A 70,763-nucleotide genomic window follows, 5' to 3' on the forward strand; every position below is an offset into this window, starting at 1 on the left:
TAACCGGGAGTCCCCGATCCTGCGTACTTTCCATCCTGCACCACGTTTTTGCTCTCCCTGCACCCTCTCATAGCAAGTCACCCCTTAGAGCCGTTTGCATTTCGGGAGGCAGGTGGCAGGCTGGCGGACCCAGGAGACCCAGGCTGTACACAGTCTCTCGGGTCCCCCAGGAGGGGACAGGGCCCTGTTCCTGGGGGGCTAGCCTGCTGTGTGCTCCCCTTGGCTGCTGAGGCGTAAAGCCGTCTAATTCCTCCCAAATTCCGTCTCCCATATTTTTTAATTGAGCATTGGTGGGCCGAGAAAGGAGAGATGTTGGCAGTAACACGGCGGCCACGCATGAGTGGGAGGCAGGGGTGGAGGCGGGGGGCGGAGTATCCTGGGGCGGGGGAGGACTCGAACCCCTCACACCTCAGGCAGCTTTTGGAAATTTGGATTTTGTTTTTTGAATAGGGTTTCATAGTTACAGCACATAGCTCAATCACTCTGTTTTGGAATGGTGGTCCCTATGGGTGGGAGCGTCCACTATAAATGGATAGAATAGGCCATTGCATCTTACGTCCCATGGACCAAATTCCACTCCCAGATTGTGCTGGTAGGGCCTGAACGCTAAAAATGGTTTTTATACCTTTAAATGGTTGAAAATAGTTCTTACAGATAATATTTGCAGCATGAAAATTCTATTCATTATACTCACATTCATCCAGATTTCATTGCCTATAAGGAGTGTCTTCTTGAAATGGGCTCTTCATGTACTTTTTATCTGTGGTGCTTCTTGGATACAACGAGTGAACTGAGTGGATCCAACAGATGTCATGTGGAAAAGCTAAAATATTCACTCTCTGGATCTTTCTAGAAGTTTGCCCACCTCCACTGTAGAAATATGGTAGGGCTTTTTGTTTGATTGTTTGTTTTAACACATATGCTGAGAACTTTTTGTTCACATTACAAATTACTGTGAATTTAGTTCACATTACATTGTGCATTTTGTTCTTTGAAGCAAACCTCCTGTGGGTAGACGTCCAGCTGGTCACATCGCTCTCAGAAATCTCACCAGCATGAACACTGCGCCTGTGTACTCAGTTGCTACTCAGCTGCTAAGTTGTGTCTCTTTGTGACCCCATGGACTGCAGCCCTGCAGGCTCTTCTGTTCCTGGGGATTCTCCTGGCAAGAATAATACTGGAGTGTGTTGCCATGCCCTCCTCCAGGAGATCTTCCCAAGCCAGGGATCGAACCCGGGTCTCCCTCATTGCAGGTGGATTCTTTACCATCTGAGTCACCAGGGAAACCTCTCAGGAGAATGGTCAAGATGAATCGAGTTCTCAGAGTGATGTTTACTCTACTTTCTGTCTCAAATGTCACCCCTTAATTGAATCTCCCACCCTTTTCTGCCTTGATTTGTCAAATTTTCCATCTCTGCCTGCCCCCCTGCCCCCAAAGGGTCTCTCTGCATTCCTTCCAACCTATCCTTCCTACAGTAGAAAATGTAACTTAAAAAAACAAACAAAAAAAACACACCCAAATCCTCCTTAAAAATTTCAGTAATTTCTCACTACCACCAGACCCACGATTCCAGGACCTTCCATGAATGACCCCTGTGTTTCTCCTCATGCTAATCTCCCTGCCATCCTGGGCTTCTTTGAGTGCCTGGCACCGTACGTTTCCCCCTGAGTCAAGGCTTTATATATGCCGCTCCTCCTGCCTGGGGAGCTCTTCTCTCTACCCCTTGTTCCACCAGCTCCCACCATCTCATCTTCATGTTCAGTACTCCTTGTTCAGGGGCGTCTTCCCTAACCCTTCCACCAGCTCCCCGAGCACCTGCATTCCCCCTCTGTCACATTCATCAGATTGCCAGTTCTTATGGAATCTCCTGCTGGATGGAAAACTCTGGGAGAGCAGGGCTGTGTCTTGCTCATGGTTCTTTCCTGGCTCCTGACACATTGATTCTCGGTCACTGTTGAATGGATGGTTGAAGGATGAGTGATGGGGGTGTGCTGGGAGGGGCCTGGCTCTGCGATGATCTGGAGATGCCACACATCTTTGGAGGATTTGGAGACTGGACGAGTTAATCGCTAATGTTTATCAGCTTCGACATCTATTAATCTTTAGGCTTACCCCCAGCCTGTTCCATTTGCTCCTAGATATTTGGTTGAACATTCACTGTACTGAACTTGAGATTCAAGGTTAGGCTGTGGATAAAAGAGTTAAAAGTGACAGCTGCTTGATACACACATAAAATAATTTCTGAGATCTTTCTCCAGCTACAGAGCTCAGAGAATAGCCACCAAAACCACATAGTCATGCACTTGGCCACATAGTTTCCCGGGTCCTAAAGCACTGTTGGAGAAGGCAATGGCACCCCACGCCAGTGCTGTTGCCTGGAAAATCCCATGGATGAAAGAGCCTGGAAGGCTGAGTCTATGTGGTCACTTAGGGTCAGACACGACTGAGCGACTTCACTTTCACTTTTCACTTTCATGCATTGAAGAAGGAAATGGCAACCCACTCCAGTGTTCTTGCCTGGAGAATCCCAGGCACGGGGGAGCCTGGTGGGCTGCCGTCTATGGGGTCGCACAGAGTCGGACACGACTGAAGTGACTTAGTAGCAGCAGCAGCAGCAAAGCACTGTAGCCAAAGAACCAAGTGATGTCTCTGAAGGTCTAGAACTAGCCATGCTTGCACAATGGAGAAGCTAACTTATGGCAGCCTCTATCTTCCGGTAAATGCTGACACTGGAAGGTGACTGATGATCACCTGGCTTTAATTCCCTCACCCCAGGGCCCTCTGGTGGGACTAATCAATCAGGTTGAAACGTGTACTCTAGAAACACAAGGGGTCCTCCCCACGGGAATGTCACTTTATTCAAAGCTTTCAACAATCTCTGAAATGGGAAATATACAGGGCAAAAGTCTCCCAGCCATACCTGCAATTAAACTTTGAGAAAGGGTTAAGATCTTTGCTTGTGGCTTTTCATATGAGTGAATTCTCATTCCTATCTGTCCATAGATTCCAAGAGCACAATTAATGTTCCCTGAGTTACAGAAGTCAGTTCTGCATCACCTAGGATTAGGGCAGGTTCAAACCCACTCCTGTGGTTTAATTAATGTAAAAGCAACCTTCTGTAAAGGCCTACAGAACAGGTGAAGTTTTCAGGGTTTGCTGACTCTGTGACTACAATCTGGGGGAAAGTCTCGGAGGTGTTTTCCTGCCAGATGTTTAACATTTCAAAGGGCGAGATTCAAGTCTGGACTTGTGTTTCCAAACAGTAGTTGCTCTAATTAATGAAGTGTTTATCAAAGGTGATGTCCATTATCATGATTGTTGGAAAGAGAGTCATTACTGAATGACCACACACTTTACTGGTGTGGAGGGAAGTGCCCCAGAGCCACACACCAGGGCTGGGAGAATCTGCCCCATGACAGGCGGTGGGAGGAGATCACATTCCCATCTCCACATGGAATGTTGAGAGGGTAACAGATCCAGGACCTACTAAGACCTGCACTAGTCCTACAGGTGCACAGGAAAAGGGTGAGCTCACTTACATGTGGCATCTTAAAAAAATTAATAAATGAAAAGCAAAGCACCAAGGTCCTCAATCCAGGGCACAGATCGGTGTCTGCAGAAGGCGGGCCGTGGGTGTGAGAAGTAGGTGAAGGTGCTCAAAAGGCACAGACTTCCAATTACAGGAAAGTGACTCCTGGGATCATCATGTGCAGCATGGCACCTATAGCTAATAGTACTATTAAAAAATTATTTTGTATATTTGAAAGTTGCTGAAAGAGTGGATCTAAAAAGTCCTCATCACACACACACAGAAGATGTCCCAGTGTGAGATGATGGACCTGAGATGGACTTACCATGGTGATAGTGTCACAATATATACAAATATTGAGTCATTATGCTGCACACCCAAAATGAACATGAAGGGATATGTCAGCTATGCATCAATTAAGAAAAAAAAGAAAATGGTGGAAGGATGACATGCGCTCTCATAATTGCTGAGAAAGATAAAGCTTTGAGCTTTGCATCAGGGTCTGCAGTCTTCCCTTCCTCTCAGTAAAGTAAAGGGTACTTATGGCCTTGGAGGCAGCAGATGGGACAGGCCTGGGGCTCTGCATTTTTCACAAGCTCCCAGGAAATGCCAGTTCCTGCGGATCCCTGGCTGCACTTTGAGTAGCAACGTGTCAAAGCTCCTGAGGGTGGCGATTAGCTGGGCTGGTTTCTAAGGGATCCAGTGACACTTATGAGTACAGCACAGGGGCTTTTTTGGCCTCCATTCCTGACAGTGCAAAATAGCTGGGGGTGAGCCGAGGTGGTGTTTCCCTTGCAGAGAAGAGGAGAATGGCAACTTTCACCATTTCACCAACAGGAAATGATGCTGTTTCATGTTCATATACCGATCTCCTCAGACAGATGGGGCCCACCAGCAAAGACCTTCAGAAATAAGGGCAAAAAGACCACTATGACGTTTAAAGTATTATTTTGGAGTGCTATCCACAATGAATAAACTAGATTCAAGGACAAGATTTTATGTCACAGCTCAAGTGGTTCAATAGCCTAGGACATTTTTTTTTTTTTTAAGTTTTATCTTGAACCCTTCTTAGAAGCGTCTACAATCACATGAGGGCTTGACGGAGTGAGTTACTGCTTGTTCAAATCTCTGATGGCAAATAAAATATACAAAGACAGGAAGGACCCTTTACTACTCTTGTTAAAATATGGAAGGGTCCTCCCTGGGAAGCTATAGCTTCTTCGTCACTGCGAGGAGTAGAAAGTGAGCCCGCAGAATTCACAGCTGGGCCGCAGGAGAGGAGCCAGCTGAGCTCCTGACCCTCTCAGCCCCTCTGATACAGGCTCTGTCTGACCCCTGACCCTCAGATATGCCTCCCGAGGGTCACAGACCCTGAGAGGCTTGGTGTGGGTCCCAGTGTTCTCCTCTGACCTGGGGGAGGAAATGGTGGGCTCAGGAGAGACCCCGGGCGTGAGTGAGGCCCGCGGCCTGAGCAGCACCCCGCGTGGAGGGACACCATCTGCACGCTCCGCTGGTGTCGGCTTCCACGTGTGTAAGACGACCGGCCCGGCTGCTCTTGGGTGTTTCTTGATTCTTCAACGGTCCTTGGGCCTCAGCAAAATTGGCAGAAGTCAGAAATGTGATATCTCAGACATCCCTGATGACTCAGTGGTAAAGAATCTGCCTGCCAACGCAAGAGACACAGGTTCGATCCAGAAAGATCCCGCACACTGTGGAGCAGCTAAGTCCGCGCGTCACGACTATTGCTCCTGTAGCGCCCGGAGCCACAGGCCCTGACACCCCTGACTCCCAGAGCCTGTCTCTGCAACAAGAGGGCGGGGGAGTTTCTTGGAGTGAAAGCTGCTCCCCCACAGTGCGGACAGCGCCTGAGATGAGACCCAGATCGCCCCGCAAGACTGGCGGGGGAGCCACAGCCTCCAGTCTCCGTGCGGGTGAGCAGGGAGCACCTCCGGGCCTGAGAGAGTCGTGGAGAGTCGTGGGGCCTGGATTCCTGTCCTCAGGAAGCCCTGGGCCTAAGAGGGGCGTCAGACGAGACATAATGCACCCCCATGTGGCACATGCTCACCGAGAAAAGGCACACAGGACCAGAAGAGAGACAAGGAGTTACGACACAGCCCGAGGGAGTCAGAGGAAAATCAGCAGAGCAGATGGTTTCCAAGCCAAGGCCTCGGAGGAGTACAGTTCAGCAGCCTGGAATCCAGAGCCAGGGCCCAGTGGCAGGTGCAACAGAGAGCAGGCTCCCCCCAGAAAGGCAGATGCGAAGGCAGAGCGTTCATCTAAGCTCCCGGATGATGTCAAAGGCGGTGTGGACTGCGGGGTGGACGCAGGGGGTGAGGGCTGGCAGAGGAAGGGGCAGGGGAGAGAGAGTGAAAGGCATGTAGAGCCTGGCCTGGGATGCCACTATCCTTCCTGGGAAGTGGGCGCCACTCAGATGCTGTGAGTAGAGAACGGAGATGTTCACAACTGCAGTTAAAGCAGGTCAGTTATCACAGAGAGAAAGCGAACAGGGGGGCAGAGAAGCTGCAGCCAGAGGGCGGCCAGGAGCCCAGCAAGAGCGCCAGGGAGAGGAGCCCAGACTGAACTCAGGAGGCAGAGCTGGAGGCAGGAAGCCCCTCAGAGCAGGGGGAGGAGAAGGAGAGGGGAAGATAGGAACCTGGAGAGCAGCTCCTGCAGAGGCCGAGGGTCCTCGTGGTTGGTGATGAAGGGCAGCTCAGAGAAGGCAGTCGCTGAAGAAGGAAAGGAGAATCCTCATCTCTGCCCAGATGTCTGTTTGTCTACAGATATTAGAAGGGTGAGAACCAAACAAAACTCAGGATAAGATGTGTTTCTTGGGTGAATTCTTTTAAAAAACCAGTCCTTTAGCAATCTCAATTTTTAAGTCAGAATCTAATTCACATATTATAAAATCTACTCTGTAAAATGTACAACTCAACGATTCATCATCTGTTTGCAAGGTTGTGCAGCCATCACCACTCTCTAAATCAGAGCACTTCACCTCCTCACAAAGAAAGCCACCACCCATTAAGCAGGCGCTTCCCCGCCCACCTCCCCCGGCTTTGGGCAACTGTCTGGGTGCTTTTTGACCCTGATGATTGGCCTGTTCTGCATTTTCACAGCACAGGGGTCTGCACCACTGTGGCCACGCACGCTGGTTTCCTACACTTGGTGCTGTGACTTTGAGACTCATCTCTGGTTTAGCACACGATTCATTCCTCTGTTTGACTTGAGAATTTTCCTTTCTAGGCCATGATAATACACACACACACACCCACGTTCTTTTCTTTTTAATTGTGAAAAACTCACAGAATATAAAATTACCATTGTCGCTCAGCCGTCACTAGGAACCGTCTTTGTGCAGGGAGCCTCTTTGCCTCACCAACCCTCAGCCACTGATGAGCACAGAGCAACCAGGCCAGCCACAACACCCCTTCTCAGGACCCTCCGTGCCACCCGCACGACCAGGACTCCACGCAGGCCTCCCCACGGCGGCCTAAGAAGAGAACTGCATGGGGGGGGGGGGGGGCAGAGTTGGCTAAGGAGAGAGACCCAGGAGAGAGGAGAGGAGAGGCGGGTGGAGGAGTTGCCCCCCTGAGCTCCTGTCTCAGTCGCGTGCCCGCCAGACCAGCCCTGCTTAACTGCTGGGATCAGTAATGGTTAGAGGGGTGAGGGAGGTATGATCACCGGTGTCAGCAGCTTCAGCCAGACACCCAACAGTCTACACTGCAAACCTGCCAGGCCCAGCTTCACTCCCCGGGCCAGCTTCAGAGCCCCAGAGCCCCAGCTTCATGTGGGGGGCTATCCCAGCCCCATCCTCCAGAGCTCCACATCCCAGCTCTCAGGAGAGTCTTCTGAGCTCCCAGGAGATCGTGTCCACTCAGGGTGTATGACAAGCGGCATTAGGCTGGGACCAGCTGGAAGTGGCCAGAGTGACATCAAGTGTCTCTGTATCTCTTCTGCCCCTGAAGTGCCCACTCTCTCCGACCCGCTCATGCCTGCTGTGTCCAGGCGTCCCCTAACACAGCCAGGCTGCAGGGAGGGGTTTCAGGACAGAGCAGGAGCTGCAGCATCTCACGGTGAGCAGGCCTGGCCACCAACTCACGCCCGACTCTGGGAGAGCACCACTGTGGGTCAGAAAGTGACCCTCTGAAGGCACAGGTGAGTGCTCCTGGATCACACAGGGGCCCCAGAACTTAGGTTCATCTTGTGCCCTCTACAGCTGGCTCTAAAGGACAGACCAAGGAGATATCTGGACCCTGGTAATCACAGTCAGGTTGCTTACATACAAAGGGGGTGGGGCAGGGCTGGGCGGTGAGAACGGGGGGGTGGGGGCCACTGCCTCTGCTGTTCCCCCCACCCCCAGCTACTCCCCTGACCCTCTCCTGCTCAGCATCCTACCCCTGGGGCGGGGCAGTGAGGACAGGGTGTTGGGGGGAGGGTGGTTAGGCCGCCTGCCTCTGCTCTCCCCACCCACCTCCCCGCCCCCGACCTTCTCCCCCTCAGCATCCTACCCCCGTACTGGGCTTTCTTGGCCCAGACACAACAGAAGTGATCATTCAGTTACTCAGTATTCAGTGGAATAGTCACAAAGTGACTTCAGGTGTAAAAAGAAATAAAATTGAAAATAAAATCCACCCAGACTGTTAATGTTTTGGATGAGGTTAGTGTCAGAGAAGATCCTGGGCTCCTGGTAAAGGTCCCCCTGAAACTCTGGCTCTGGAAGGAGGGAGGAGATGACCTTTGGTGAATGTGACCTGAGCCTGGTTTGTGTCTGACCAGCTCATTGATTTGATTACTGGTCATCATCACATTTTCTGAGCCCCGTTCTGCATCTGTTTGAGGTCCCCACATGGCTGCCAAGCTGGAGAGCTCATCACAGTGTGCTTAAAGACTCGAGGGGTCCTGGGTGAGGCAGAAAATGGTGCGGGCAGAGCGTGGGATCAAGAAAGGCGTTGTGGACCCGCTGAGGTCTGCGCTGGGTCTCCAAGGGTGAGCTCAGCAGGGCCTGGCTCTGAGCAGGACTCACATACACGATGAATCACTAAATGAGTGAAAATGGAAATGTTCCCAAAAAGGGCAAGACTGTGAGCTCGTCTGTAACTGAGCCCAAGCTCGTACTGCTCACCTCATGACAGGCCAAGAAACTGAGAGATGAGTTCCTGGGGCAAGGAACAGCGGCTTTATTCAGAAGCCCAGGACTCTTGTCCCGGGACCCATCTTGCCTGAGTGAGAATTCAGGCTTCTTTTATCTTACTTCTCAAAGGTGGTGTGGGAGGAAAGTCAAATATTTCCTCATTCTGATCAGGCTCCGGAGGGGATGTGTTAATGTCTGCCTCCCTGCCATGATTCACAGGTGAGTCTGGTCAGGAAGTTTCCTGTGAGCTAAACAAGTTATTTTAGCTTGGTGCTCATTACCTGGGTTGCAGGGCTCCCAGAGACGGGACTTTCTGTACAAGCTTATAGGCATCATTTCTTTAGTGGTTAACTCGTAATAGGTAGAACACAAAGGGTCCTTCCTTATGACACATTCAGGCCAAAGCTTGGACCTGCAGGGCACCCGGGGACAGTGGCAGAGGCCCCGCGGGGCGCCCACTCCACTCCCTCACAGCTGTCTTGCTGACTAAGCAGCCTGTGTCTTGACTCCCTGGGGGCACCTGTTTGCCCTCTTCTCTGGGCCAGTGCTGGTTGTAAGGTATAGATTGGGCTGACGCAGAAAAGGAGAGATGACCTCAACGGAAGTAGGTTACCTTTATTCAGGCAAGGAGGGGCGGCAGTCGGCCTAATGACCAGGCTGAGCGTGAGAGGGATCAGGGAGGCTTCATATTTAAAGGGAGGTTTGTGGACATGATAAGGGCAACGTTAGTCAGGCGGGATCTTTTGGGTATTCTTTAGTTGAGATGGCATTTGCAGTTGGGCAGGGGGTGATAAATCCTCTGGACGAGGGGTGATAAGTCCCAGGTAGATGCAACAAGCCTGTAGCATCAGGGAGGGACCTAAAGTTTGGTTTTGTTTTCCTTGAAGTTAGATGATTCAGCAAGGGCCTTTGAGACTGCTGTTTCCTTTTCTAGGCCCAAAGACTCTTTCACTCATCAGAAGCAACACTCACCTGTGCCCCTCCCTGATCAGGCCCAAGCAAACCAGCTGCCCTCACCTGAAAGGGTGTTAGTCTCTTAATCATGTCCCTGCGACCCCATGGACTGTAGTCCACCAGGCTCCTTTGTCCGTGGGATTTTCCAGGTAAGAATACTGGAGTGGGTTATCTGTTCCTTCTCCAGGGGATCTTCTCAACTCAGAGATGGAACCCAGGTCTCCTACATTACAGGTGTATTCTTTACCATCTGAGCCACCAGGGGCATGCATAAGAAACTGCTACCTCCCCAAACTGGGGTCAGAAGGCTGGGCGTGTGGTTCAGGCTCTACAAGGCAGTTCACATCCTCCTAGTATCTCCCCTTGTCTGCCTAAGAAGCTCTTACATCTCAGGACACCTCTAACCAATACCGTCTTTTGGTGGGAGCTAGAGCTCAGCAGTGAATATTTTCAGCCCAGAGAGACACAGCCTGTGCTTTAGACCATGGGAAACCCTCCCAGCTAGCCCCAGTCCATCCAAATCTCTCCTGTTCCTCAGATCCCATGGTCAACAGACAGTCCCCGAGTCTGTTCAGCAGCCCAGCTCCCACAGTGTCCAGAGCTGAGGCTCCTCCCTCCCCCGTGTCCCCTCGGCCCTGCACGATGAGCCCGCACTCCTGGGAATGGAGGGGCCCCTGTGCGCTTCTTCCGGGGCTGCTGCTGGGCCTTCCTTCTCCTCCAACCAGAGCAGGGAGCTGGGCTCTTCCGTGCCCATGAGTAGGGGGAGGAGGGGACGAGCGGTCAGTCCCTCCATCTCCTGCGGGCCGAGGCCCTGGGGGAGGAGGCGCTGGGGGCTGAGAGTGGGCTTGGCCTGCTCAGTGGTCAGGACTCAGGGCGCATTTGGGAAAGGCTGAACCTGCTGGGGAACGGTGACAATGTTGATGGTGACAAGCTGTGTCCATCTCTGTACGAGCTGGTCCAGTTCACCAATTCTCTCAAAACTAACCCCCGTATATAAACACCCTTCCTCTGGCAACAGAGGGTGGGCTCAGTGTTTTCCAGGAAACTCCTCACTAACCTCTGGGAAACATTCTGAGAGAGTCTCTGATGATGCAACGAGCATCCGCTTTGGTTAGGAATCGACAAGGACTCACTGTTGGGCACATGGATGTCCATGCTATGTAGCAGCCTCGATGGGAGGGGAGTTTGGGGGAGAAAGGACACACGTGTGTGTTTGGCTGAACAGTTCCCCTTGGTGTTCACTTGAAACTGTCACAACACTGTTTGTTAACGGGCTACACCCTAAATACAAAGTGAAAGTTAAGAAACAAAACATGTGACCAAACACAAAAAGAAGACACTGGATGATTTGAACGTTGGCTTCACAAGTGCATTTTGGTAATACAGAAAACCACAGTATTTTAGAATCCTAGTTTATGATTTAGATTCTATGATATTTAGGTGACTGATCAATTGTTGAATACAGGCACTGGCAAAAATACAAGCTAAAGGCTAACCAGTTTTAGTATCATAAATGTCACCCTACAGTCTAAAGCTAGGCACATCTGTCTGTTCATCTGTCTCCCTCCCTCCAACTCCCTCTGTCTATGGTATTAAGATTTGTGCCACCAGTGAGCTGGCTCCCGCTCTCCTGCAGCACACACCCTTCATTCTGTGGGAGAAGTGGTGACACGCGTGTACACTAGTGTCGGTGAGGAGGTGACGCTCGGTGACAGAAGGAAGGTGACTGGCGGGGGGCTCGGCCCGGCCTCGGCCTGGGGGCTCTGCCCGGACCCCCGCTCCCTGGTCCACTGCTGACCATAGCAGGGGCGGGAGAGGCCCGTGAGGGGCCCTGGCCAAGAACCTTCATGCACGGCTCGCCATTTACATCGAGAGCGTGGAGTTTTTGCAAAGATCTTCAAATTTCTGTCTTTTTTCTGGCTTCTTTAGTTTTCATTAGTCTTCTCACCAGGGGTGTCGTTAACTAAATCAGCCTGTATATTATTAATATTAACATATATCATTGATATATAAAATTATATTAAAATAATAACAGTACATAACATTTAATATTTATTTACATTATATATGCATATGTTTATGTAGCATTATTTTATATTAACTTAAATCAATAAATATAAGTTGACTAGCATAGCAGTATGAGTATATGTTACTCCTCAGAGGCAGACCTTTGCCTTTTATGCAGTCAATACTGCCTGCTGACCGTATTTTGTTTGCCAGAAAAAAAATGAACACTGAGGCCAGAGTGAAAAGTGAGGGGAAGACAGGCAGAGAAGACCCAACCTGAAATTACAGCGGAGGCGTAATTAAGTCACTCAAGTGAAACAAGAAGTGCGTTCCTGAGACCAGCCTGAAGCGCACAGTCTTAGTGAGGGGAGCGGATGCGACTCAGCGCCGGCTCATTGGCACCTTCAGGGGTGGGCGAGCGGGAGGGAGCGTCCTCCGGGGGTCTCTCTGCGGCTCCTCCGCGGACCCGCTCGCCTCCCCAGGCTCTGCTGCGACCTTTCTGCTTTGCCGCCCGGAGGCCCGTTTCCTGCCCTCCGCTGTTCTCCTCCTACCCTCTCTCTGTCCTGGATTCTCTCGGCTGCTACCGGCCGGCTGGAGACACAGGCATCACAAGACCTTCCCTCCAGCCAGTGAGCTGTCCTCGCCCAGCCCTCCTCCTTGAGAGCTGGGTTAACGGGGTGCCTGGGGTTCATTACTGAGACTTTCCTTGCTTGCAGTTTCCTCCATTCGTGATGGTGGGATGCGCAGGGCAACTGAAGACATTTCTGGATTTCCCTGAATGTGGATGCTACATGAACCTAGTTTGCTTATAGCAGAATCATGTGGTTCTAAAGAAAGATTTTTATATTCCTATTAAAACCACTGGAAAACCCCCAAACAGGAAACGGTGACACCTCAGAGTCATACTGTTACATGACAAAAGCAAGCTGTAAAACAACACACGTTATTTGTCTAAGGGAACTGAAAGTGAACCTATGTTATCTGCGTGTCAATAAATACACATTTGAAAATGTTTTTAAAAAGCTGGAGGAATATACATAAATGAACCACAGACACTTTGTCAGGATGAAAGAGAAATTCTGCTTTTACTCTAAATTATCCAGTTTCTTGGTGCACTTTTAACTCAGGAGGAACTTGAACATGAGTGTATATTGTTTGTATTTAGATAAACACTTTACATATGATTGTACAGAACCAGCTTATCATAAAAACCGAACCAATGTATTTCAGAGTCAAACAAGTGATGAGCTGTGCAGAGGAGAGTGAGCCTCTGCTGAAGGGTCAGAGACAGAATGAGCACACGAGCAGCACGCGCAGTGAAACGCTGGCTGCACGCCGCCGGCCCCTCCAGCCACTAGAGCATTCCTTGAGCACTTGCTGGGTTTAAGGCAGCCTGGACATCAGTTCCCTGCCCAAGGCAAGTCTGAATTCATGCCAGGCCCATAGTAAAGACATGTTCTCATTAGCATCTCTCAGAGGTAGAAAATGTACGCTTTATTCTCTAAACGTATTCTGGCCTGCTCTATAATGGATCGTTCCACTAAAAACAAAACTCTCAAGCCAACATTAAAAACCACCTTTTCGGTGTACCTGAAAGCTTTTGCCATTTTAGAGCTTTCTCTTTTTCTGTCATCTCTTAAACACATGTAAAATAAATACAGTCAAGTCCCCAGCAGGAGGGGCTACTCAGGGAGCTCTGGGCCTCAATCGTTTCTAGGAATGAAAGTGGCAAAGAGCATTTTTGCTCCAGAACTCTAAAGGCATTTTGGTGTTGGACAATCAGGACCGGTGGAAAGCATATGATAGCCTGATGCTGTTTTTCCATCTGCCACAGTTCAGTGATTTTCAATATCTTACTTTCTGTAACCAAATATTGAGAGTGCTCAGGAGAGAGCATACATATAACTACACAACTCGTTATAAATAGCATATAAGTAGAAAGTATAGTTAGATGTGAGTAGTTCCTGTGGCTCTCAGTCCATAAGGCTGACTCCCTTCCTCGGGCAGCTCTACAGATTGGACAGTAGGTGGCGCCTTCAGCCTGTTTGGAAAGCAGTTCCCGGGGCTTTGGCTCGTTCACTTGCTTTTTAACTGTTTCCGCACCATTGCACAGAAAACAAAGTAATGCGCTGCCTAAGCCTATGAAGTCCCGATCAACGTCACGGGAGCAACTCCAGAAGAACACAAAGCCACATAACTGGATCTGTCGGAAGCACTGACAAATATCCGCAGGAAAGACTCCACCTCTCCGTGATTCCGAACTGAAAAAAGAAAGTGAAAGTCACTCAGGCGTGTCCGACTCTGCGATCCCTTAGACTGGAGCCCACCAGGCTCCTCTGCCCATGGAATTCTCCAGGCAAGAATACTGGAGTGAGTTGCCATTCCCTTCTCTAGGGAGCCGGCCCAACCCAAATTGTCCAGTGATGAAACGCTGTTAGGGTTTGTGTCACGGATGCCCTTTGCTGCTTTGATTCCTGGAATGACAGAATCCCAGGCCAGCCTGGGACCCACCCCAAAGTAGTTTGTGTCCTGTAACCCTGGTCAGACAGTTTAGTTCGGTTTTCTTGTTTGGAAACAATTTGACCTAGCTGCTCACAAGCGAAAAGCAAACTGTTGCAGGAAGACGAACCCCTTCCAGGGCCCGAAACTGGGCTCTTGTCTAACACTCGGAAATGAATTGTCCAAGGAGACACTTGTGCTGACAAAGCAAGAGATTTTATTGGGAAAGGGCACCGGGGTGGAGAGCAGTAGGGTGAGGGAACCCAGGAGAACTGCTCTCCCACGTGGCTTGCAGTCTCGGGTTTTATGCTAATGAGATTAGTTTCTGGGTGGTCTTTGGCCAATCATTCTAATTCAGGGCCTTTCCTGGTGGCCTTTGGCCAATCATTCTAATTCAGGGCCTTTCCTGGTGGCCCACGCATCCTCAGCCAAGATGGGTGGTAGCGAGAGGGATTCTGGGAAGTGGACGGACAGGCGGTGTCTCCTTTCGACCTTTCCCGAACTCTTCCGGTTGGTGGTGGCTGATTAGTTCTGCGTTCCTCATCAGGCCCTCCTGTCATAAAACAACTCATGCAAATGGTTACTATGGTGCCTGGCCTGGGTGGGCGGTCTCAATCAGTGGGCTTCCCCTAACAAAACTGCTAGACCTTAAAATGTCCCAGTAGAGTACAGTCAAATGCTCCTGATTCTAGATACTTCACAGGGTGCTTTTAAGCCTTGTCAGCCAACAGCTTCTCTTGATTCTGAAAGCTGGGTTTTCTAGGGACCGGCAGCAGTGGAAGTGTGATGAAATCACCGCAGCGGTGTTGTGCTTCAAAGCACAGGATCTGGACAGACTAGGAACAAGGATAAAATATTCTGAAGGGGTGAGTCCAGGGCATTTACTCTTATCTGAACGAGTTTGTGCACAGATGCATTTTAGGCATCACTTCAGGGAGGCCACAGGCTCCCTGGGCTCTCCAAGTCCCTCAGGTGAAGAGCTCCTGGCCCGGGAGTGAAAGAAAGCAAAGGCAGCCCTTCCATCATCCCCATTCCGACCTCGGGTCCCATCACATTGCGACCCCTGGGCCCGTGAGGGGGCCGGTGGCCGCTCAGCGCGCTCTCCCAGCCGCTCGGCCCCAGAGGAGTGACCGGAGCAGGCCTGCCCCGTGGCGCCGCGGCTGCCTGCCTGCTGCTGTGAGAAGGCCCATGGAGGTCTAGGAAAAGCAAAGGGGCGCCCCTCTCAGCAGAGCAGCCCCGAGCACAGGGAGTTAAAGGAACAGGAAGCAGGGTCAGGTCAGGGAAGGACCCCTTTGTGCCGCGCTGATAAGGGAGTGGCTGAGGCTTCCCTCCCCGCGCACGCGGCTCCACCTCTGCAGGCTCTTCTGGCTTGCCTCCGTGAGAGGCGGCCGCTTGTCAGAAGGCAGATCTTTCTATCACCAGTAAACTGTCTTCTCCCTGCTGTCAGCCCTGTAATCTGGCACTAGATGCTCCTGTTCCACTGGCTGCTAACACTTCTCTAAAAGGAGATCTAACTGTCAAAGTTCAAAATTCCAGGGGTCTGTGGAGCCTGCCACCAATCCACCCCTAGAGTTGTGTTTGAATCAGGTAAAAACGCTCATTACAGGCTTAGCATTGAGGATACTAAAGTGAGAACATGAGTGAATTTAGAACTTTTGGAAAGTCTGATTTTATAAGTATTTGTTTATCTTTAGTCCAGTAAGACAATTTTACTCTTGCTTATCTTGTCTGAGGAATAAACATGGAAAGATGCTGAACAAAAGCTACAAAATTTAAGGCTTTGAAGAAGGGAACTAAAAGAGAATGGGTCTCATGAAGAGTAACACCTTTCAGACGGAGAAGCTGAGAGGAGAAAGAAATTGATTTAAGAAGAGATCTTACCATTAGAGCTGAGGCCATCTGCCATTTCATCACATTTACTTTCCTGCATGCAAGGTCACCTTGTACAGACTCCTACAGATGCACAATACAGCTGCCATCTCCACTGACACGCAGAGGGGCCGCCGCTTCAGACCGCCTTGTGGGGCACTCAGGATGCTCAGGCCTCTGTCCTATGTGTCCCTGGGAAGTGACTCCCAGGAGGTCCAGCCACTGAGCCGAGTTCCACTCTGTTTTCAAACAGCCCTTTAAATCCCTGGGGCCAGCGCTCCTCTCTCTCACCACATAAAACGTCCCCCGTGAGTCACTGCTCCTCATCAACATGGCTGCTGGTTTTATAATCAGTCTTAAGATATGGTCACCTGATTCTATTATTTTTTATTATGCTAAAGTCAGTCAAGTGTTTTATATCTTTTTGGCATATTAATATGTTAGATTCAGAGAAATGATTCAAGTATAAAGTCAAATGCTTATCCTCCTATGCACATGAAGTAGATAAATATAATCTCTGGGAGATGGTGAAGGACAGGGAGGCCTGGGGTGCTGCAGTCCATGGGGTCGCGAGAGTTGGACCTGACTCAGCGGCTGCACAATGATGAACTATTGTCTCAGCTGATAATGAATGCCCAGTGCATAGGGGAAAGTGGGAGAAAAGGATTTTAAGAAATGGATCAAGCTTAGCTAATGAAATTAGCAGTTGCAAATGTTGTTTGAGGGAAGAACATAGTGAATTATGAATTAGGAATTTTCCTCTTATGTGAAAGGAAAAAAGCAAAAGTCACAGAACATTCTCATGAGGAGACATATTTATTTATTTAGAAACTGCTTATTTTCTGTCAACCAATTTCCATTTTATGAGTTTGTGGGGTTTCCATAATGGCTCAGGGTAAAGAATCCTGCCAATGCAGGAGACACGAGTTCAATCCCTGGTCCAGGAAGATCCCACGTGCCTCAGAGGAGCTAAGGCTGTAAACCACAACCACCGAGCCTGTGCTCCACAGCCTGGGGGCCACAGCCACTGAGCCCACGCTCTGCCACCGCTGAAGCGTGGGGGCCCTGGGGCCCACGCTCCATAGCAAGGGAAGCTGCTGCAATGAGAAGGCCAGGCACCAGAACCAGAGAATGTGCCCTGCTCACCACAAGCAGAGCAAAGCCTGTGCAGCAGCAAGGACCCAGCAAGAACCCAGCACAGCCCCCACCCAAGAAAAGAGCCTGGGAAAGAAGAGCTGAAGCCCACGCAGTGCTCTGCCTACCCGTCCAGTGGCCTGAGCAGTGGGCGCTGCAGGCCGGCCTTCAGGGGGAGCTGCGGAGCAGGCGGCGAGCTCGCGGCCCGCCTGTGGACTAGGCCGCCCCGCAGACCCAGCAGCCTTGCACTCAGGCGCTGAAGTGGCCCATTCACGGTGACGCCCTCCTTGCTCAGAGCGGCTCAGCTGCCCCCTGCTCTCCCCTTTTAATCTCTTCAGAATCTGCAGACGTGGAGATCAGGCACGACCTCCCAGGAGTGTTCACAGGAAACGGTGCCGCGCACGGGCAGAACTTCTCTGCGAGCATCCGCCAAGTCAGAGCCACCGACTGAGCTCCCTGGTTGCCGGGAATGGGTGGTCTCCAGAGCGCAGAGGAGAGTGCGTGTCACACAGACCGATGGTAAGAAGTTCACAGGCATGCCTCTGGGAGAGGCTGGCGGTCAGCCTTGGGATCGGAACCAGCAGGAGTCTTGGCTCCTGGAAGCTGCCTGGGTCTGGGTAGCGGAGGCTCCAGGAGCGAAGCGGCCGAGCAGAGGAGCGGCGGCAGCAAAGCAGCTCGGCTCGCTGGCGAGGGTTCCTGGAGGACGCAGCAGGGACAGCGGCTGGGGTTTCAGGGGCAACGGCGGCATGAGCTGCCCACAGAAGCTTCTCGCAGGTTCTCTTCGGATCCCTAATGCAGGCGCCGCCACTGTTCCCTCCGTAGATGTACTGCTCCCCTGGGAAGTAAAGGTCAGTGCCGCCTAAGTGGGCTCCTGCTGCAGGACCGTGATGACGCCGGCCTTCGTTTGCCGGACAGCAAGGACCCAGGAGAGCGTAGAAGATTCACTTCAAGTTATGACAAGAATCCAGACAGTGCCGAATGGACCGCTGTCTGGGTAGCGCGGGAAAAGCCTGAGCAGATGTTTTAGAGAAGCCAGATAGTAAAACAAACCTGACTTTCATTCAGTTTGTAGAAATAAAGCTGTGAGTTTTATTCTTTAGAGGTTTAAAATTTTTGTAATGTCTTGGCATTTCTGAGAAACTTGTAACACATGTGCAAGGTTCAAGAACTAGAAATATAAAATAGCTCACATTGCATTGTTCTTCCTACCCCCTCCCTTCTTGTCAAGGCCCTGCTGCTTCCACAGTCAGCCACGTGTTTTGTTCTCAGGAATACCTTCCAGGGGTTTATTTTATTTTTTTCCCTAAGTATTTATTTGGCTGTGCCTGCGGGACCTTTTCCATGGGAACTCTTAGCTGTGACATGTGGGTCCTAGTTTCCTGACAAGGGGTTGAACTCAGGCCCCTACAATGAGAGTGTGGAGTCTTAGCCCCTGGATCAGGAGAGATGCCCCAGAGTGTCATTTTATGTAAGCACAAGCAACTGTGAATATCTGTTTCTTCACTCCCCGTGGTGGTGCTAGTGGTAAAGAACCCACCTCCCTGTGCAGGAGACATAAGAGACTCAGGTTCAATCCCTGGGTCTGGAAGATCCTCTGGAACAGGACTTGGCAAACCACCGTAGCATCCCTGCCTGGAGAATCGAGTGGGCAGAGGAGCCCGGTGGGCCACAGTCCACGGTGTCACACAGTGTCGGGCAGGACTGAGTGACTGAGGACACCGCATTTAAAGCCATGAACGGTAGCATACTGAGCACAGTGCTTTATGGTGTCTTGCTTATACTCAGCTGACAATATCATGGGGAATAGTCTCTCTTGGGACACTGTTTTGCACAAACCAGTCCACTGAATAGATGATGTACTATAATACACTTTACTGGTCCACACTGGAATAAATACTAATATAAAATGACATCTTGATATCACAATAAGCAATGTAATGCAAAACCTTAGCCTAATTTATTCCATTGCAGGAAAATGTATAAATTTCTAAGGCGTTAGGAATTTCTACAAATCTAATGGATTTGTAGCCTGAAGTATTTCTAACTGAAATATAGCATGTGATAGGATGTCGCTGGTAAACTAGCACGTTGCTGGATTCCCCCCGCCCCCCGCCCCCCGAGGAGCTATGCAATGATCACTTCTCTTTCCCTGAGACTCGACCTCTCCTCCCCCAGGTTTCTCCCTGATCTGTTTTTAGAAACACTCTCCACCCTCTTCTCCGCTTGGGACTTCCCTATCGTCTGCTCTTCTCAGCACTGTCCTTCATTTGCCGCCCGCATCGCCTGGCCTGGTCTCTCCCTGCGGTCTCAGCATTGCCCAGCATCGCTGCCCCCACTGCCCTGGAGACTGTATCCATGCGGCCAGATAGGTGGTTGAGTGTAGAAAAATGGTTCATGGATGATATTGAATCACTGAGCCTGGATGAGAAGGAGACATCCACAGGGGAGTTCAAGGTAGCGGGGGAAGAAGGAGAATTTAGGTTTTATCTGTGGTCTTCATTCAGGGGAAGATGCTACAGGGCCCACACCAGGGAAGAAGGAGTCAGAGTCAGAGGTAAATACTTGGGAGGTGGTGCCCAGAAATTCCAGCAGGAACTCTGAAGAGAAGAGTGAGGGGGAGAGCCTGCTGTGAAGCTGCTGTATGTTGGGCAGGGCACACACGGGGCAGCAGAGAAAGAAGCAGGAAAGTAATGACAGGCTTCCCAAGGGAAGGGGAGGGCGTCACGGTGACCGTGATGTGCATATAATTATACATGTCACAGAGAGACGAGGGAGAGTGGAAAGAGCCAGCGAGAGGGGAGCGTGGGCGCAATCAATACATCCTGTACGTTGTTGGAGAAGGCAATGGCACCCCACTCCCATACTCTTGCCTGGAGAATCCCATGGATGGAGGAGCCTGGTAGGCTGCAGTCCATGGGGTCGCTAAGAGTCAGACGCGACTGAGCAACTTCAGTTTCCCTTTTCACTTTCATGCATTGGAGAAGGAAATGGCAACCCACTCCAGTGTTCTTGCCTGGAGAATCCCAGGGACGGGGGAGCCTGGTGGGCTGCCGTCTCTGGGGTCGCACAGAGTCAGACATGACTGAAGCGACTTAAATGTACATTGTTTCATGAGAGGCCAAGAGCAGAGGCCAAGAGAGAGGCTGAGCCAGAGCGCAGGACACAACCAAGGAGACATAAAACTTGATAAATAAAAACATAGGTGTTCAAATCAAGATTGTGTTAAAACGCTCTTGTAAGGAATACAATTGGGATTTTAAGGAACTCCTTTTAGGGAATATGGAAATAGAGTGCAGGTGAGATGATATGAATTTTTAGATGAGGATTCACAAGGATGACTGCCCTGCCTAGAGAGTGGCACCACCAGAAGCAGCTCTGCGCCGAGGTGAGCCGGGAGATGGCTCAGCACAGTGGGGGAGACACTGGTCGATGGAGACTCTGGGCCTTCACCGGAGGAGGGGTTCCTGCAGACCCCATACGCCGGGGTGCTGAGAACATCGGGCAGGAGTTACCTGCGCCACTGGGAGTCACTGTACTTGGAGGATGTTTGCTTAAATATAGTTCCATTTCTTTCTGGCCGCACGGGGCCTTCCTTGCTGCTTGCAGGCTCTCCCTACTGCAGAGAGCAGGGCCTGCGCTCTAGTTGCGGTGGTTGGGCTTCCCACTTTGGTGGCTCTCTTGCTGTGGAGCGCTGGGCTCTAGAATGCCTGGGCTCAGTATTTACAGCTTCATTTCTCTGTGGCACGTGGGATCTTCTGGGGACCAGAGATCGAACCAGTGTCCCCTGCACTGCAAGGTAGATGCTTAACCGCTGGACCGCCAGGGCAGCCCCTGTACTTGAAGTTTTCACTGGAGCTACCTAAGTCCTGATAAACGTGACCCCAGCAAAAGGGGGAAGGAGAGTGAGCGCACGGCCTGCCTTCCACCGCAGGGAGCCTGCTGGGTCCGCACAGACCCCTTTCCGTTTCTGAACTGCACTTGCCATTTACTCACTTCCTTTTCTCCACCTAAAAAACACACTCTCTTAAATTCTCCAAGCAATCTTCCTGGTGGCTTTCTTCCATGGAAGCAGAATTTCTAGGCAAAAGAGTCTATGCAATCTTTCTATGTGAGTATCAGAAGAAGGTGAACATTTTCTTTGGGGTAACGGTTCTGGAAATTCAGAATTAAATATGTTTCAGCTCGCATTGGCCTAACGACTGTACCTGGCCCAGCTTCCTGCATCTTAGCCGGCTCACTGGTGTCATTAAGGCCCCGGGGTCTCTCTGGCCCCTCAGCCACGGCATCCACCTCCTACAGCAAGGCGAAAAAAAAAAAAAAAGGCTCTCTGGCACCATTAAGACCCCTGCTGACTGCAGATCCTGTGACCTTGCTGGTGCCTTGACTTACTGCAGCTTCCTAAGTCCTTACCTAGGATTTGTTGGCATAAAGTTCAACCAGGAAAAACAAAACAAAACCTGTTTTAGTGTGTCTCTTGATATTTGGTTTTGCTTTTACATTTGCAAGAGCAAAACAGAGAAAATGAAGCAGAAGATACTTTCAAACATATGGTTAACGGATTTAGAATTACTGATTCAAAGTGAAAGTGAAAGTGAAGTCGCTCAGTCATGTCTGACTCTGCGACCCGTGGACTGTAGCCCACCAAGCTCCTCTGTCCATGGGATCCTCCAGGCAAGAATACTGGAGTGGGTTGCCATTCCCTTCTCCAAAACACACACTTAACACACAAGAAGACATTAAATTGATTGAAGACATTGCAAGAAGTGTCATAATTCATTCTCCCTTTGTCCACAGCTAATTGAGTGTGCTCAGTTAAGATGCTCTGTGTCTACAGAGCGCGCTGTCATTCTTGGCTAATTTAAAATACAGTGTATTAATGGGAAATTGAAATACAGTGTATTAATGGGAAACTGGAGGCACAATGAGGCAAACAGATCAGGAGACAACTGTCATCGAAGAGAGTTGATGACATAGAGTTCCCAAGAGGAGGGACAGGCCACGCCATTGGGCCACACGGGAAGGGACTGGACTTGTCCGGAGAGGGAGGGAGGGGAATTCAGTACAGGGGCCTTTCCTGTGACTCCTCAGGAGGGAACAGCGAGCTGGGTGTGCAGGTTCAGGACCAGCCAGTGCGCGTGATGTTAGCGGCCATCCTCGGCGTCTGGCTCTGGGTGACGAGGGAAGGGGATGGTGGCCCAGGGCGCAGCATAAATGTCACCTCCTCGGAGACGCGTCCCCACGTGCATCTGCAGTGACGGCTCCCCCGCGTCTCCTGCCCTCCGCGCCTCGGCCCTTCGCGGTCCAGGGCCGGCCCTGTCAGCGCCGCTGGGGCTCGTCAGCCATCCGTCCTCGGCCGGGACGCCTCTCCTCTCCTCCCCGCCGCCCCCCGCCCCAGCCCCTTCCCGCTGCGCCGCGTCCGCCCTTCGCTCCCTGGAGCTGCCTCTTCTACAGGCGGTTCTGTTCATTCCTTGTCTCCCTCCACAGCGCCAGCTCTGCGGGAGCAGCAGGATCGCTTCTTTTTAAAGTGTGGGGGTTTTCTGTCTTACTCTCCTCTTTTTGTTTATTTATTTATTATTTTTTCTTTTACTTTATTTCACTTTACAATGCTGTATCGGTTTTGCCACACATCGACAGGAGTCCGCCACGGGTGTACACGAGCTCCCAACCCTGAACGCCCCTCGCACCTCCCTCCCTATGCCATCTCTCTGGGTCATCCCAGGGCACCAGCCCCGTGTCAAGGGCTGTGAGGTGTGGTGGCTGGGCCCCTGCCCCCAGCCCCGGCCTGGCACAGAGCACATGCGCTCTCAGCATTTGGGGACGGACACACCCGCCACCGTGCTTAGCAGGGAACCAGCAGCGGTAAGCCTTGTTGCTGCCCCCAGGGGGCTGTTAGAAACCAGATGACAGCCCCAGAGGAGTTGCTTGGTTAGGAGCCATGCCAGCAGAATAGCCGGAAATGCAGTTTTGGCTCTTCCAGAAACGAACTCTTGAACCAGTCAGCCAGGAATCTTCTGACTATCACTAGTTAAGCCATCTGCCTGAGAAAGCTTTCCAGCCTCTAATGGAAAGTAACCTTGCAGTAGCCACTTGGAATCTTTGCCCAGCACAAGGTCCTTGTTCCTGATCCCTCAGCCTATACACGTCTTTTATTGTGTGCAACTCCTCAGTTTCTAACTGCTGAATTGGATGCTGCCTGATTCATAAATCTGTAAATAGAGGCACTAAGATTTTAAAATTTTACTCAGTTGAATTTTATTTTATTTTAATAGGGCTTATAGCTTCTTTTGGAGAAAGCACCCGACTCCAGTACTCTTGCCTGGAAAATCCCATGGACAGAGGAGCCTGGAGGGTGTGGTCCATGGGGTCGATCAGAGTCGCACATGACTGAGTAACTTCACTTTCACTTTTCACTTTCCTGCATTGGAGAAGGAAATGGCAACCCACTCCAGTGTTCTTGCCTGGAGAATCCCAGGGATGGGGGAGCCTGGTGGGCTGATGTCTATGGGGTCACACAGAGTCGGACAAGACTGAAGTGACTTAGTAGCAGCATAGCTTATTTTAAGATTATACTTGGCTTTTAAGAGATTGTTATAGATTCAGTCGAGCTCACTGTGAACGATGTCAGATTCATGATCTCTGAAGAAGATTTAGCTTCAGGACCAAGGGCCAGGATTGATCACTCAAGAGCGTTTGTGTAGCAGAGTTTTATTACAGTGGAAAAAGGTCAGAGAAAGCTTCTGACATAGATATCAGAAGGGGTGCCCCCCTTGCTAGTGTTAGCAAGGGACGTATATACTTTTTACATTAGTTACTGGACTTCCCTGGTGGCTCAGAGGTTAAAGCATCTCCCTGGAATGCAGGAGACCAGGGTTCAATCCCTGGGTCGGGAAGATCCCCTGGAGAAGGAAATGGCAACCCACTCCAGTACTCTTGCCTGGAGAATCCCATGGAGGGAGGAGCCTGGTAGTCTACAGTCCATGGGGTCGCAAAGAGTCGGACACGACTGAGCGACTTCACTTTAAATCAAAAGAAGGTCTCAGGGTTGTGAAAGTTTTACCAGAGCCACTCTCACAAGTAACACTTTAGGACGAACAGGATCAGAGTTTAACAGAAGGATCCTGCCAGACCCATTCCCATAATATACATTCTGAGATATCAGGACTAATCAGAAGGTTTTCAGGAAGGAGAAACTGTCCCCAAGCAGATACACTGTTGGTATACAATCCCTAGTACGGAGTTTAAGTGGCTCAGATGGTAAAGCATCTGCCTACAATGTGGGAAGCCCAGGCTGGATCCCTGGGTTGGGAAGATCCCCTGGAGAAGGCAATGGCACCCACTCCAGTGCTCTTGCCTGGAGAATCCCATGGACAGAGGAGCCTGTTGGGCTACAGTCCGTGGGGTCGCAAAGAGTCGGACACGACTGAGCAAGTTCACTTTCTTTCACAGAGTTTAAACTGAGTTGTGTAATCATCAGTTCCGGGCCCAAAGAAAGAAAAACAAACAAACAAACAAACGTTTTAAGTGACTAAGACTAAGAAAAAAGAGGAAAAAAGGTGCTTGTCCTTTTCTCCTCCTTGAGAACCCCAGACCCCTCTCTCCTCGGGTACCCCTGGACTTCTTATCAACCTGCCTAGGAACTGACTCGCTCACTTTGAGTATCTCTTCAGCCTGTGAGCTCCATGAGAACATCAGGCCCTAAAGAGAAAAGACCTTGAGTAAATGTTATGATGACTGAATAACTGTAGAGATAAAATGACTAAACAGAGTCCAGGTGAAGGTTACATTCACTGAAGATTAGCTTTTTCTTCCTCCTCCCTCCCTCTTTCCAGAACAGAAGTTCCAGGGACCTTATATCACCCTCACCTCATATGGAACTCCAGTGGTCGGGGTGATTTTTAGCTTTTCATTTATTTTTACACTGGAAGACATTTCATGAGTGTACCCCTCAAAACTGAGAAAATTACTACTTGAGGGGCAGGGACCCTCCATGTTGTCTGAGTCGAAAGAGAACAACATGTTGACACAGGATATTGAGGAGACGGCCTGGGGCCCTGGGCAGCTGGGAGCAGGGAGACAAAGGCAGAGGGTGTTGTTCCCACCCCCCTCCTCCCAACATGACGCATGTGTCCCTCTTTGCACTTAATCACTCTGATTCTGATTATCTGGAGATTGACGTGTCTGCTGGCAGATGGCGTGGTCTCAGGTGACAGCATTAAAGGCCCCCAGACCTCAGTTCGGAGCTGTTTGCAAGACCTAGGACAAGTCTTCAGCGTCTGAGATCTGCTGCTTTTAACCCGAAGCATTGATAGCGGTACTACCTATGTGAGGGTCCAGAGGTTGAGGCATAGGTACTTGGGATTGGTCACTGGGAAAGGCTGCAACCCTGGGAAGGCTGCCGCTAGAATCCCAGCCTGGAACACGAGTGGTAAGTGCAATATCTGGATGAAGCAGTGAGGGTGTCAGCGAGAGACACGCAGCTGGTGCCAGGACCACACTGAAGGAGAGCACTGGGCTTTTCTCCACTCGCTTCCAGAGGGTCAGGCCCTATTGCCATTGGCCACATAACCTGAGTGATAACCACCTCCTGGGAACTCCAAGTCACAGCCTGATGGCTAGGCCTCCAGAGGGCTGAAGGATGTGTCAGGAACGGTTTGCCCACAGATGCTGGGCACCCCAGGGCTCTGACAGGGGCTGGTAAGGCTGGCATGGCAGGGTCCCACAGCACAGGGTATTGGGGTGCCTGGTCGGGGCTGCCACCATCTAGGGCCATACCACCGTGAAGGCACTTGCTAATTTCTGAGCTCAGAAGCTGAAGCAAAGTTGAGCGTGATTAATAGTTGGTTGCAAGACCGCCTGGGGAGACCAGGAGCTGCAGACCCTCCTGTCCGTCCCTCCTTTCGTCTCTCTCACCCTCGGCCACCGCCCTCCACTGGCACAGATGGGCCCTTCTTTGGCCATTGGGAAGTGGCCTATTGTTGAGTCTTGGCCTGGGAGGGCGCTCTGGGGGCTCTGACAGTGGGTAGCACAGCTGGGCTGGTGCCCCCTGTGCACGCTGGCCGCTCTGGGTTGGGGGGCAGGTTGAGTGCCTACAGGAAGGCGGTACTTTATGCCATGGAACTGTGCGCATAAAATGGTTCTAATGGCGACGCTGGACCTCAGTGTATTTTCCACATTAAAAGAACTGTAGCGTGTGTGTGTGTGTGTGTGTGTGTGTGTGTGTTAAAGACTTAGGAAAGTTCTGAAGCCAAACAAAAAATTGGACCACGTGATAAAATAAGAATAAGCCTCAGAAACACGGCACCGTGTAAGGAGCCGGACCCAAATGGCCGCAGTTGCACAAACCCATGTGCTTGGAATACACAGAATAGGCAGTTCCATAAGGACGAAGGAGTGAGGAATGCGGAACTTAAAGTGGCTGATGAAGGAACACTAGGTGTCTTTGTAGGGAGATAAAATGTAAAATATTCTGGATCAGATAGTGATGATGGCTACACAACTATATGCATAGGCAATCACTACAATACAGTGCTCAAGGGAGAAGTTTTTGGTATATGAGATATATCTAAACTTAAAATGAGTAATTTGAATTTTTTTTTCAAAAGTAACAACAACCACATATTATCCTCCGTGCTTTATTTGGTTCTTTCTAAGCGCTGTAGACATAAACAAAGATGCCCGTGTCTCTGTGTGCATGCTCAGTCGTGTTTGACTCTTCGTGACCCCATGACCTGTAGATGGCTAGGCTCCTCGGTTCATGGAATTTTCCAGGCAAGAGTACTAGAGTGGGTGGCCATTTCCTCCTCCAGGATATTTTCCCGATCCTTTACTGTTTCTTCAGAATTTGTCTCCAGAGCAGGGAGTCAGCCACCACCACGCGCCTAGGCTGAGACTCAGGGCACACACTGGAGTGGGGACACGTTCTGGTGGGAAAAGGGAAAGCGTGTCCTGCTCAGAGCGTGTAATATGGGGTAGCCAGAGGCAGGCTGACAGGAAGAGGGCCGTCCCAGGTGACTGCTTAGATAACAGATTTGGTTTCCCCCATTTGGTACTAAATTGAAAGGAAGAAAAATAAGGAAGGTGGCAGTCACTGACCATGCACTGAATCCTGGAGCCCACTGCTGCGGAGGCTGGGGTCTGGTTTTCCAGGTCGGTTGCTGCTGGGCAGGGCCTCGTGGCTGGAAGGAGAGATTCCCCGACTTCCCAGTGTGTGAAGAAAGTTCTTCATCTCAACATCCTTCTCTAGTTGTCTGCAATTGGATACTCTGTGGATAAGCTTGAAACGATGTTTCTTAAATTAACTGCAAACAAAGGTAATAATTACGTTATTGTTGAGTAACAATGATAATGGTGATTTTCATTATAATTAATTTTAAGATTTCTCATTGGATACCTACATTACAGCAGGTTACCACATTAGTAGCAAGGAGCTTCAACAACTGTCGGGCCATCTGGTCGACCTCGCCAGAGCAGCCGCCCATCTGTAGGCTTTGTGATCCTCACACAGACGTATCCGTGTCTCACACCCGCGAAACAGCGCCTCCACGCGGACACCATTCTTCCCACCTCTGAGCCCGAGGAGAATAGAAGGGTCGCAGGGCGCCCCTCGCATAGATGCAGCCCGACCCGCAGGAAACCCGCCGGCTGAGTCCTGGGCCCGTCACCGGGAACCGTGGCCGCCTGGGAGCAGCCGCAGCGCCGCGACGGCAGCGGGACGCCCGTTCCCCCAGGCTGACAAGGAAGCGCTTCCGGGCGCCCTTTGGGGAGGAGGACGGGCGGCCCGTGGTCCCTCTGCGGGGAGAGGACGCACGTTCGTGAGTCAGGACTGTCGGGGTCCATGGGGGAGGCTGGGGAGACTGGACATGTCCGCGTGCGTCCGTGTGGTCCGCACCTCCGGGCGAGAGGGAAACATCGAGGAGGTGTGACCCGGCGGACGCCGGCGCCGGGACCTTTCCGGCTCGCGCTCAGCTGCCCCGGCGGCGCCCGCGGGCAGAAGGGGCCCCGCGGCGCGCCGGTCCCGGGCCGGGCAGCGACACCGGCCGGCGCCGCCCGCCCAGGCCGCGGACCTGCAGCCCGACTCTCCGGCGACAGCAGGCTCCTCCCGGGTCTCATGGCGCTGGCACCCCCGGCCCCTGGAGCTCTGCCCCGGGCTCGGCGGCCGAGCCGCAGCCTTCGCGGGAGTCGCCAGCGTTCCCCGGGAAGGGACCGGCTGGCGGCGGCCGCTGGGTGGCTCCCGACGAGCGGCGCACACGGCCCCGGGCGCACCCCGACCGCCGGGCCGCCCTGACGCCCCGCTTGTCCCGGGCGTCCGCCTGGGAGCCGGCTCCCGGCCCCGCAGGGCGCGGAGACCCAGACAACAGACGGGAGGGCGGCAGCTGGGGAGACCTCCCCGGGCAGCTGCGGGAGAAGGCGCGCTCCTCCGCGATCCCCGAGGGTCGGACCCAGGCGGCCCAAGGGCAGGTCCCTGCTCCCGGGCGGACTTGGGAATTTAGTGAGACTTAGACTGTGTGGACTGTAAAGCTGAAACCGTGAAAGGATTCGGTAAAAACATGCATGAATGACTTTTATTCTGTGGAATAAAAGAATGGACTCATGATACATTTTTTAAAGTCCAGAAGCCATCAAAGAATGAATGATAAACAGCCATAAACCCACCTTTTCATATTCCACAAGGAAGGTCCAATGATAACACATCAGCGTGGGAGGAACATTTGTGCAAATACTTGTGTAATAAGATTATTGATATTAGTATCAGTATAAAAACAGAACATTCAGGAAACAGCCATTAAGAGGGATCTGATAAGGGCATTTTTATCGGTACTGACTTGAAAGATCTGTGTGATGAACTGTTGGATAAAAATAGCCAAATTAGGGTTTCCACTGGTGTTAAGAGAAAAAATATACACATTTGTACATTTATCTTTTAAATGAACTAAGATGGAAAGGCAAATGAATTAGAACAGCTAAAGCAGTTTTATAAAAAGAATACAGTCTTTGCCATAGCTTGGCACCTGGTGCCAGAAAGAAGTGTCTTCAGAAACCAAGATGAGCCACACCGCCTGCTTTTCGGCCCCCTCCTCCTGTGGCCTCCAGGCAGGCAGCTGGCATCCTAGCCCCTTAAAGTCACTGCTCCACTCAGACTGACGCAGATCCAAGGAGCTGTTGGTATGACCTTGGCTCTGCAGACTTGGGCTCCTCAGCCTCTTGCCTCATCCTGGGAGCCCCCAGCCAGTCAGTCATCACCGCAGTCTTCCCCACCAGAGGCTGATCCTCTCAACCCCATCTTTTGTCTCTCTCTTATTTTCTTAGCGGGGACGCTCCGTTCTTTCCCTGTGCAGGTGCGACTCTTGTTTGTGCTGGCCGCGGCAGGTGGCGCCCAACGTGGGGCTGTAAATATAGACTATTGCCATGACCAAAAGCAGCCAAAAGTTTCCACAGTTCTGTCTGATATATAGGAGCAGTGTTTACAGAAAGAATGGGTGGACGCTGTCCTCGATATTCGGGGAAATCAGGTGTTCCCCCAGGTGCCCAGTCCCATAAAAAGGTGGCATTGGCATTGTTGATGTTGTACACTGATGCGACCCGTGCTCGACATAAAGTCCAAGGAGTGTCTATTCCTATGCCGATGCTTAAATGTTTGTCACAAAACGGAATGTCGAGAGGTCCGGTTCCGTCACGGTACCATCTCTTTCCGGTTTTTTCATCAATGCCTGAAATAGTCACTCGAGGGTAGGATATATCAGCTGACACCTGTATACAGTGAGGATGCTGTGATTGATAAGAAAAGCACATAGGATATTGCGTAGTAAGACCATAAAAGGAGATATTGGCTTGCTGAGGAGAAATGTGAATATCTGATTTTCCTCCTAAAAGACTTGTATCATTGACATATACAGGTACTATTTCTTTATCCCATCCTAAGGATTGAATCATGGGCGGATCAGGAATGTATGCCCAAAAAACCGCAGCCGCCCCGTTTTGTATCCGCTGTAACAATAATAATAACATGATCAGTATATTAGTAGGTGTCACTGGAGGTTGTACATGAGCCTCATTCCAAGCATATCGCATCAACGCCTCAATCTGCCTCTGGGTAGGCAGCTCACTCGTGGGCTCGCTCAGTGTCATGCGATGCATCTGATATGTCAGGGAGTTCCTCCGCCGCGCGTACCAGCCTTTCCGGTATCCAACGCGGCGCTTCGGCATCCTGTGGAAAAACACAAACATGCCCCCGTCCCCATATCAATACAGGGTCTGGCCCATACCACAGATTGGTAAGTGGATCCTTCCATTGTACAAGTGGTTTTTTGCATGAGGATCATTCTCCCCCAAAACGCTGGGCTGCTGAATTGCCTTCTGTGTCTAAAGTTAAAAAATTTAAAACATAGAGAGCATGATTTAAGGCGTTATGCGGTGAGGGGCTATACAGTTCATTCCCCTTTTTTTGTTTTAATAATTGATGTTTAAGGCGTTGATGGGCTCGTTCCACAATGCCTTGTCCTTGTGGATTATATGGAATTCCTGTTTTATGATGAATTTGGAAAGAAAGACAAAAACGTTGAAAAGAACGGCTAGTATAACCAGGTCCATTATCTGTTTTAAGAAAATAAGAGAGAGACAAAAGATGGGGTTGAGAGGATCAGCCCCATCTTTTGTCTCTCTCTTATTTTCTTAGCGGGGACGCTCCATTCTTTCCCTGTGCAGGTGCGACTCTTGTTTGTGCTGGCCGCGGCAGTTGGCCATTGCTTTCATGAAACACCCAGGGTCTCTAAGCAATGCCAGGGTGGCAAGAATAAAGAAGCAGCATGCAACCATTCAGGCCAGACACACACACACACACACACACACAGGAGAGGCTATAGAATCCACCTGATCCTAAGGGAAAATGTAACTCTGGAATCAACCATGTCAATGTGTCATGCAGAAGTAAGATCACCTAAATGACCTGATTCTTTAACAAATTTTCAATTATTAATAAATATTTGCTGTCCTTGTGTTTATTCTGAGATTACTGAGTAAGGTGGCCAGTTTTACATTACTAAAAAAGATTTATTTCATGGGGCAAAATTTACTAAAACTTTACCTTTCTTCAACCAAAACTCCAGCATACCGTGTTTAAAATACCACTTTACTGAGCCAGAGCTGGCAAGTCTTCCTAAGCGGCAGATAGTGAGTATCTTAGACGGTCCTACGATCTCTGCGGCATCTGCACAGTTCCGTTATTGCAGCAGGAAAGCAGCCCCAGGTATCTTTACAGACGCTGAGATTTGGCAGCCATAGAATTCATATGTCTCACAACTTTATAACATTTAAGATAATAAAGATCATTCTTAGCTTGTGGGTCCAACCAGCACAGGTTGTGGTAGAATCTGACCCGGGGATGCAGGATGCTGTGGCCTGATCTATGAAACCGCAGTGGGACCGTTAGGGGAAGCATGCTGACAGAAACCGCCCAGCCTGGCCAGGCACCACGGTAACCATTTGCATGAGCTGTTTTATGACAGGAGGTCCTGGTAAGGAACACGGAACTAATAAGCCACCACCAACCGGAAGAGGTTGGGAAAGCTCAAAAGGAGACACCACATGTCTGACCACCTCCCAGAATCCTCCTCTCTGGCATCCATCTTGGCTGAACCAAGTGTGCACCACCAGGAAGGACTCTGAGTCAGAATGATTGGCTAAAGACAACCCGGAAACCAATCCCATCACCATAAAACCCGAGACTGCGAGCCGTGTGGCAGAGCTGTTCTCTTGGGTTCCCTTACCCTCCTGCTCTCCATGCTGGTGCCCTTTCCCAATAAACTCTCTTGCTTTGTCAGCACATGTGTCTCCTCGGACAATTCACTTCCGAGTGTTGGACAGGAGCCCAGTTTCGGGCCCTGGAAGGGGTCCCCCTTCCTGCAACAGTACCCCCTGATGTGGAACACCCGCTGTGTTTTCAGGAGTCAGTGACCTGTGAGGATGTGGTTGTGAGCTTCCTCCAGAAAGACCAGCCCTGTCTTGTGATGCTGGAGACATCAGTCGTCTGTGGGTGAGACTGTCACTATTTAATGGAGAATCATCCAGAGCAGCTTGGCGTGAGTCAACTCTCATCTCCCCATGCCTCTTCTAAGGCTCACATGGACCTGAAGGACAGTTACTATTAATAAATTATATTTTAAACTACCCCTGAAAGAGAAGACACTTTTCAGACAAGCACAAATGAATAAATGAATTATCAAACTTACTACCATGTTCTCAAGCAGTTTAATATTTCAGTATATGCGTTTTTTTTTTCTCTATAAACTAGCAGGTTCCATAAGGGTGAAGGATATCTAAGAAATTACATAAACAAGATCAGACCCCTGGGAAATCCTGAATATCTGTCTCCTTGACCTGAGAACTTAGGGCAAAACTTAGCAACTTCCCACATTTTAGCTTAATACTGAAAATGGGTTTTAGTGATATTTCCACTGAAAGTTTTCAATGCATCAGTTTAGCAGGGGACCTACCAGAGTGAAACTCATCTTCCTTGTGATAATCCAGTTACACCACACACGAGATGCCTGTGCCTCGAGGCTGTGCAGTTAGAAACTGCCCTTATTATCAGGAAAAGAGCACACATCTCAAAGCCAGTTATGTGTTTAGGGGAGAGTGGGGGGTGCGCGGTGCGGGGGAAGGAACAAGTCCATCTCCCTGGAAGGTAGAGGGATCACCTCCTGATTCACTGAGTCGGGAGCATCTATTTTCCACGTAGGTTTTCAGAGACGCAGCTGGAGAGGACAGCAGATAGAGCTGAGCTTGGCTGTCCTCCCACAGAAAGGAGAGCTGAAAACACCAGACTTCTGCATGTTGGAGCAGCCTGACAAGGCTGCTGCACAGAAACCCCCTCAGAGCCTGATGTGCCAGTCAAGGTTGTGGACAAAAAAAAAAAGTCCCCACCAAATTACAGCCAGGAGAAGTGTGCGTCTGTTCCCCATTTAGATGTGGAGTGAGGCAGCCCGGGGTTGGTCTGGCAGGGCTGTTCCAGAAAGCTCCACTCTCGTCCTAGGAATACTGTTCTGTCATCCCAGGGGCGTTTGCCCCCTCCAGGGTGGACCTGGAGCAGAATGGAGCTTCCCCTTCTCGGCTGACGTTCCCACAGCAAGACAGCAGGAGAAGGGAGAGCACACGTGGTTTTCCTCCATCCTGGAGGGAGAGAGAGCTGGTCTCACCAGCATCCCCGCTTCAGAGGATGCTGGGAATGTCTGTAGTCTCGGGCAGCCATGTGCTCAGTTCAAAGCTGAGTGTGCAGTCCCCCCAGGAGAGAAGGGGCCGGCCTCCTAGGAGCCCAGTGGGTGTCTCTGCCATGTTCCCCCTACCCACACCCTTCCCAGAGTTCTTGCTGTATGAGAGTTTGTCCTTCAAGTTGCATCAATTCACATTTCAGGAATGGGCTGAAAACCATGAGTTCATGGGCGGTTTTCATTAGATTTGCTGGTAGGTCATTGACTGAACTCCATTGCTAGCTCACAGAGTTTCTGTGGCCAGGGGTGGCACTGGGGCAGGCCATGTGGGTGAACAATAATAAGGTACCCAGTGGGAGCACCAGGGTGTCAGCAGCAGCTTCAAATCACAGGGGAAAGGAAAACACGGGGATACTCTTGAGGTCAACCCCCAAATAGTGTTGCTGGAAAATAACTACAATTAAGTAATTACTTCCCTGATGGTTCAGACGGTAAAGAGCCTACCTGCAGTGCAGGAGACCCAGGCTCGAGCCCCGGGTGGAGATGTCTGGAGAGGGGAGCGGCTCCCCACTGTAGTATTCTTGCCTGGAGAACCCCGAGGACAGAGGAGCATGGTGGACCTATAGTACAGAGCGGTGCAGTCAGACCTGACTGCAGCTACAGCATGCGTGCGCACATACACACCTGAGCAAGAAGACTAGTGAAGACCAAAGACATCCAAAGAACCGAGGCCTCTGAAGAGCTTCGGGAGTGCTCGATGCCCAAGAGGTAAATGGAGGGTATATGGAAGGTGCTGACTGCAGCTCCCCCTACGGCTCTTCTTGTCTGTCTCCTCCCCCATTAGTAGGTCAAGAGTGAACCAGGGGCCCCTGAGTGCCTGGGCAAAGCAGAAGCCCGAGGGCAGGACCCCCCTCTCCCTGGCCAACCCCCTTCCCTCTGTCCCCACAGCCCAGGGGCCCCAGCCCCCTGTGCCCCACGCCTCACACCGGTGTAAACAGGTGTGATCACTTCCAAAGAGTGAAGCGCACGGGCGCAGAACTAGCACCTCCCCGCGGCGCCCAGCCTTAGACCAACGCGGAAGTCAGGAAAGTGCAAGTGGGAGTTACTACAGCCTGCAACACAGCTTTTGCTTTCACCAGCGCCTGCAGTATACAGTTAGTCATTAAGTAAGCTTGTTCTAAACACAGGCTTTTAATTTAGAAATAGTGCTGTTTTCTACTTCTTCAAAAATGTAGCTTTGCAGCCAATGTTCAATTCCTCCCATGTCTTCTTAACCAAGGCAGACTTTTTTTTTTTTTTTGCATCTTCAGAGACCCTGTCAGAGTGTTTCCTGAAGGTTAGGGGAGAGTTTCCTGGGTCACAGGCATCCCTTCCCCTGTTGCCAATCAGCACAGGTGTTTTACCATAAGCGCTGGTTCTGAGAGCACTCGCTGCGTGACTGGCTCGCATAGACCCGGAGCACTTTGTCCCCATCAGCGTCTGTGGCTGGTGTGGCCACTTGGAAGCAGCCCGGCGTCCCGGCCCCCACCCCGGGCGAGCCACCCTGCAGGCCCCTTCCCTCACCGCTCCCACCCCCAGGATCCCAGGGCGCTGGGCCCTCGGGGCCGCAGTGCGCTCCTACCTGCCCCCTCACGGGTATGGACAAGTCATCTTTGTGCCGGTCCAGTAGGAAGGAGGTTCTGTCACAGCCCCAGGGAGACCCACGGAGGGGGCCCCATCCCCTCAGAGGCTCAGGACTCCTCACAGAGGTGCGGGGGATCGTCGTGGTGGCTGCAGGAGCCTCAGCGCCTGCCCTGTGGGTTCTCACCCACTGAACAAAGACTGCAAATACCTCTGGAAGTGGGGTGACTGCAGGATAGGTGAGACGCAAGTGGGTCCATTGTGGCGGAGAGGGGCTTCTAAGTTGCAAAGCACAGGCCAAGTCTTTTCTGAGCTGGAAATATGGACCGCTCAGAACCTGCCCCACCAACTGGAGGGATTGGTTGGCATGCTTGTTGAGGCAGTCTGAGTGTGGGCTGGAAAGGAATCTCCAGGCACAGCATTTCAGAAGGCAGTGGGTTGATTACCCACAAAGCAGAGATAATGTGGGCACTGCCATCACAGTGGGCTGAACTCCGGGCAGACCAGGGAGATTTGGCAGTTTTTGTGGGTTTAATAACCAATTTTTATAGCCTCAAGACAAAGAAAATTCCTGCTGTAGGGCTGGCATCAGGTGATTGATTAGGGAGCTACGAGTGTTTACTGGAGTGGGCATCTTTGCCTAATTGGGAGTCAGGAAGCTTGTTAGTGATGACTGGGTGTTTTGGCAATGGTTACAAAGGGCGGAGTTACCTCCAGAAGTGTCATTGGTTCTGGGCTCGGCTTCTGTGGCCAAGGGCAGGACTCACCAGTCCTGGGCGTAGGTTTCTCAGAGAGAAACGAGGAGGTGGTGGAGGAGGAGAGCTCCCGGTGAGAGCCTGGACCTGACATCCATCCTTCTTGATCTCAGCACAGGAGCTGCGGGTTACTCTGCGTACAGCTGTCCCCAGGTCAGAGTGGCCGCCTCCTCCGGGCCTGATGTTCAATCTTGATTACGTAAGACAGATGCAAAACAAAAGAGTTAAGACCTACGGCAGGCTGTCGTCCTCCGACCCCTTCATTCACAGCCCGGGACAGTGCTTCGTGACACCTCCTGTCCCCACTACACGCTCAGGGCTCCCTCCCCAGAGCACGTTCATGGAGGCCCCACTTTGTTCCTGGCCCATTCCAGACACCGGGGCTCAGCTGTAGGTCCAGCAGGAGGCTGGAGACCCCAATCCTTATACGAAACTGACAGGCTCAGAGACAGAAAAAGTAAAATGTATGCCAAGTCCAGTGGTAATATGCACCTGGGAGAAAAATAAACTCAGGAAGTTTAGGTAAGTTTCAGAGTGTGTTTCGAGAGTAATCAATGGGGAGAGTGTTCTGAGCTGGGAGAGCAGCAAGTGCCAAGACCCTGAGGCCACCGTGGAAAGCATGGTCAGAGTTTAATAGTGTGGATTCTTTCATTTTTCTTGAGTCTTTTTCTTTCTCGTTTCTAGCTCATTAATATAAACCTGGGCACCAGTCTCTTGAATTCAGCATATTATATCGTGGTGAATCAAAGTGAAAGCTTCAGTGGTTTTGGATCAAGTGAGCACCTGTTTATTGAGTGGTCTCTCTGGACCCGGCACTCTGGGAGTAACCAGGAGGCTGTGGAATGGAAGTGACGGTCTCCACCTTGACGACCGTGGTCAATGAATTTCCACCATGTCCTGAGGCCCCTTCCACTCCACTTTCTCCCCACCTCACCTGGGTCATGAATTCTGGTCCAAATGCTTTCATATCTTCATCCTCGGTATGTAATTCCTTCCAGATGTTTCTGATCCAAGATCCACCAAACTTCTCAAAGGCAATGCGGCCCCAAATGAGTCCACCCTTTAAGGGCAGCCACTAATCGCCCCGCCCTCAAGTCTCAGGAGTGGCGTCTGCCTCATCGCACCCAACACCTCCCACCGTGATCCCACCACTGCAGGACTCCCCAGCGTCCTCTCCAGCCTCAGACTGCACACTGACTCACCTCTGCACCAAGCCACTCCCCTCAAGCGGAGGGCAATCGCACACAGAACACCACGTGCGGATTGCCAGTAAAGAGGACCTATGCCCGAGCAGAGGGCAGAGAGGCCTCGCTGAGCGGGTGGAGCACAGGCCAGTGGGGCAGCAAAGTTCACACGGCAGGTGAGGCAGGCGGCACACTGCAGCCCCTGCCCGCAGGTCTCCCAGGGGGGCCTGTGACCTCAGGCTCCCATCCTGGTGGGCTGCCTCCCTGTGTTAGAGGGACGCCCCGTTCATTCACTCACCTTGTGTTTTGTTTTGGCACCCATGCCAATCTTTGCCTAGATAACTAACTCACCCTTAGGCCCAGCTCAGAAGTTGCCCACTCCATGAAGACCTGCTGATGGCCACCGCTGCTTCGTGGTGCCTCTGGGCTCATCTGAAACTCCCCAGGGCTCTGACCGTGCTTGATTACCTCTCCAGCCTGTGAGATCTGTGAGGACACTGGACCAGACTGAGGAAGGAACTCAAACTGTGATGACGCCTCAGTGAGCAGAGAAAGGAACACCGTGCGCGCGGGCTCATCACAGGTCTCTGTCTTCTCCTCTGCCCTCTTTCTGGGACCAGGAGCTGAGGGGCCTTGTCTCACCCTCACCTCATCTGCCACTTCAGTAGTTGGCAGGATTTTTATTTTCAGTTGAATAAAGAAATTTCATGACTGTACCCTCCTTGAGAAACCTCATTGAGAAACAAATGGCAGGACTCCTTCCAGATACCCGAGCCAAAAGAAGACATTCTGGGAACATAAGTTGTCTGGGCCCCTGGGCAGCAGGAAGTGGGGAAACAGATGGGGGCAGTCTTCACCCTCTGCCACCGGGACACACTTGCTCCCTCTTTGGACTTAACCAACATACCTCATTATAATTAGCTGATTACAGCTGTAATTCAAGGTCTCTCCTTGGATGGTCTGTCTTTTGGAGACAGATTTAGAGGCTGCCAGACCTCACCTGTCGGAGAAGGCAATGGCACCCCACTGCAGTACTCTTGCCTGGGAAATCACATAGGCGGAGGACCCTGGTAGGCTGCAGTCCATGGTGTCGCTAAGAGTCGGAAACAACTGAGCGACTTCACTTTCACTTTTCACTTTTAGGCATTGAAGGAAATGGCAGCCCACTCCAGTGTTCTTGCCTGAAGAATCCCGGGAACAGGGGAGCCTGGTGGGCTGCCATCTATGGGGTCTCACAGAGTTGGACACGACTGAAGCAACTTAGCAGCAGCAGCAGCAGCAGACCTCAGTTCTAAGCTCTCTCTATGACCTAGGACAAGTCACTCTTCCCCTTGGATTTTCTGTTCCTAACGCCAAGCAAATTTGCTTTCCTCTGCCAGACAGCCTTCCATAGGTCAGGCCTGGCTGGGTTCCTGCCGACTGTGAGATGCTAGCGCCCATGCTGTCCCTAAAGCCCCAGCCTGCAGCGTGGGGGCCGAAGTCTCCTGGAGGAATATGGGGGAATGCGGGAGCGAGCAGGGGCAGGGCGGACACGGTCAGGATGGCACCAAAACAGAGGGGAGCGGCCTGTGGCCCCTGCCCGCTGGTCCCGCGGTAATGCCACGGGCCCCACTCCCCGAGCGCAGCACACCAACCGGCGCTTGCCATCTGCCTCTGCAGCATTACAGAAAGAGCTGCTGCCCTGGCTGCCTTCCAGCCCCCCACAGGAGCTCAGGGTGGAGAGCAGAGAGGAGCCGCCTGCGCTGCGGGGAAGACTGCAGGACAAGTCTTCAGATCGACATTCTCAGAGGACGGTTTCATGAGCCCGGCCTTGTATCACCTTACATTTAGAAAAGCGCTAAAATCCTTCATGGTGACTTCTGCTCTTTGACTAAGCAGGAATCTTCACGAGACTAGCAAACTTTCTGGAAAAAGTTATGGGCTTGATTGCATCTCCAGCAAAGGCACACATTCACAGACCTTCCCCCAACCTCTGCAGCAGTTTCTCAGTGTGGTCTGAGACACCGCCCCCCAGGCTGGCGTTTTGCCCCAAATAAGACAACTCACAACATTATGCATTTTAAGTCAGCAACACAAGCTCCCATGTAAAACGTCTCAGCTTGAGGGGACGGCCCCAAGAGGGCTGAAGGGCACGTCAGGAGCAGCCCACACACAGGAACCTGGGGAGCCCAGGGCTCAGAGCGTGCTTGGGACTGGAGCCTGGCTGGCACGGTGCCCAGCCTAGGGGCATCAGTGGCCACAGCTCCCTGAGGAGCCTGGTCAGTACTTGGTTGGGAGACTTCATATTCTGGAGGGTCAGGATTTTGCCCCCTTCCTCTTCTGCTCTCTCATTTGCCACCACTACCCTCAACGCCTGGCACAGGAGCCCTTTCCTTTAGCCGCCGTCCTGAAGCGTCCATTGGTGGAGTCCTGCTCAGGGGGTGGGGGGGGTGGTGTGTGGGGTTTTGAGAAAAGACAGCAGGGCTGGGCTTCTGTCCACTGAGCTTGATGGTGGCTCCGGGCTGGTGGGGCGAGCTGAGGATCTGCAGGATAGCAAGACGCGGAGGCCTGGACTGGAATGCACAAAATGATGGCAATTGTTATATTCTGAGCATCGTTCACAGTAAAAAAGATTGTGCCTCTAACCATCTTAACTGACTTAGAATAGGCAATTCTTCAGCAAAAGAGAGGAACCAACCCTTGGCTAACATGGATGAGCCTCAAAAGCATGACCCCAAGTGTGAGAAGCCAGCCGGAAATGTCCACAGTTGCACAACTCCAGTTATCTGAAACACACAGAACAGGCCAGCCCACAGGCAGACAGCGCCCAGGGGATGGCTGAGGGCTGGGAAAGGGGAAGGGAGAGTGGCTGTCTAATGAGTTTTAAATTTCTTTCTGAGGTAACGAAGTGTTCTGAAGTCACGGTGGTGACAGTTGAGCAAATTTCTGTGTGAACTGAATCACTACATTGTAATCTCCTGGAAGGGTGGATTTTATGATGTGTATTTCACTTTAAACATCAGCATGCAACTTTTCAGAACATGAAAGCGTGACATCCTAAACTTGGTTCTCACGCTAATCATTTCTGTAGACGTGAGCAAAGACCGCCTCCTCAAAGGAGAATGTGCGTGCGCGCTCAGTCATGTTAGACTCTGCGATCGAGGGGGTCATGTTAGACTCTGCGACCTATGGACTGTAAACCTGCAGACTCCTCTGTCCACAGAATTCTCCAGGCAAGGATCCTGGATTCAGTTGCCGTTTTCTTCCCCTGGCACTCTTCCCAACCCTGGGATTGAACTCACATCCACACTGACAGGTGAATTCTTCGCCACTGAGGCCACCCCCAGAGTTTCCAAATGAGAACAGGCAAGTTCATCCAGAACTCGTCTGCACAGCAGAGGAGTCAGTCGCCACTCACCTGAGGCTGAAACACCGGGCTCATGTGGGAGTGGGGACGATTTCTGGTGAAAAAACAGGCAGGCTTTCCAGCTCTGAAATTGTGATGAGGAGCTGGAGGCAGGCTGACACAAAGAGGGGTGTCCCATGTGATTGCCTGGGGGAACAGATTTGGCATCACATTCCCGCTGTAAATGGAAAGGCTGGAAAGGAGGAAGGTGTGAGTCACTGATCCAGCGCTGATGTTGGGGCGTGTTGCTGTAGAGGCTGGGGTCTGGCTTCCTGGGTTGGTTGCTCTAAGGCGTGGGCCTGTTTGGAGGGAAAGGATCATCAGCTCCCAAGGAGGATTTAGAAAATTCTGCATCGTGGACCACGTCTTTCCTCTTCAAATAGTGTGGACAAAGAAACTGTATTCAATGTTTTAAAAATTAACTGCAAAAAAATAAATACATAAATAAAATAAAAATTAACTGCAAAGTGATCAGAGTGGGAACAATGGCGATTTTCGCTATAAAGTTTAGAATTCGATTATATCATAGTGAATCTCGCTCTCAATAGAAAAAAACAAACTCTTCACTCAATTTTGTTACCCGAAACACCATCCTGCGGTCTTCTGGTCGACCTCGCCGCAAAACCCACCAAGTGAGGTGCCAATGTTTACACTCTTCACCGGGGGCACCTGGGTCGCACACGGGCGAAAGTGCGGGGGAGCACCCAGCTTCAAACCCGGCCTCTAGGCATCGCGTGGCCCGGCCCAGAGCACTCAGTGTCCGCGCGCACGGAGGCCAGACTGTGAGAAGCCGCTGGCGATCGGCCCCGCAGCAGCTCGGTCGGGCTCCGGGTTCTCTGCACCGTCAGTGTGTGGCGGAGGCAGCTTAGGCGCCTCCGACCCCCGAGCGGGATCGGCGGACGGGACGTGAGCGCCCCCCGCCAGCCTGCGGGGTCCCCGCGGCCACCGCAGGGAGGGGACTGCGGGCTGTGACTGACGTGCCCGCGGAGCCCCCCGGACAAGGGGCGCGGGCGCTTCCCGAGTCAGGGCCCACACGACCTGCGTAGGGGCCCCCGGCGGCAGGGTCCGGAGCCCGGTTCCCGCCGGACCTGAGAAGCGAACGTGGGCGCCAGTGAGCAGCCGCGCCCCAGGGCGGGAGGCCCCAAGGCGGGAGGCCGCACCCTGGGCGGCCGCGGGCAGGGCTGTCGCGGTCCCACGGGATGGAGAACAGGGAGGTCCGGGCTCCATTTCCGAGTCCTAGTTGCGCATTCGTGCCCGTCCCTATGCCGGGAGAGATGTCAGCGACTGGGATTAGGGTGAACGGGATCCACGGGTCAGCGATGCGGACACCCAGCGCGGTTGTTTCATCTCCAGGCCACTGGTAAACGACACACTGGAGACAGTATCAGGTGCCAATAGCCACAGGCAGGTCTGTAGAAGAGCACCCAGGAGTGCTGGTCGACCCAGCCGAGCACCTAGCCACGACTCAGGGCGCCGCAACTGGCCCTCTCTAAAAACTCTGGAAGCCCAATGTTCCGCGATAGCAGGAGACGCCTAGGCCTCAGGGATGCTGGCACTTTCGCCGCCAGTGTTGCCGGCTCCTGGGACGCTTCCTCGTGCCTGCCTGCCACGTCACAGCCCTTGCAGAGGTCGCAGACGCTCCAAAGGGAAGTGTGAGACGCTTGAGTGCTCAGACGCGTCAGACTGTTTGCGACCGCACGGACTGTAGCCCACCAGGCTCCTCTGTCCGTGGGATTCTCCAGGCAAGAATCCTGGAGCGGGTTGCCATGCCCTCCTCCAGGGGATCTGCCCAACCCAGGGATCGAACTCGCGTCTCTTCCATCTCCTGCACTGGCAGGCAGACTGCTTCCCACGAGCGCCACCAGAGGGAACGGACGATCTCAGAGCGGCAGTCGGGTGGCTCCGGACAGCCTGCTGGAAGGCCCCAGGGTGGATCCCTGTCACCGGCAGGACGCGGAGGACGCAGCCGCGCCGGCAAACGCCCTAGCTCTTCCCGGGCCGTCTGCTCTGGAGCGGCTCCCGGCTCCGCACAAGGCGCCTCGGGGACGCCCCGGAACCCTGGAGCGGGAGGGGACGCCGGGGAGTGGGAAAGAGCTCCCTGGGCGGAGACGGGCCCCCCCTCGAGACTCCCCGCGCGGCGGGTGCAACAAGGCGGACTTGAACTGCGTGGACTGTAAAACTGCAACCATGAAAGTAATCGGAGAAATCTATGAGTCATTCATACTCTGACTTCAGAACGGAGTCCTTGTAAAGCACTTCTTAAGTCTAGAAATCATCAAAGAAATGAACCATAAAGTTGACTACAAACTGATTTTTACATATTTCACAAAGACCCATGATAACAAACGGGTATCTGGGGAACACGTGTGCAAATTCATGTGTAATAAAAAAAAATTGAGATCAGTATTACTTAATATAAAAGCAGGGCATTTGGAATTATAGCCATTAAGAGGAAGTAGGTAGGTAAATTCTAGTACAATCACACAAGGCAATCGGCAACTTGTGTTTTGGTTATTGATGTTTTTGAAATGAGATAAATCTGCAGGTACTTGGAAGGAAGTTGGAGACGAACTATTCAACGCAAATAAGCTGTAGAACTCCCCGTGGTGTTATCGCTCAAAAAATAGAACATCCATCATTTAAGGAAATCTGGATGGAAAGGCCAAGGAATTAGAATTGCTTAACCAATTTTAAAAAACCACAGAAATCAAGTCTTCCTTGTAACCTAGTCTCTGGAGTCAGAAAGGTGAACGTCTCTAGAAATAAAGATGGGGCACACCTCCTGCTTTTCTGCCACCTCCAACTACAGCCTCCAGGCTGGCAACTGGCATCCCAGCCCCTCAGTGTCTGTGCTCCACACCCAGAGCCAAGTGGGGTGGGAGGCAACCCGGACCCTACAGACCTCGGCTCAGGCCTCGTTCCTCGTCCCGGGTGCTCCCCCTGCAACCATTCACTTAGTCCCCACCCCACCCCCCATCATTCCCCCCAGGGCCTGCTTCCTCGTCCTGGGTGTCCCCACCCCAGCCATTCAATCAGTCCCCCCGCCCCCCGCCACAGATAGTTCCCCCCAGGGGCTGCCGGCCCCACCCCACGTGGGTGCAGCCTTCTCTCCGTGAGCCTTGAGCAGTTTTCCCAGTGGAAGGACATTCTTTCCCACAGCAGGTGCCAACCAAGGGGACAACAGAACTTGGCTCCTGGACACAGGGTATGCACTCTCTCCTCACATCTGATGAAGACACCTGATCACAGTGGAGATGATGCAGGCACCGCCTCCTGACCCCAAGTTTAGTATAAACCTTCAGTAGTAAAGGGTTGTGGATATTGCATCAAGACCCCACTTTTTAATGACAACATTCCTGGATAACTAGTGACATATAATATGTAGTTTTTATTTGAGTTTTGTTCTGTACTAAGCACTTACCTTTGCTTTTCATTTCTTTTCTTTTCACAGCTATTTGTAAGGCCTCCCCAGACAGCCATTTTGCTTTTTTGCATTTCTTTTCCCATGGGGATGGTCTTGATCCCAGTCTCCTGTACAGTGTCATGAACCTCCGTCCATAGTTCATCAGGCACTCTATCTATCAGATCTAGGCCCTTAAATCTATTTGTCACTTCCACTGTATAATCATAAGGGATTTGATTTAGGTCATACCTGAACCCCATGAACAGTATGAAAAGGCAAAATGATAGCATACTGAAAGAGGAACTCCCCAGGTCAGTAGGTGCCCAACACATTACTGGATACCAGTGGAGAAATAACTCCAGAAAGAATGAAGGGATGGAGCCAAAGCAAAAACAATACCCAGTTGTGGATGTGACTGGTGATAGAAGCAAGGTGTGATGCTGTAAAAAGCAATATTGCACAGGAACCTGGAATGTCAGGTCCATGAATCAAGGCAAATTGGAAGTGGTCAAACAGGAGATGGCAAGAGTGAATGTTGACATTCTAGGAATCAGCAAATTAAAATGGACTGGAATGGGTGACTTTAACTCAGATGACCATTATATCTACTACTGCGGGCAGGAATCCCTTAGAAGAAATGGAGTAGCCATCATGGTCAACAAAAGAGTCCGAAATGCAGTACTTGGATGCAATCTCAAAAACGACAGAATGATCTGTTTGTTTCCAAGGCAAACCATTCAATATCACCGTAATCCAAGTCTATGCCCCAACCAGTAATGCTGAAGAAGCTGAAGTTGAATGTTTCTATGAAGACCTACAAGACCTTTTAGAACTAACACCCAAGAAAGATGTCCTTTTCATTATAGGGGATTGGAATGCAAAAGTAGGAAGTCATGAAACACCTGGAGTAACAGGCAAATTTGGCCTTGGAATGTGGACTGAAGCAGGGCAAAGAGTAATAGAGTTTTGCCAAGAGAATGCAGTGGTCATAGCAAACATCCTCTTCCAACAACACAAGAGAAGACTCTACACATGGACATCACCAGATGGTCAACACTGAAATCAGATTGATTATATTCTTTGCAGCCAAAGATGGAGAAGCTCTATACAGGCAACAAAAACAAGACCAGGAGCTGACTGTGGCTCAGATCAGGAACTCTTTATTACCAAATTCAGACTTAAGTTGAAGAAAGTAGGGAAAACCGCTAGACCATTCAGGTATGACCTAAATCAAATCCCTTATGATTATACAGTGGAAGCGAGAAATAGATTTAAGGGCCTAGATCTGATAGATAGAGTGTCTGATGAACTATGGAATGAGGTTCGTGACATTGTACACGAGACAGGGATCAAGACCATCCCCATGGGAAAAGAAATGCAAAACAGCAAAATGGCTGTCTGGGGAGGCCTTACAAGTAGCTGTGAAAAGAAGAGAGGCGAAAAGCACAGGAGAAAAAGAAACATATTTCCATTTGAATGCAGGATTCCAAAGAAGAGCAAGAAGAGATAAGAAAGACTTCTTCAGTGATCAATGCAAAGAAATAGAGAAAAAGAACAGAATGGGGAAGACTAGAGATCTCTTCAAGAAAATTAGAGATACCAAGGGAACATTTCATGCAAAGATGGGCTCGATCAAGGACAGAAATGGTACGGACCTAACAGAAGCAGAAGATATTAAGAAGAGGTGGCAAGAATACACAGAAGAACTGTACAAAAAAGATCTTCACGACCCGGATAATCACGATGGTGTGATCACTCATCTAGAGCCAGACATCCTGGACTGGGAAGTCAAGTGGGCCTTAGAAAGCATGGCTATGAACAAAGCTAGTGGAGGTGATGGAATTCCAGTTGAGCTATTTCAAATCCTGAAAGATGATGCTATGAAAGTGCTGCACTCAATATGCCAGCAAATGTGGAAAACTCAGCAGTGGCCACAGGACTGGAAAAGGTCAGTCTTCACTCCAATCCCAAAGAAAGGCAATGCCAAAGAATGCTCAAACTACCACACAGCTGCACTCATCTCACATGCTAGTAATGCTCAAAATTCTCCAAGCCAGGCTTCAGCAATACGTGAACCATGAACTTCCTGATGTTCAAGCTGGTTTTAGAAAAGGCAGAGGAACCAGAGATCAAATTGCCAACATCCGATGGATCATCGAAAAAGCAAGAGAGCTTCAGAAAAACATCTATTTCTGCTTTATTGACTATGCCAAAGCCTTTGACTGTGTGGATCACAAGAAACTGTGGAAAATTCTGCGAGAGATGGGAATCCCAGACCACCTAACCTGCCTCTTGAGCAATCTGTATGCAGGTCAGGAAGCAACAGTTAGAACTGGACATGGAACAACAGACTGGTTTCAAATAGGAAAGGAGTACATCAAGGGTGTATATTGTCACCCTGCTTATTTAACTTCTATGCAGAGTACATCATGAGAAACGCTGGACTGGAAGAAACAAGCTGGAATCAAGATTGCTGGGAGAAATATGAATAACCTCAGATATGCAGATGACACCACCCTTATGGCAGAAAGTGAAGAGGAACTAAAAAGCCTTTTGATGAAAGTGAAAGTGGAGAGTGAAAAAGTTGGCTTAAAGCTCAACATTCAGAATACTAAGATCATGGCATCCAGTCCCATCACTTCATGGGAAATAGATGGGGAAACAGTGGAAACTGTTAGCCTTTATTTTTTGGGCTCCAAAATCACTGCAGATGGTGACTGTAGTTAAGAAATTAAAAGATGCTTACTCCTTGGAAGAAAAGTTATGACCAACCTAGATAGCATACTCAAAAGCAGAGACATTAATTTGCCGACTAAGGTCCATCTAGTCAAGGCTATGGTTTTTCCAGTGGTCATGTATGGATGTGAGAGTTGGACTGTGAAGAAGGCTGAGCGCAGAAGAATTGATGCTTTTGAACTGTGGTGTTGGAGAAGACTCCTGAGAGTCCCTTGGACTGCAAGGAGATCCAACCAGTTCATTCTAAAGGAGATCAGTCCTGCGTGTTCATTGGAAGGACTGATGTTGAAACTGAAATTCCAATATTTTGGGCACCTGATGCGAAGAGCTGACTTATTGGAAAAGACGCTGATGCTGGGAGAGATTGAGAGCAGGAGGAGAAGGGGATGACAGAGGATGAGATGGTTGGATGGCATCACCAACTGGATGGACATGAGTTTGAGTGAGCTCCGGAGTTGGTAATGGACAGGGAGGCTTGGCGTGCTGCAGTCCATGGGGTCACAGAGAGTTGGAGACGACTGAACGACTGAACTGAACTGAGTTTGTATCTGGGCCAGACCTTTTGCAGGGCTAAATTTTCCAGTTTCTGAGAATGTAGCCAAGGAGTGAGTCTGAGAGAGGCTCCCGGGACGTACCAGAGCACACTGTCGGCCTATCTGCCATAGAATGGGGTACTCAGAGTCACCGGCTGACAGAAAGGCGTCCCTTTTGTCCCAGTGACCTCCCCCTGTGAGTAATGCATGAAAATGGCCGCCCGACCCAACAGCCACGCCCTACAGTGAGAGGTGACCCCTGAGAACCGTGCAGCTAGGGCACCGTGTGACCCGGGCAGAGACATATTCCATACTTTTCACAAGTGCACGGGGAACATCCTCCAAAATTGACCATATGTTAGGCCAGAAAATAAGTCTACTATAAATAGACTCAAATCCTGCAAAGGAACTGTTTCCTGTCACAATGCCATACTTTTCACAAGTGCACGGGGAACATTCTCCAAAATTGACCATATGTTAGGTCAGAAAATAAGTCCACTATAAATAGACTCAAATCCTGCAAAGGCACTGTTTCCTGTCACAATGCAACGAAGCGGAAAGTTAATAGCAGAAGGAAAGGTGGGAAGATCCACAACATGTGAAATTAAACACACTCTTGCGTAACCAGCAGGCTAAAAGCAAGAGCAATAAGAAAGGAGCTTAGAGAATACCTGGAGACAAACCGAAATATAAACATACCAAAATGTATAGTGCCGGGAGCCACCGCGGGAGATCCCACCCACGACAAGGTCATGTGGAAGAGAACTGTTACGCAAGGCTTCAGAACTCAACGGGCTCCCTAGGCTTTCTCGAGCATCTACCCCCAAACAGAATCTATTTTACTACTTCATGACTTTCACCAACTCCTGTGACATTAACAGGGGGCTAACCCTGATCACCTTTCACTGGAGAAAATCAACTCAGGGCTATAGCTAATCAGTCTCCTGGACATGAGAGAAATATTTCAAATCAAACCCCCTCTGTTAGCATTTTAGCTTGCTTGGCAGATATATCCAGACTCTTGCAGCTATGCATATGATTATTTACATCTTCCAAACTGTGAGAGGCATGGAAAGCCTAAAACATAGAGCCTTTCTAAGAGTTAAAAGTTATTAGAGTAGTGCTGGTGTAGGATTTCATTATTGGGCCAATGTGTGTTGCTGAGTTCCCGTATCTCTTACCCACTGTGCACCTGGGAGTGCATTAGTTAACAGAGTTGGAAAGTAAGAAAAACAGGTGTAGCCTGAAATTAACCACATTGGACTTTTGAGCTAATTGGTTCTTTCTTGTAACTCACTGCACCTTTGCTTTGTGAGAATGTAACTCTGTTTGATACTTTCTGAGGCCGATATAGATTAGAAATATAAGAAAAAAACATTTCAAGGGAAAGTAAGTTTTCTGGTTGAACAGCCTTTATCAAAAGAGGGTCATAAAATGTTCACAGGCCTTCAAGGCCAGAAGATAATGTACACAATATTGTTTATGGGAAAGGTTTGCAGAAAAAATCCTGGTTTTGATAAAGACAAAACAGATGTAATGTTTGGGCTGACTCTGTATGACTTTGCATCTTTCATTTCCCTCTATGTACAAGTAAAGGTATAAAAGGCTCTTTTAAAAATAAAAACAATGGGCCTTGCTTGAAGAAGCTTGGTCACCCCGTGTTTTTCTTTTTTCTCTTTTTTTCTCTCTTACACTCTTTTTCAGGCTGATCCCTGGAGCATAGAGGCTCCCTGCGTTCACTTATCTGCCCGGGTTTCTAAGACCTGAACGGGAAGACGTTCTGCATCTTCATTCCCTTGGGAGACCAGGAAGGCACCTGTGGCCTCCGTGAACGGGGCAAACTTCTTGTCTCGAAGTTTTATTGGCTTTCTATGTAAACCAAAAAATATCAGCCTCTTTCTCTCCTCTATTTTCTCATCTATAATATTCTTTCCTTATCTCTCTCTAAATCAATCACCGACACCATTTTTCCTTCAGGTTCCCCTGGATCCTACGGGGGCTGGACCCCAGCAGTATGAGATTCTGCAAAAACATCACCAACAATGAAATGTAAAGCTGGTAATGCATACGTTTAAAAGAAAGCTCAAATAAGCAACCTATCTTTACACCTAGGCAGAAAAGGGAGACCAAACCAAACTCAAAGCTAAAAGGAGGAAGGAAAATAGTAAAGATTAGCTCTCAGATACATACACAGAAGAGGAAAACCAAAGAAATCAATTGTAGACAAAAGTTACTTCAACCAGGTTGACATAAGTAACAAATCTTTAGCTATATTGACTAAGAAAAAGACAAGTAAAATCAGTAACAAAGGGGAAACATAACTGCTGATTTGACAAAGCAGAGCACTGCGGGAGAACTCTGCACAGCCGGATGCTATGAGGCTGGATAACCTGGATGCAGCGCTGTTATTTAAGCCTCAGGCTGCGGTGTTTTATTCTGGCAACCCTAGCAAACTAGCGAAGCTTTATCCTCTTTCTTGCAAACAAAAGTTATGAAAACAGTGCCCAAACCCACAAAGTATACAAAGTATCCGAAAGGAGGAAAAAAGAAAAGGATGAACTACCTAGGGTGTTGAGAAAAATCTTTGTTTCTTATCAAAGTTAAAATAAAAACATCAAAACCACCAGAAAAATCTCATGAATAGACATTTTAGAGAAGCCCAACAAGAGCCATGGTAAAACAAACCAGAAATTCATTCAGTTGGTAAAAACAGTAAAATAATATCGTAAAATAAAAACAGTAAAATGCATTGTATTCTTTGGAGGTTTAAAAAAATTCAACTTACTGAAAATTCCAAAGAGGTTATAATAGAGAGATATATACTTGCCTTAATTTGTGCCTCCTATCGTTTAGCCTGTGTGTCCAGGGCCATCTGCCCTCCACAGGCAGTATTTTGTTTTTACGGATCCTTCTAGAGTTCCTTGTAAGAAAACATGGAAGTATATTTCTCCTCCATGCCCTAATTAAAAACACAAATAGTGGTCTATTAAGCATGCTGTTTTGTTACATGTTGATTTTATTTGACAATGCCGGGGGAACTGTCTTCCCTCAGGACATACTTTCCTACACAGCAGGCCACTGGGTGGATGATGTAGTATTATAATGCTTTTTGCCCATCCACATGGGGATGAACACTGATATGCAAGAAGACGGACACTGGGATTCAGGAAAAAAAAATTCTCCACAGTATAAGCTGTGGGAAAATTTAGTGTGACTTATTACACCAACAGATCTTATGAAAACAGGAGCAAAAACTACCTTAGTGACTTGATAGTACCTGAAGGACTCAAATTCAGAGACTCCTAAGACCTTACCCCCAATTTATTGGCATAATGTTCTTCTAGGGGGTAAGGAAAGCCATCTAAGTGTGTCTCCTGATATTTCGTTTTAACACGTTCATGAGCAAAACAAAGAATATGAAACAAAAGACATCTTCAAGCACGTGTGGTTAGGTGATTTTAAATTATTGATCAAAAGTATAATTTTCTCCTAAAATAAAATGGGATTTCTGCTTCCAAATAAATACAAAGAGTGTCTGGACTTCCTCACCAGTAGTAACTGGTAATTAGAAAGCTGAACAAAATGCATGAAACGAACCCTGAGTCAGAATGCTTGGCCCGAGACAACCTGGAAACCCACCCCATCACCATAAAACCTGAGACCGCAGGTCACGTGGTGGAGAGGGACCCTGGCGCTTCCTCACCCTGCTGCTGTCCTCCTGGGCGCCCCTCCAGCCAAGTCTCTTGCTTTGTCAGCACGTGTGAGCCCACTCTAGGGCCCTGCAGAGGGTTCCCCTTCCTGCAACGATAAGAGGAACAGTGTCTACTTGCCCACCTACCATTGGGAATTAGAAAGCTGAACAAAACAGGAAACTATTCTCAGACCCTGAACCGCAGGCAGTGTGGGGGTTCCGGGGCTAGGTTCCTCGCGTGAAGGTGAGCACACACACCAACCTGATGACTCCGCACCTCTCTGCCTTCAGGCGTTTTTCACGCTGCAACTGCAGGCAGAGGAGCCCATGAACATTCTGGCAGAATCAGAACAGAGAACACGGCTGAGCTGGGAGGCCACCGAGGCTCTGATCTGTGTGGCAGGGCTTCACAAATGAGGGAGCTACTCAGAGAAAGTTCCACAGCTGCTGAATGGTCCCTTTGAGTCTTTATCGAATATCAATCGGCGGACACAGAGGTCAGATTCCGTAATGAATAAAAAACAAAAACATAAAATATTGGTCTCAAAGCAAAAAAAACAATTCCTTCCACATTAAATTTTTTTCTAAGTATGACGAAGACTAGTGAGCAGCACACACATAAGTAAATGGATATGTTTCTAGAAAGCAGTTTTTAAAAGATGTCAAAACCTCTTGTCATGCCAGCCTTCGAATTCTGCTGAAAAAGTGAAAAGAGTAATGCGGAACTAGGTCTTTGCATACAAAAAGGCATTCGAATAGCTTTAGTATTTCTTTCAAAAATTTTTTCATCGGTGAAAAATTGTTTTCCCATTTTCTGTTGGTTTCTGCCATACAACAATCCCCATTAGCCATAATTACTTACATATGTATTTTATATTTGTGTATCACTTGCTTCTTGAGCCTCTCTCCCCTCCTTGAATAGCTTTAGTTTTAGGATGGAAAAGTTATAAAGAGCCCTATAAACAGGAAATCAACAATGTTACACGTGTTCCTCACTCAATATTACGCTTCCATTATCATGTTTATAAAAGACCTTAAAATGCACATCAGTAAGTGCACTTCCCAGCTACTATTTGGGTTGCAAGGGGTCAGCCGGCACCACTTGCATTAGGCTGAGACTAGGGGTACGCAGAGGAGTGATAGCAAACCAGGAAGGCACGTCCTGCTCAGAGCTAGTGACTAGGGAAGCTGGAGGGCGGCTGCGGGGAAGAGAGGCGCCCATGGGATTGCTTAGAGGAGCATGTTCCCCCCGATGTTTCTAATTGGAAAGGATACAGAAGCAAAGTCACTAACCGAAACTGGACCATAAGGCCTATTGCAGCAGTTTGGGGGGGGAGGGTCTGGATTTCCCGAATGGCTGCTGCGGGGAATGGGGCCAGGCCTCCCGGGTTGTAGTTTTCTGTGGGTTTAAAGTACTTAGACATACTGAAACTCCTCTTCGGTCATCTTTAACTGAGCAGCTGTTCTGTAGATAAACTTTATAATTACAAACAGTACAGTATCGTCAAGTAACAACGATAATAGTAATTTTCATTATTCTAGATTTCTTTCATCTACTAAAACCTGCTACTGCTGCTCCTAAGTCGCTTCAGTCGTGTCCGACTCTGTGTGACCCGATAGACGGCAGCCCACCAGGCTTCCCCGTCCCTGGGATTCTCCAGGCAAGGACAGTGGAATGGGTTGCCATTTCCTTCTTCAATGCATGAAAGTGAAAGTGAAGTCAGTCCTGTCCGACCGTATGGACTGCAGCCTACCAGGCTCCTCCGCCCCTGGGATTTTCCAGGAAAGAGTATTGGAGTGGGTTGCCCTTACCTTCTCCCTACTAACCTGCATTGTAGCAAATTTCAAAGCACCAAAGCTGCCTGGCTAGCTAGTCGACCTGTCGGCGATGATCACCTAGCTACAACTACCCGGCATGAACGCCACCGGAACAAATCCGGACCGTAGGGAGCAGAAGGCACAGCGTCACCACTCCGCACGCGTTTCCTCCGAGTGCGCCGGAGGTTGCATTTCTCTCTCCCGCATCCTCCCGTTCACCCGTGTGTAGGCTCTTATGAGACTAAAGGGGCGCCAGGCTCGCGTTTCCTTAGGACCCTCCACGGGACGGCCGCGGACGCTTTCTGTCTCAAATATTTGTTTCGCGCTTCTGACCGCCGAACCCAGGCAGGACTGGAGCCGCGCATGGGGCTCTTTTCTTACTCGCTCCGTTCCCTGTTAACACCCGCGGTGAGGGGATTCGTGAGTGTGGGGTCCAGGGCCGCAAGGGGAAAAGGTGGGACAACAGGCAGTCCCCGTGTAGACACAGCCCTGCCTCGTACGACCGCAGAGCCTGGAGAAACGACAGTGGGCGTCGGGGAGCAGCTTCCCCGCCTCCCATCTCTGCTGCGGACCTGAGCCCCAGGCGGCGAGAACCCGCGGTGCTGCGGGGAGAGCCGTACGCGCAGCACAGCGCAGCCTTGTTCCGCGCGCTCTACCTGTCCCATTCCGGGGGTTCTGTGATCCATGGACGGCCGACGGAGACACGGCAACTCTCAGCTGAGACGGAAAAACTGACTAACGTGGCCCAGAACACCGCGTGGGGCACGCTCAGTCTCACCCGCTAACTATAACCCAGGCCGTACCCGAGGACCGAAGAAACGTCTCGACCGCTCCCCAGCTCCTAGAGACACGAGTCGGCCTCGTCACGCAAGCCTGCCCGTTCCAGTCAAGCGGGAGCAGGACGCGTCCAGGCCCGCTAAACGAACTCTACGAGCAGGATTCGCGCGGGCTGACCAAACCTCGGAGTGTGGAGCGGGGGTACCGAGGAAGGGAAACAAACGCCCTAAAAGGTGACCCACGAGTCTGGACGCCGAGCCACCAGCGCTCCGGCGGGGAAGATCCTCTCTCTCCCCGTTCCGAGGCCCCGCGGATGGCTGGGCGCGGGGAAATGCTGGTCGACCCGAGCGAGCAGCCAAACCTACCTACCCCAGCTCCAGGGAGCCTCCCAACACCCTGCAGATCCAATCTTCAGCAGGAGCAGGCCTGCCCAGGCCTCCGCAGCACCGGGGATATCGCCGCCAGGGCTGCCGGCCTCTGGAGCTCCCTTCCGCGTTTGCCGGCTGCATCGCAGCCCTTGTGAAGGTCGCCGAAGGAAGGGAACGCTCTGCAAGCGGCCGCCGGGGGCGCACGACAACCGGTTCGAGCGTCCCCGGGACGAGGCGCCGTCGCCGGCAGGCCGCAGTGGCGCCTGCCGCCCGAACGCCCGAGCTCGCCGGGGGCCTCTGCCTCGGAGGGGGCTCCCCCTCGGGACAGCACGGCGCGGAGCGGCCCAGGGCTGGCGGAGAGCGGGAGGCCGCGGCGGAGAGGCCCTCCACGCGAGACTGCAAGGCCCAGGCAAACCTGAGCAAGGGAGATTCTGCAGGGGGTTGGGCTGTGTGAACTGCAGGCTGAAACAGTGACGGTAACACAAAGAGAGAGAGCGCGGGAGACACTGCATTCTGTAATTTCAGAGTCGAGATGCTGCTGAAGAGTAAAACCCAAGGCTCGGAAGCCATAAAGGAAAGGACTGAAAATTCGACTACGTGATTGGTCTTTTAGTCTTTACCAAGCAGAGTCAGATGACAAGAAACGGGTGTACGGGAACACGTGTGCAACTACACGTATAACAGCGATGTTGACATCAGCATTACTTAATCACAGAATATTTAGAAAGCATGGCAAGAGACCAGTGCTTTTACATAACAACTATCAATTTGCTCTTTGGTTTATTGCTGTTATTTAAATGAGTTAGAGCTATAGGTATTGGAAAGATATCTATGGCAAACTGTTAAATGAAAACAGAAAGTTCTAGCACTTCCAGCGGTATATATGCATTTACCATCTTTTAAAAATGCAGTGGAAAAGTAGAGAGAGTAGCTAAAGAGGTTTTAAAAAGCAAGAATCAAGTCTTCCCTATAGCCTGGTGTCTGGACAGAAAGACGTGCAGAAACAAAGATGGGCCACACGACATACTTTTCTGCTCCCTCCTACTCTAGTCTTGGGACAGGCAGCTGGCATCTCAGCCCCTCCACCTCTCTGCTCCACTAACACCCAGAGCCCCTGCGGGCAATCAGAGCTCTGACTCTGCAGGCCTGGGATCCCTCAGGTCAGGAGCCTCGAGCCATTCACTTAGCTTGCCCAATCATGCGTGCCCAGAGCTGCTGGCTCTAACACACACCTGTGTAGTCCTTCCCTCCATCAGCTTTGAGCTGATATCCCAGGGGAAGACCATTCCCCTCACAAAACAGCTGTGAACAACGGGAACAACCGGAAGTTTGCCCCTGGACCCATTATGCAAACTCTGTGCACACTCAGCTCCCAAAGACACTACCCTGTTCACCGCGCTGTTTGCATGGCATGGCCACTGCTTACTTGAAGCATCCAGACTCACTTCTGTGGCAGGAAGAAATACGAGGCGCGTATACACACACACACGCACGCGCACGAGCACACACACACATGCACAAACACAGAAGCACACACATACCCCAGGAGCCACTCTGGACCCCTGCTAGGGCTGGCAATGGTGGGAGAAGAAAAGAGATCACTGTTGCTACTTCTCAGGTCCTCTGCGCTGACAGACCCTGGTGGCTTTACTGATTTCACTGTGGAGAGTGCGGGCTTTAGCGCCCTGGTCTGTAGTTTGCTGTCCCGCGCCCTGCGCTCTATTGGGTCCACTCTACCCTTTCTCCTCAATGCACACTCAGCACTAAGAAATGAGAATCAACACACATTGCGTTCAGCCTTCAAATCTGAACAAAGTTTAAGAGCAGAGAGAAACTGAGTTCTTGTGAAGAAGGTAGTGAGAAAATTGTATTTATCCGTTGTGTAGCTGCCAAAATGTTCAAATATAGTCTATAAAAGCTTAATATTTTTTAAAATTAGGAAAAGTAAATAGGCCCTCATTACTCCTCCTTGCCCATCACCACCTCTGCCCCAGCGTCCATCACACTGGGCTCGTCTGATGACACTCCTGTTCTCCTGGTTGGGGACCTTTTTCACACTCATCACTGTCATCTGTGCCCGCTGCACACCTGCCGCCACGGGGGCCATTCCCATGGTGAATCAGGGGGTTTTCTCCAGTGAGCCTCAGGGGTGCTGTTGTTTTCTTTTAATAGAAACCTCTCCCGTCTGTCCTGTAAACTCACAACCTTTACAGATGCTGTAGCGAGCGGGTGTGAGTGACAGAAAGAGGCTGTTTCCATATCAGTCCCTGAGCTGCCACGTGCCTAACAGAGTGGTGGGTGTCACTGGCATCAATATTTCCTGCGTGGTGTTAGAAGATCCAGGCCGAAAGGAGAAACCGGACAATTTGGCAAGACACAGATCAAACCAGGAACGAGAGCAAGTCCCTCTCATTGTTTCAAGGTCAAGAACTCAGCCCCCAAGTCCTCCTCTGCATCCTCACGCGGGACGGTTGAAACTGACCAGATAAAGCTGAGGAGACGGAGAGCCGTCATGAGAGCCAAGCCTCTAAAGCCCTGCTGGATACTCTAGGCTGAGTCTCCAACACTCACCTGGGGGTGACCCCTCCCACCAAACCACGGGCATGCAGAGATAAGGGGAACCCTGCTCTCTCTGGGGTCAAGGGGAAAACACTATGGGCTGCTGCTGCTGCTGAGCCAATCAGTCATGTCCTACACTGTGCGACCCCATGGACAGCAGCCCCCCAGGCTCTCCTGTCCCTGGGGTTCTCCAGGCAAGAACACTGGAGTGGGTTGCCATTTCCTTCTCCAGTGCATGCAAGTGAAAAGTGAAAGTGAAGTCGCTCAGCTGTGTCCGACTCTGTGCAACCCCATGGACTGCAGCCCACCAGGCTCCTCTGTCACACATTGCTAGGCATCAGAAGAAAGAGAAAGATGCAAAGCTAAGTCTACATGGGGCACATTGTGATATAAGGTCATTTTTTTTTTCCTGGTTACTCTTTTCCTTCAGTGGCGACCCCCCCTGGTCCTAGATGCTCATCTTTGAGGGATGGCGCTCACCTGGTAGTGAAGCTGCAGGTGCAAGGCCCCAGGACCCCCTTGTGCATCACCCTCTCTCAGCTCAGCTGTCTCCAGAGCATCTCCAGATCTGAGTAAGATCACAAGCACACAGCCCTCCCAGCTGTTTCCCTGAGGCTCCTCTGCCTGCAGTCCCTTCCTGCCCCCAGGGAGGGCCTTTCTTATCTACCCACATCTTCCCTTCCCTCTTGCTCAGGAGAGTGGCTTCTGAACTGCTTTTCAGAGGATACATATTATCGAATCACCTTTCTTCATTCTAACTCCCTGATACAAAGAAATTCTTCCAACCAGTAGGGAGTCCATGTATCTTTTAAAAAGATACATTTTTAGAAGAAAACATTTTAAATTAAAAAAAAAATTCTTCATACCAGTAAGGACCCATGTATCTTTACAAAAGAGACATTTCCCTACCTGTATTCATTTGTTACTGCTGGTATAACAAATGAGCACAGGTTCACTTTCTCATCCGTCTGGAGAAGTCCAACGTGGATCTTGCTGTGCGGACATCGAGGTGCCGGCGGGCTGTGCTCCTTCTGGAGGACCTGGGGGTGCTCTTCCTAGGGGTTGAGGTGTCAGCGGGCTGCACTCCTTCTGGAGGATCTGGGGGTGTTCTTCCTAGGGGTCGCCGCACTGCTCGCCTGGGGGCCCAGCAGCCACTTCAGCCCCGAGGTGGCTCATGTCGTCACGGCTCCTCCACCAGCTGTGACCCTCCTGACTCCCTCTCTGACTTCTGAGGACCCTTGGGACTACGTTGCACCCTCACCAGTGACCCGAGGGCCTCCGGGTGTATATCCTTTCTTTAACCACACCCACACGAGTCCCTTCTGCCCTGTGAGTTAACAGTCACAGGTTCTGGGGATTAGGACCCAGACGTCTTTAGGGGGAGGGAAACTGTTGATCACACTACTCTCTCTGCGCAACTTGAGAGAAAATTACTTTAAACAATTGCAAGGTACCTTCACAACAGCTCAGAGTAGCATCACCTGCTAAAATATGACGTACAGATAACACAACAGCTGGGCCATAATGTGGGTCTCAATAAACAGGCCTAGAAGAATGCTTTCCTAATTTTTCACCAGCGAGAAACGACGATCAGGTTGCATTTGGGTGACACCTGTCGGGGTCGTTTCCTGAAGCATGAGGTCGGGGAGGGTGGGTGCGGTCTGCACAGACAGGGCTGAGGCGGGCGAGGTCCCGGTGAACACAGGCATGGAATCCAAGGGACAGCGAGGCCTCTGCAGGCTCAGGCAGGAGGAGCCCCAGACTTCAGGGTGGGAGCTGGGTGGGCAGGATGCGGCTGCGCGTGTGGGGGTCCCTGAGACACCGAGTCTTCTCACCACCGATTTGTGCAAGGGCCCCACTCTTTAACTCCTAGTCACCCCGTGATGTCCTGGTCTACAGCGTCCATTCAACACAAAAGCGCAGCGTATTAACAGCAGCGTGGCAGGACTGCAGAGGGCGGTTCGGCCCGCTGAGATCAAGAAGCATTTGAGAAGCAGCAGCGCTGCTGAGCCCGGAGTCCCGGGAGACTCCTTCCGCCCCGGCCCGTCGGCGATCCCCAGCCCCGGAGCTTCCCGATCCGGTCCTCTGCTGGAGAGGGGCCCGGGCGCCCGCACGTCTGAGCCCTGGGTCTCGCGACTGAGCTCGGGTGTGCCGCGCGCCCCTTCTCCCGGTCTTCCGGTCCCGGTTCCCGCAGCGGCCGGAGGCCCGGGGTCGGGCCCGGGGAGGCGAGCGGGCGGGGACGCGCGGCCCCGTCGGTGGCCGCGTACGGGGAGCGGGTGCAGTTTCTCCCCGCGGGGCCGAGCCCGGTCGTCGGAAGCCCTGAGCCTGGCGAAGGATCCGCTGTGCCGCCCGCGGGATCCCCGGGGCCTCCGCATCTCCCGCCCGCGGGGGATCGGAAAGGTCTCTGGGGCACGGAGACCGCCCCGCTCTCTCCTCGCCGCCTCCCGGCTTCTTGGGGCTCACCAGGCTCCCGGGTTCCACCAGCGGCCAGGGGCCCGGAGCTCCTGCGGGGACGGGACCCCAGATTCCACCCGGCCCTGGGCCCTCCGTGCGCGTCGCCTGCCCCGCGGGCGCTGCTTCCCGGAGCGGCCTGCCGAGCGGCAGCCCCAGCCAGGGAGATGCGGCCGCTGGAGGCGCCGTCGGACGTGGACACGGGGCCGCCTGGGCTTCTGGCTCCGCCGGCCGCCCCGGCTGCAGCCCGAGGGCCGGTGGACACCAAGCGAGGCGGCTTCGCCGTCCACCCGCGGAGCGCAGGGGCGGCCCTAAACTACGACTCGGGGTCAACTGCACGTGCGTCGCTTCTTTGATCCACGTCTCCGGTGTGAAAGAACCCAGAGTTCCCACCCTGGGCGGAAGAAAGGTTCTCTATAAAGGTTTTGTAGACGGCGTTCTTTCTCCGGCCAAAATAAGAGGGTTGGTGATTTGAAACGCCACCGTCACCCACGCTGTTGGCGGTGCGCCTGAAGGGCAGGTCTGAGCCCCACCCGCTGTGGGTGCGTGGAGCACAGAGCAGTGCCCGCCTCGGCTGCTCCTCAGCCGTCAGAGAGTCACTCTCAGGGCTGGACTCCAGCTCCAGGGCTGGGGCTGGAAAGGCGGCTTCTGTCCCGCTGGGAGCCTCAGTAGATACTGACGGCTTGATGGGTGAGGAACTGTGCCCAGCAAGTAACTGCTGCTCAAAACACGATGGGCGCCAGCGCGCAGCAGGAAAAGGGTACCGAACAGGACAGCTTCCCTCCTGCTGGAGGCTGGGATGCACAGATGAGCTTGTTGCAGCAAAAAGAGAAATGCAGTGTTTCCTGTCCTGAGAACAAGGAAAGTAAACAGGGAAGACTAGACGAGAAACGTGGCCGGTCGCCAAAGAGTTAAATCACTCCTAGTTTTACTTGAGGTGTTTCTAACCTGTGTGTCTGTAACCGGGAGTCCCCGATCCTGCGTACTTTCCATCCTGCACCACGTTTCTGCTCTCCCTGCACCCTCTTGTAGCAAGTCACCCCTTAGAGCTGTTTGCATTTCGGGAGGAAGGTGGCAGGCTGGCGGACCCAGGAGACCCAGGCTGTACACAGTCTCTCGGGTCCCCCAGGAGGGGACAGGGCCCTGTTCCTGGGGGGCTAGCCTGCTCTGTGCTCCCCTTGGCCAGCTGAGGAGTAAAGCCGTCTAATTCCTCCAAAATTCTGTTTCCCGTATTTTTTAATTGAGCATTGGTGGGCAGAGAAAGGAGAGATTTTGGCAGTAACAAGGCGGCCACGCATGAGTGGGAGGCAGGGGTGGAGGCGGGGGGCGGAGTATCCTGGGGCGGGGGAGGACTCGAACCCCTCACACCTCAGGCAGCTTTTGGTAATTTGGGTTTTGTTTTCTGAGTATAGGTTTCATAGTTACAGCGCATAGCTCTATCACTCAGTTTTGGAATGGTGGTCCCTATGGGTGGGAGCGTCCACTATAAATGGATAGAATAGGCCATTGCATCTTACATCCCATGGACCAAATTCCACTCCCAGATTGTGCTGGTAGGGCCTGAAAGCTGAAAATGACTTTTATACCTTTAAATGGTTGAAAATAATTCTTAAAGATAGTATTTGCAGCATGAAAATTCTATTCATTATACTCATATTCATCCAGATTTCATTGTCTATAAGGAGTGTTTTCTTGAAACAGGCTCTTCATGTACTTCTTATCTGTGGTGCTTCTTGGATACAATGACTGAGCTGAGTGGATCCAACAGATGTCATGTGGCAAAGCTAAAATATTTACTCTCTGGATCTTTATAGAGGTTTGCCCACCTCCACTGTAGAAATATGGTAGGGGTTTTGTTTATTTGTTTGTTTTTAACACATATGCTGAGAACTATACATTAGAAACATTGTGAATTTTGTTCACATTACAAATTACTGTGAATTTAGTTCACATTACATTGTGCATTTTATTCTTTGGAACAAACCTCCTGTGGGTAGATGTCCAGCTGGTCACATCGCTCTCAGAAATCTCACCAGCATGAACACTGCGCCTGTGTACTCAGTTGCTACTCAGCTGCTAAGTTGTGTCTCTTTGTGACCCCATGGACTGTAGCCCTGCAGGCTCTTCTGTTCCTGGGGATTCTCCTGGCAAGAATAATACTGGAGTGGGTTGCCAGGCCCTCCTCCAGGAGCTCTTCCCAACCCAGGGATCGAACCTGGGTCTCCCTCATTGCAGGTGGATTCTTTACCATCTGAGCCACCAGGAAAACCTCTCAGGAGAATGGTCAAGCTGAATCGAGTTCTCAGAGTGATGTTTACTCTACTTTCTGTCTCAAATGTCACCCCTTAATTGATTCTCCCACCCTTTTCTGCCTTGATTTGTCAAATTTTCCATCTCTTCCTGCCCCCTGCCCCCAGAGGGTCTCTCTGCATTCCTTCCAACCTATCCTTCCTACAGCAGAAAATGCAACTAAGAAAATAAAAACCCAAATCCTCCTTAAAAATTTCAGTAGTTTCTCACTACCACCAGACCCACGATCCAGGACCTTCCATGAATGACCCCTGTGTTTTTCCTCAGGCTAATCTCCCTGCCATCCTGGGCTTCTTTGAGTGCCCGGCACCGTACGTTTCCCCCTGAGTCAAGGCTTTATATATGCCGCTCCTCCTGCCTGGGGAGCTCTTCTCCCTACCCCTTGTTCCACCAGCTCCCCACCATTTCATCTCCATGTTCAGTACTCCTTGTTCAGGGGCGTCTTCCCTAACCCTTCCACCAGCTCCCAAGCACCTGCATTCCCCCTCTGTCACATTCATCAGATTGCCAGTTCTTATGGAATCTCCTGCTGGACGGAAAACTCTGGGAGAGCAGGGCTGTGCCTTGCTCGTGGTTCTTTCCTGGCTCCTGACACATTGATTCTCTGTCACTGTTGAATAGATGGTTGAAGGATGAGTGACGGGGGTGTGCTGGGAGAGGCCTGGCTCTGCGATCATCTGGCAATGCCACACATCTTCGGAGGATTTGGAGACTGGACGAGGTAATCGCTAACGTTCATCAGCTCAGACATCTATTAATCTTTAGGCTTACTCCCAGCCTGTTCCATTTGCTCCAAGATATTTGGTTGAGCATTCGTTGTACTGAACTTGAGATTCAAGATTAGGCTGTGGCTAAAAGAGTTAAAAGTGACAGCTGCTTGGTACACACATAAAATTATCTGCATAGTTTCTGAGATCTTTCTCCAGCTACAGAGCTCAGAGAATAGCCACCAAAACCACATAGTCATGCACTTGGCCACATAGTTTCCTGGGTACTAAAGCACTGTTGGAGAAGGCAATGGCACCCCACTCCAGCACTCTTGCCTGGAAAATACAGTGGATGGAGGAGCCTGGTGGGCTGCAATCCATGGGGTCGCTGAGGGTCGGACACGGTCCTTGTTCCCGATCCCTCACACCTATAAAAGTCTTTTATTATGTGCAACTCCTCAGTTTCTAACTGCTGAATTGGATGCTGCCTGATTCACAAATCTGTAAATAGAGGCACTAAGATTTTAAACTTTTACTCAGTAGAATTTTATTTTATTTTAATAGGGCTTACAGCTTCTTTTGGAGAAAGCACCCAACTCCAGTACTCTTGCCTGGAAAATCCCATGGACAGAGGAGCCTGGAGGGTGTGGTCCATGGGGTCGATCAGAGTCACACATGACTGAGTAACTTCACTTTCACTTTTCACTTTCCTGCATTGGAGAAGGAAATGGCAACCCACTCCAATGTTCTTGCCTGGAGAATCCCAGGGATGGGGGAGCCTGGTGGGCTGACGTCTACGGGGTCACACAGAGTCGGACATGACTGAAGTGACTTAGTAGCAGCATAGCTTATTTTAAGATTATACTTGGCTTTTAAGAGATTGTTATAGATTCAGTCAAGCTCACTGTGAACGATGTCAGATTCATGATCTCTGAAGAAGATTTAGCTTCAGGACCAAGGGCCAGGATTGATCACTCAAGAGCGTTTGTGTAGCAGAGTTTTATTACAGTGGAAAAAGGTCAGAGATAGCTTCTGACATAGATATCAGAAGGGGTGCCCCCCTTGCTAGTGTTAGCAAGGGACGTATATAGTTTTAAAATTAGTTACTGGACTTCCCTGGTGGCTCAGAGGTTAAAGTGTCTGCCTGGAATGCTGGAGACCAGGGTTCAACCCCTGGGTCAGGAAGATCCCCTGGAGAAGGAAATGGCAACCCACTCCAGTACTCTTGCCTGGAGAATCCCATGGAGGGAGGAGCCTGGTAGGCTACAGTCCATGGGGTCGCAAAGAGTCAGACACGACTGAGCGACTGAACTGAACTGAGCTGCACTGAATTGCCTCAGCACAGGTTGCACACATGATGCTTGAAAACTACAGAAGACTTAAAACTCATTTAGAACATTATGCATGTGAGGGACTACAAAAGAGAAAATGCTTATGAGTTCAGCAAAGTAACGCCGCATGGAAACCAAACAAACGTGTTTCCAAAGGAGTTTCCAAGGGAGACCATCACAGAGAGAGCGACTGCTGTCAATATGCAGAGAAATAGTACCTGGATGTGTGCGGGCAGTCTCTCATAGCCTCTCCTCTCCGTGCAGATTAGCAGAGACTTCATATTGGAAAAGAGGCCATGAATGGAGCTCATATGAGGAAGATTTCATGCATAAGTGTCAACTCCACAAGTATTAACTCATGCAGAAGAGAACCCCATCAATGTTATGAATGTGGGAAAGATTTCAATAGACCACTTGCTTTATGTGCACCAAAAGTTCAGACATGAGAAAACCCCTATACTTGTTGCCAAGTTGGAAGAGCCTTTGGCCATTCTTTATTCATATTTTAACTAACAGAAGGCGAATTTTATTACAGAGAGTTCAACTGTCAACATGGGAAAGCTTCCGTCGATGCTCTAAACTTAGACAATATGAGAGAACTCACCCTAGAGAGACCCCTACAAATGTTGTGAAGGAGGGAAATAACTCAGCTGGGGCCTTGGCTGTGTATACACCAAAAATCACACTGTAAAAAAATCCTGAAAATGTAATGAATGTGTGAGAGCCTTCATCAGGGGCCAACTTTTATTCCCACCTATAAGCCCCCACATAGGAGAGCAGCCCTTTATCTGGAATGACCAGGAAAGAGCTTTCAGTGAATCTTCATTCCTTCAAAGTCAGGGGCTCATTCGCACCGGAGAGGAGCCACGTGAGTGCCATCTATGTGCAAAAGCACCAGGTGAAGACAGGCCCTCAGTCGCCACGTGAGAAGCTGTGAGTGCAGAAGAGCCTTTGTGAGAAGCCATGAATGCAGAAGAGCCTTTGGAGGCCCCCTCACAGGTACGTGCACGGAGAATGCAGGAAGAGACACCCTGTGTCTGCAATCAAGGAGGTAGATCCTCCAGCCAGAAGTCTTCTTTCTCAAACCACCTGGAAAGTCATGTGAAAATACAGCCCAGCCCTGTTATGACGGTGGGAGAACCTTCAGCGGGAGCTCCAGCCCCAGCGCACAGGGAACTCGGAGTGGACGTTCACTCAGTTACTTCTGTTTACACTTTTCATTTATTACCGCCTTCATGAATGTTAAAGAGTGTAACTTAATTGCATCTTTAAGCAAGGAGAACTGTGTGTGCCTGGACAGGAAAGTTCCAAGACCTGAGTCAGGCAGTACTTCATCTCCTACATTAGCATTTTGTAGCCACAGGATTTTCCCCAGAAGAACCGAGAAGGTGGAAGATCATTGCAGACATGGAAAGTCCCATTTCTAGATTTTGTGGGAACAGCAGGGGTGAGTGCGCTGACTCATGGAAGGCGCTGCCCTGAGACCCATTTGTAAGTCTACCCTCCAAAGATCTACTCTTTATGCAGATACTTTTCTTAGATGCTGAGAGAAAGATGAGCGGAGAGAGAATGTCCATTTTATAAGTTAAACCTGCAAAACAGCTACTTAGGGAAAGAGTTGGGCTCCCTGTTTAGATCAATTGCATGTTCTTTGTTGAGCAAAACATTCATTTTAGCACTGAGGTAAAATAAAGACTATTGGGTGAAGGCATAATTTGTTCATAGGGTCTACAAAGCACATATATTAGTTGCATTAAATTCAAATTAACTCCATGTATAAGCCAAAATGACTTTTCCATATCTTAACATGTCAACATTTCTTTTATAATTATCTTCCAGAAAAAAATGAAGAGGGTGTCTTAACAACTAAATATGAGAGAAGGCCTTTGGACAAGCACAGAAGTTTACTGAGGAGATGATGTCATGGGAACGATTTTTATTTTTAGAATTTATTCGAAATGGAAGAGTCTGAGTTGATGGGCCTGAGATGGAGATCCAGATATGAGGCATGCCGGGTCCATATTTCTGCTAGAGATGCTGCTGAGCCATAGGCAGACAGCCCTCTGGAACAATTCCTTATTAGCCTGGCACAGCACTTACAACATTCCTGCAGACAGGTGAGGGGACCCTTGACACTCAGGAGGAACTGGGCTATAGAAGGAAGAACCCCCAGTGCCTGTCTGACTGAGAGGACAGCGGTGGCGGTCATCCAAGGGGAGATGCCAAAGCCTGCGACCCTGGCGGGTACCCTGTCCTGCAGTGTTGCTTCACTGTCCTGCACTGTAGCCACTTCTTTTTAGATTTATTTTCCGTTTAAAAAATATATGAAGAATTAAGGAAAGTCAGGGAAAGTGGAGTGGGTACTCTTGGCCCATGAGCCACTTTCTGAAGAATAAAAAGTCAATTATTTCAGTGCCCGAGATGACACTTGGCACCTCTGGTATAATTACCGTTAAGTATCTAGTTTCCATGCCCTGAAAGCGGCCTCCTTCCCACGTGTGCACACTGAAGCAGGTGGACTGGCCTCGTGTGGCCCGTGCAACAGCAGCAGGAAGTGCGGGAGTGCACTCACAGGGCGCATGATCAGATAGGATCCTGTTGCAACTCTGTAAGTCTCCGGCGACTTTGTGCATAGGTTTCACTATAAACATCATCAGTGGCCCGAGAGACAGTGAACTATACCTTCTGGATGGCTGAGTGTACATGTGAAAGACAAGTTCAAGGTCAGCTCTGTCCAGAAGTATCATGTATCTAGAGATCCAGGGAAGAAATGAAATTTTTTGCTCTTTCATAAAGAAGCCTATATTAGCTACCTACATACCTGATATGCTGGTACTGCCCCTGGGTTTTGAACTCAGCCTCACTCACTTGCATGCCATAGCATTTATAAGTGAAGAGCGGTGGGAGGCACGCGGGTGGTGACCTCATTCTCATTTAGAGAGCCCCCCTGTGAGTGCTCTGGTTAGGTGCAGCTACACGGCAACATTCTTTTTCTTCCTGATGGGTCTTCTGATTCCTCTCGTATATGTTGGCGTCCCCAGGCCTCATCTTCACCAGCATCCCACATTTTACCACAAGCCTTCAAAGAGCACCTCTTTCCAAGGAGCCTCCTGCTTCTGCATAGTCACTGCCGGCCTGAGACTGCCCCCTGCCCATGGCCACGTCCCAGCCTTTTCTTTCTTTATACTCTCACAACTGACGCTCTGACCCCCAGAATTACTTTTCTCCATGCTTTCCCACCCATGGCAGCCCGTAGGTTCTGGATGTGAGTCTCCCTGATGGCGTCTGCCTATAACCGCCCCCAGGATCCAGCGCACTGGGCTTCTTCCTTGGTTGTCTCTCCTGACACTCAGCTCTGCTGTGGACTCTGGAGCTGACTCTCACGTGAATGTTGAGCTGGGGCACACACTGTGTGGACGTGTACTCTGGGAGGGTACAGCCTTCTCTTTTGGAATTTTAAAAAGTGTAATATGGAGAGATTCTAATTGAACTTGCCACTATACATCTTCACATACAGAACTTTAGAATTCATCGATGTCAACTTTACTGACATAGTCTAATCCAAAGGAAAAGTTAAAAGCTGTCTCTGCTCCCAGATAAGAGGATCTTTCGTAAAAATAAAGACGAGAAACACTGGTACTCATGTTAGCAAACTAGGTTCATGTGCCTGATGCACAGCGAACCAAATCCTGAGACACTGAGGTCTGTGGCAAGAAAAGCTGTTCGCAGAGCAGCCAAGAAGGAGATGGGACATCAAGTCTCAGATCCCCCTCCCTGAAAGGCCAGGGTCAGAGATATTCATGGGATAAAGAGGCTGGATGGCTTTAGGTGCAGGGAAAGGTGATTGGATGTGAGGAAAGGTAAGTCAGTTAGTATTCTGTGCTGATGTATCTGGGTAACGGGATGTTACTTCTTCATGGGAGGTGTGTTCAAAGCTGGTGGCACTTTGCATGATCTAAGGGTGGAATTTTTGCTCATCTAACATCAGTCATTCACAGGACCCTACACAGGTCCAGTTTTGAAGGAAGTGGTCCCAGCAAGTCTTACCTAGCTCAAGCTTGAAATAGACACAACTGGCTCCAAGCTCTTTGAAAATAACTGGGGCCACATCTTAAAATTTAGGCTGCGTGAATCTTGAAGGGCATGAGATGTGCAAAAAAAAAGAAGCAGTTAAAGTGAGCTTGTGCCATGAAGACAGGCTACAAGCAGAGGGCTGTTTAACAAGCATTAAGAGAAGGAAACGGCCACCCATTCCAGTGTTCTTGTCTGGAGAGTCCCATGGACAGAGGAGTCTGGTGGGCCAGAGTCCATGGGGTCACAAAGAGTTAGATGCAACTGAGCAGCTAACACTTTCACTTTCAAGACAAGTCCAGGATTCCTGGCAGTCTCCCGTTTCTGCAGAAGTCTAGCTGCACATGGCAGTCTCCCTCTTTTTCCAGTAAGTGAAGCCAAACTGTAGCAAGCTCATCCTGAGTGTGGTCCCCTCACCTGGACGGCTTCCCTTTCCATCTTCTGCATTCCCTGGTCTTTTGTGATACTCAGGGCAGACGTGCTGAGCAGGTCCCTGCACCTGATCTCCTGGCCAGATGGTGGGAGGGGCCAGCAGACAGATGTGATTTGCAGACAACAACGGAAACAGTGAGAGACTATTTTCTTGGCTCCAAAATGACTGCAGATGGTGACTGCAGCCACGAAATTAAAAGATGCTTGCTCCTTGGAAGAAAAGCTATGACCAACCTAGAGAGCATATTAAAAAGCAAAAACATTACTTTGCCAACAGAGGTCCATGTAGTCAAAGCTATGGTTTTTCCAGTGGTCATGTATGGATGTGAGAGTTGGACTATAAAGGCTGAGTGCTGAAGAACTGATGCTTTCGAAGACTCTTGAGAGTCCCTTGGACTGCAAGGAGACCCAACCAGTCCATCCTAAAGGAAATCAGTCCTGAATAGTCATTGGAAGGACTGATGTTGATGCTGAAACTCCAATAATTTGGCCACCTGATGCGAAGAACTGACTCATTAGAAAAGACCCTGATGCTGGGAAAGAGTGAAGGCAGGAGGAGAAGGGAATGACAGAGGATGAGATGATTGGATGGCATCATCGACCTGATGGACATGAGTGTGAGTAAGCTCTGGGAGTTGGTGAGGGACAGGGAAGCCTGGGTGCTGCGTCCATGATGTTGCAATGAGTCGCACATGACTGAGTGCCAAGGTCATCCCAGGGGGGTCAGGGACAGCGGGCTAGCTTCCCTGGCCTCATCTCTCTGTAGACCTTTTTCCTCGGGGTATTGGGGTAAATAGGGACAGGACCTAAGGTGGGCATAACAGAAAGGGACTCAGGGGGCAAGTCACTTGCCCTTTCCTGCAGACATTAAGCCAGAGAAGAGACAGGAGAATTGTAGCTTTTCTGCATAGTCAGGCAGATTTTCACTGGGTGGACATTACCCTGCAATTCATGGCAATGTCAAGTATCTGAATCCTGGATTTAAGAATCTGACTTCTTCCCCTTCTTGGATATTGATTAATGGTTGGAAGTAAAAGAATGTGAAAAATTCTAGATATCACACAGATCCCTAGAGCAAAACTTAGTGCTGAGCCTAGAGATGGACTGAAGCAAAACCAGGCTCTAATTAACTGTGATGACAGTTTCATTGCCCTGCCACAGGTTTCCTGCTTCAGGCTTCTCACTTGGCAGGAGTAGTTCAGTTCAGTTCATTTCAGTTGCTCAGTGTGTCCGACTCTTTGTGACCCCATGCACTGCAGCACACCAGGCCTCCCTGTCCATCACCAACTCCCGGAGCTTGCTCAAACTCATGTCCATAGAGTCAGTGATGCCATCCAATCATCTCATCCTCTGTCATTCCCTTCTCCTCCTACCTTCAATCTTTCCCAGCATCAGGGTCTTTTCTAATGAGTCAGTTCTTCGCATCAGTGGCCAAAGTATTGGAGTTTCAGCATCAACATCAGTCCTTCCAATGAATACCCAGGACTGATCTCCTTTAGGATGGACTGGTTGGATCTCCTTGCAGTCCAAGGGACTCTCAGGAATCTTCTCCAACACCGCACTTCAAAAGCATCAATCAGTTCTTCAGTGCTCAGCTTTCTTTATAGTCCAACTCTCACATCCAAACATGACCACTGGAAAAACCATAGCCTTGACTAGATGGACCTTCGTTGGCAAAGTAATGTCTCTGCTTTTCAATATACTGTCTAGGTTGGTCATAACTTTTCTTCCAAGGAGTAAGCGTCTTTTAATTTCATGGCCGCAGTCACCATCTATAGTGATTTTGGAGCCCCCCAAAATACAGTCTGACACTATTTCCACTATTTCTCCATCTATTTGCCATGAAGTGATGGGACCAGATGCATGATCTTTGTTTCCTGAATGTTGAGCTTTCAGCCAACTGTTTCACTCTCCTCTTTCACTTTCATCAAGAGGCTCTTTAGTTCTTGTTCACTTTCTGCCATAAAGGTGGTGCCATCTGCATATCTGAGGTGATTGATATTTCTCCCGGCAATCTTGATTCCAGCTTGTGCTTCATCCAGCCCAGCATTTATTTCACTTGTACTTTACATATAAGTTAAAAAGCAAGGTGGCAATATACAGCCTTGAAGTCAATAAAGCAGAAGTAGATGTTTTTCTGGAACTCTTGCTTTTTTCTATAATCCAACGGATGTTGGCAGTTTGATCTCTGGTTCCTCTGCCTTTTCTAAATCCATCTTGAACACATGGAAGTTCTCAGTTTAAGTACTGTTGAAGCCTTGCTTGGAGAATGTTGAGCATCATTACTTTGCTAGTGTGTGAGATAAGTGCAATTGTGTGGTAGTTTGAGCATTCTTTGGCATTGCCTTTCTTTGGGATTGAAAACGGACTTTTTCCAGTCCTGTGGCCACTGCTGAGTTTTCCGAATTTGCTGACATACTGAGCGCAGCACTTTCACAGCATCATCTTTTAGGATTTGAAATAGCTCAAACTGCCATCACCTCCACCAGCTTTGTTCGTAGTGGTGCTTCCTAAGGCCCACTTGGCTTCACATTCCAGGATGTCTGGCTCTAGGTGAGTGATCACACCATCGTGATTATCTTGGTTGTGAAGATCTTTTTTGTACAGTTCTTCTGTGTATTCTTGCCACCTCTTAGTAGTTTCTTCCTCTGTTATGTCCATAGCATCTCTCTTCTTTATTGAGCCCATATTTGCATGAAATATTCCCTTGGTATCTCTTATTTTTCTTGAAGCAATCTCGTCTTTCCCATTCTATTGTTTTTGTCTATTTCTTTGCATTGTTCACTTTCTTATCTCTCCTTGCTACGCTTTGGAACTCTGCATTCAGATGGGTGTATCTTTCCTTTTCTCCTTTGCCTTTAGCTTCTCTTCTTTTCTCAGCTAATTTTTAGGCCCCTTCAGACAACCATTTTGCCTTTTTGCATCTCTTTTTTTGGAGGGATGGTCTTGCTCCCTGTCTCCTGTACAGTGTCACGAACCTCCTCCTTTCAAAGTTCATCAGGCATTCTGTCTATCAGATTTAGTCCCTTAAATCTATTTCTCACTTCCACTGTATAATCATAAGGCATTTGATTTATGTTATACATGGCCTAGTGGTTTTCCCTACTTTTTTCAATTTAAGTCTGAATTTGGCAATAAGGAATTCGTGATCTGAGCCACAATTAGCTCCTGGTCTTTTTGTTGCTGACTGTATAGAGTGTCTCCATCTTCGGCTGCAAAGAATACAACCAGTCTGATTTCCGTATTGCATATCTGGTGATGTCCATGTGCAGAGTCTTCCCTTGTGTTGTTGGAAGAGGATACTGA

The 70,763-nt window shown here is 50.3% G+C and overlaps 1 protein-coding gene and 1 long non-coding RNA gene across 4 annotated transcripts; both read right to left on the minus strand.

The window, feature by feature from the left end:
• Positions 1–26,740: 26,740 nt before the first annotated feature.
• Positions 26,741–27,422, minus strand: LOC138434481 (uncharacterized). Its single transcript, XR_011254808.1, has 2 exons — positions 27,217–27,422; positions 26,741–27,044 (listed from the first exon to the last, which is right to left on the minus strand). It is a non-coding gene; the product is annotated as an uncharacterized lncRNA (long non-coding RNA).
• A 1,236-nt stretch (positions 27,423–28,658) lies between these two features.
• On the minus strand, positions 28,659–53,756 carry LOC138434479 (endogenous retrovirus group K member 113 Env polyprotein-like). 3 transcript variants are annotated; one of them, XR_011254806.1, is made up of 6 exons: positions 53,598–53,756; positions 50,896–51,099; positions 50,646–50,740; positions 49,770–49,901; positions 39,563–40,569; positions 38,936–39,437 (listed from the first exon to the last, which is right to left on the minus strand). XR_011254806.1 is itself a non-coding variant. In XM_069579334.1 (3 exons), exons 2-3 carry the CDS (start codon positions 32,212–32,214, stop codon positions 29,419–29,421), a joined length of 1,050 nt encoding a protein of 349 aa, XP_069435435.1. In that variant the 5' UTR covers positions 32,215–32,246; positions 33,831–33,908; the 3' UTR covers positions 28,665–29,418. The 3 variants fall into 3 exon arrangements, 1 of the variants encoding a protein (XP_069435435.1); XR_011254807.1 differs by lacking the exons at positions 38,936–39,437; positions 39,563–40,569; positions 49,770–49,901; ... (1 more) ...; positions 50,896–51,099; positions 53,598–53,756 and adding exons at positions 28,659–30,328; positions 32,075–32,246; positions 33,831–33,946; positions 34,948–35,174; positions 35,714–35,891; XM_069579334.1 differs by lacking the exons at positions 38,936–39,437; positions 39,563–40,569; positions 49,770–49,901; ... (1 more) ...; positions 50,896–51,099; positions 53,598–53,756 and adding exons at positions 28,665–30,328; positions 32,075–32,246; positions 33,831–33,908.
• Positions 53,757–70,763: the final 17,007 nt, after the last annotated feature.

This window comes from Ovis canadensis, chromosome 2 (assembly GCF_042477335.2).
Source record: "Ovis canadensis isolate MfBH-ARS-UI-01 breed Bighorn chromosome 2, ARS-UI_OviCan_v2, whole genome shotgun sequence".
Lineage (NCBI taxonomy): Eukaryota > Metazoa > Chordata > Mammalia > Artiodactyla > Bovidae > Ovis > Ovis canadensis.

Coding starts and splice junctions, on each gene's coding strand:
- LOC138434479 (XM_069579334.1), bottom strand. CDS start 32,214: ATGAGAGTTGACTCACGCCAAGCTGCTCTGGATGATTCTCCATTAAAT. Junction 30,329..32,074: donor TCACAACCACATCCTCACAG/GTCACTGACTCC, acceptor GTTTTTCCACAG/GATGCCGAAGCGCCGCGTTG.